The sequence below is a fragment of the Bos javanicus genome, chromosome 23 (genome assembly GCF_032452875.1).
Source record: "Bos javanicus breed banteng chromosome 23, ARS-OSU_banteng_1.0, whole genome shotgun sequence".
In the NCBI taxonomy this organism is placed as follows: Eukaryota; Metazoa; Chordata; class Mammalia; order Artiodactyla; family Bovidae; genus Bos; species Bos javanicus.
Window position 1 is genome coordinate 38,282,172 of NC_083890.1, and position 72,089 is coordinate 38,354,260.

The 72,089-nt window shown below is 42.1% G+C and overlaps 1 long non-coding RNA gene across 1 annotated transcript; it reads right to left on the bottom strand.

The window, feature by feature from the left end:
- Window positions 1-13,718: 13,718 nt before the first annotated feature.
- LOC133235964 (uncharacterized) lies at window positions 13,719-48,805 on the bottom strand. Its single transcript, XR_009732696.1, has 2 exons — window positions 48,614-48,805; window positions 13,719-14,611 (listed from the first exon to the last, which is right to left on the bottom strand). It is a non-coding gene; the product is annotated as an uncharacterized LOC133235964 (long non-coding RNA).
- Between the last annotated feature and the right edge of the window lie 23,284 nt (window positions 48,806-72,089).

Here is a 72,089-nt window from a genome sequence, read left to right on the forward strand (position 1 = left end):
GAGAGCATGGGGCTCGGAATCTAATGACAGAGGTCTTTTCCAGCCCCAAGAGAGGAAGCTCCTCTCTTTCCATCTTTAGCAAGTCACACACACACGGAGGCAATCAGAACCTGGTAGTGAGACAGATACCACTTTGCATCCGTTAAGATGATATTTATTAAAAACAAAAAGCCACAAAAAAAAAAAATCCAAAACAGAATGGATATGCCAAGTGTTGGTGAGGATATGGAGAAAGTAGAACCTTTGAGTCTTGGTGGGAATGTGAAATGGTACAGCTGGTGTGGAAAGTAGTGTGGGGTTTCCTCGGGAAGTTAAACTTGGAATTACCATTTGGCCAGCAGTTTCCACTTCTGGGTGTACACCCAAATGAACTGAAAGCACAGACTCAAACAGATACTTGGACTTCAATAGTCAAAGCCTTATTCACAATAGCCCAAAGGTGGAAGCAACCCAAGAGTCCATCCACAGATGTATGGATAAACAAAATGTGCTCTGTACACACAATGGAATATTATTCAAGCTTTAAAAAGGAAGGACATTCTCACATGTGCTACAACATGGTTGAACCTTGAGGACATAAGCCATACATGAAGGACAAATATTCTAGGAAGTCCCTAGAGTAGTTAAGACTGATAGAGACAGGAAGCAGAATGGTGGTAGCCAGGAATGAGGAGAGGGGAGATGGAGAGTTACTGTTTAATGGATACAGAGTCTCTATCTGGAGAAAATGAAAAAGTTCTGGAGATGGGTGGTGGTGATGGTTGTACACCACTGTCTTGTCAACGTATTTAAGTGCCTGTGAATTGTACATTTTAAAATAGATAAAATGGTACATTTTCTTTTTATGTATATTTTACCACAATAAAAATAAACACCACATAACCAATTTGTGTTCTCTGAAAGCGTACAAGATGCAGATTATGTAGTATTTTAGAGATATAGAATTCTTCTGGAGAAATGCTGTACTTTAGTTCATGACACCCTGCCAAGAGGATATACGGCAAAAGGAGAGCATCAATGTGTGTGCGTTCTTTCCAGCAAGCTGACATCATATGCAGTTCTAATTATTTCATATTTATAATCAAACACACCAGCATCATGCTAAGTAAACCATGGTGTTGTTATGTTCAATTTTTCAAACATGGGAAAAGTTTATTTTGAATGTCAAGAATTACCTACTCTGTTCTTCTCTTACAGAATATGTTTAAGAGGATATAAAAATGACCCTAAAAGAAAAGATAAAATAAATTGGCCATATTAGCTCAGAGAAGAAAAGGCCAAAGAGCTCTGGCAGGGTGGGGTCAGGGGAGGGTGGAGCCCACCAAATGGTGGGCTTTGGTCAAAGGCTAATCAGTTCTATGACTTTTTAACAACTCCTTTAACTCCTGGGGATCTCAGTTTCCTCTTATATAAAATAAGTGGGTTGTACTAAGAGTCACTTGGGCTTTCCTGATGGCACAGTGGTAAAGAATCTGCCAGCCTGTAGGAGATGCAGGGGATACAGGTTCAATCCCTGGGTTGGGAAGATTCCCTGGAGAAGGAAATGGTTAGTCACTCCAGTAGTCTTGCCGGGATAACCCCATGGACAAAGGAGCCCAGCAGGTTAAAGTTCATGGGGTCGCAGAGTCAGATATGACTGAGCGAGTGAGCACTAAGCATCTCTAGAGTCACTTACTCATTCCACGTGCATTAAAATTAACTGAGCATCAACTTTGGGCAAGAGAATCTGCTTGGGTCTCAGAGCCACTGGGGAGCATATGGGGGACCCAGGGCTCAGCATGCTGGGCTCTCAGCCCAAGGCTCATCCTCTCCGGTCTCTGGACTCGTCCAGTCTCCACTTTATTCATTTTTGAATCTTCTGTTTGCAGGCGTTGCTTACTTCCCTCCTCTCGGCACTTACCACGTTTCACTTGCACACTCCATGTACACTTGGTTCATCAGCCCCACTAGACCATGAAGCCCTTGGTGGCACAGAACCATCTCTTGTACCATCCTGTCCAGTTTCTAGTGTCTGATCGTACATGACACAAAATACATGCTCATCCATGTTTTCATGGCTGGCTTTTCTAATTATGAAAGCCATCCAATGAGCAGGCGAGAAAGAGTGGGTACAGGAAAAGTCAGGCTGGTGAGGAGGTGATTGCCATAGTCCTGGAGGAATGATGGGGTTTCAACAAAGGGAGTGGCCGTGGGAGATGAGGAAGCTGGTGGAACGACATTCAGCAGGTGGAATCGGTCTGACCTGGAGCCCTAAGTCCTTTGAATTGCAGGATGAGGATACCTCTGGCCAAACTACTGGCCGCACCCAATAGTGCCAGGCTGCAGGGAGCGTGCAGGCTGGCGGGCGGGGTTGGCTGTTCAGGAATCCAGAGGCAGGTGGCATGTGGAAGCAGAGGCAGGTGGTGGGCGTTGGGAAGGGGCAGGGCTGGAGCGGGTGGGGTGAAGCACAGGAAGCAAGGGGCGGGTGAGAGCCATCTCCCTGGACTGGCTGCGATGGGAGGGCTGATGGGTGGGCCTGCCAGGCATGAGGCAAGGACCAGGCTTGAGAGAACAGGGTAGGTCTTCAGGGCAGAGACCCAGACGTGGGGGTGTCAGACAATGAGCCGGGTTACAGGGTGGGGACTTGATTACGGAGAAAAAGCAGAGGCAAGAATAAAACAGGGTTTGATGTTTATCCAGTCATTCCCTCATTCCATAAATGTGAGTTGTGTACCTGGTGTGTGCCAGACACACTGCCAGGCCAGAGGGGAGGTGGTGGGGAGGGCTGATACTACAAGAAAGATCCCCAACTTCATGGACCCCCACATTCTAGCAAAAGGAGGCATATGGCAGACAAATCAATGACTGAGAAAGTATCAGCCAGATCAAAACATCACATTGTACAGCTAAAATACATACAACTTCTATTTGTTAATTGCACCCCGATAAAGCTGAAAAACAGAAAAATACCAGATAGTGGTGAGCACTGTTAAAAAACGAACACTGAATGGTGAACGTGGCCATGAGGGATGGGGAAGCACGGCCTAGCAGCAGGCCCTTGGTGTTGCCCCAGAAGGATGGGGTCTGGCCGTCTGTACGGAGATTCGAGTCCAGGCAGAAGAAGCAGGCCAAGGCCCAGAGGCCAGTGAGAAATAGCGAGGAGACTGGCAGGGGAGGAGGACTACAGTGTCTGTGCCGGGCTGGAGGATGACCCAGGGAACAAGGGCCAGGTCTCAGCTGTGGGATACGGCCAGGGATTTGAATTTTATTCTAAGAAAAGTGGAATGTCATTGAAGTTGGCGGGGGGGCATCTTTTGGTACCAAGAGTGATTCTAGAGGAATAGAAATTTATTTCTCACAGTTCTGGAGGCTGGAAACCTGAGATGAGGGTGCCAATCTTTGGGTTCTGGTGAGGACCCTCTGCCTGGCGTGTGGACGGCTGCCTTCTTGTCCTGTCCTTGAGTCACAGGGAAAGAGCTCTGGTCTCTTTTCCTCTTATAAGGACACTGATCCCATCTAAATATAATTACCTCCTGAGAGCCCTACCTCCAAAGAGCATCATGTCAGGGGTTAGGGCTTCAACACATGAGTTTAGTGGGGGACAAAGACATTTGGTCCATAGTGGAGTGACTTGACACTTCGAACTGTTCAGCTGTGTGCTGTGTGTGAATGGAGTGTGTGTGTGTGTGTTTGAGTGAGGTAGGGTGACAGGCAGAGAAGGCAACAGCACCCCACTCCAGTACTCTTGCCTGGAAAATCCCATGGACGGAGGAGCCTGGTAGGCTGCAGTCCATGGGGTCGTGAATAGTCGGACACGACTGAGCGACTTCACTTTGACTTGTCACTTTCATGCATTGGAGAAGGAAATGGCAACCTACTCCAGTGTTCTTGCCTGGAGAATCCCAGGGACGGGGGAGCCTGGTGGGCTGCTGTCTATGGGGTCGCACAGAGTCAGACACCACTGGAGCAACTTAGCAGCAGCAGTTGCAGCAGGGTGACAGGAGTTGCTAAGAGTCTGAGATACGGAGTCACTTAAGTTTTCGCAATAAATTCCTTTTGCAAAGGACAGGAAAATCTTCCATAGTATGAGTTTCAGCAAATGAGAGCTGGAAACAAGCTTGATCAGTTGCGGAAGCAGGCTGCCTATGGGTCATGACACTGAGTGACCGAAAGAACTGTGTGTATGTGTGGTGAGCGCATGCACTTCTGCAGGGGTGCAGTCAGAAAAGAAGGAGAAAGGAGATGAGGGAGGGAGAAAAAGTGCAAACTGACTCCAGACCCCGGCATTTGAATCATAGCCATCATAGGAGAGGAACAGGGCAATAACAAGTCTCAGCAGTTTCCACAGAGCCTGAATAAAACATAACGTATAGACAGAAGAGTGTGTCTATCACATGAGTGAAGTTCAATGTGTTTTCACAAGGTAAACACTTCTGGGTAGTCAGTATCAAATCAATTCCAGAACCTTCCAACACTCTTCACACTCCCTTTTAGTCACCACCCCCCATCCCCAAAGGTTACAGCTGCCCTCATTTCCGACAGCCTGGATTGGTTTTGCCTGTTTGTGTACTTAAAATAAATGATATCGCTGGATGCTATTTTGAATTTGTTTTCAAAGCTGTTTTGAAGCTTTTCCCAAAAGGCCACACTAACTTGGAAAGAGGGAAACCAGGGGTAAATGAGACATGCTGTTGAAATCCACAAGAGTTATCTATACAAAGGGCTCTGGCTTCAAAGTGTCTTTAACTGGAGACAGTAGTCCACCATGGGCCTCTAACTCCTAAGGCTGGTTTGGCCTTGGAAACTCTGTTCTGTGTCCTGCTCTATTGAAAATCTGCCCCCTCAGCTGTGAAGAGAAGCAGAATACAATAGGGGGTCTCTAAACACTGACCAGTTGAACGGGTCCCCTTGAGCATATCATGGTGCTGAGTTTAACACTTGGTCTTTGCAAAGCCAAATATAAGAAGATAATAAAAGGAATGGGAACCAATCAGTTTTTATTTCATAGGTAACTTATTTAGTCTTTATAGCAATATTTTGAGGTTGACATTATTACAATTTTACGGTTGAAGAAACTGAGGCTCAGAGAGATTAAATAGTTTGCTCAAGATCACATAGCTGGAAAATTCCCGAGTCATTTTCCTGCTTTTTAATCTATTTGCCTTTAGTTAAACCAGGATATCTCAGTGTGACTTTCTCCCTTTCCCTTTATCAATTATGATTTTTAAAATACAGAGAATAATTATACTTAATATAGTCACTCATTCATTCAACAAATGAAGTGTCTCATGTTACTGAGGTTCTCCTATGCTCTGGGCAGCATTCCTAGTATTAGAGAAACTAGTGAACAAATACAGACATGATTTCCATCTTCGTTGGTCTTAGACTTTAGTGGCAGAGATGTAAAAATAGAACAGCTATGAAACAAATGTAGACATTGTGAAAAGTGCAAAGAAAATGAGAGATACAAGTGTTAGGAGAAACTATTCTTTCCCTACTCTTTCCATCCACAAAGCCTACAGAAGCACGCACACACACACACACACACACACACACACATACACTTTCACATCAGGGATATCAGAGAAATCTTCCTGGAGACCAGCTTTTGAGTTGAGTTCTTAGGGGATTGAACAGGGTGAAATGGGAGAAGGAAGGGCATTCCAGGTAAAGTGAAGAGCAAATGGAAAGGCCCTGAGGTAGGAGGGACACTCTGTATACACGAGGGGAGGAGAAAACTGGTGTGGCCACAGTGAAGAGGCACAACAGAGTAAATAAACAGGGAAACGCAGGGTAACGACCCACAGAGACCAGACCACCCAGGGCTTTGTGAGTCCAGAAAAGAGCCTGAAGCACATCTCACTGTGAGCTTTTACAGAGAGACAGGAAAAAGGAATGCAAGTTTTCAGTATCCTTTATCATCTCATATTTTAGAGAACGCTTTGCTATTGAGTGTGAAGTCCCTTGGAATTAACATTATTTGTTGCCTTTTGGGAAATATGTTCATCCCACAGGGGTCTATAGAACCAAATTAAAAATAAATATCTAAACTCAATCAGGCTGCCTAGGAACACTGATAATAAGAGCCAAACCAAAATCAAGTTGAGATGCTGAGTTCGTGTCAGGTTAACATCACTGTGACTCGACTGGTGATTTATCATATTTAATTTTAGAAAATGCTCGCTGTGTCCATCAGTCACGAAGGCTTGTGTGACTTGCATTGCACAGTGAGGGAGGCAGCATCATCATTCCCCGTGGGCCCAGCACAGTGTCCTTAAAGGCTGGTTCCGAGAGGTAGGTGCTTTTGTGATTATGTAAATTGATTACATGTTGTCCTTTTTAGTCTTACTCAGTAGAGAACAGAAGTATAACTGCTGTCCCGGAGGTGACTCTTACAAACTGTTGACACTTAAAGGAGGCCTCATGATCAGAATGCTTCCCAAGTGGCTCAATGGTAAAGAACCTGCCCGCCGATGCAGGAGACACAAGAGACGTGGGTTCAATTCCTGGGTCAGGAAGATCCCCTGGAGGAGGAAATGGCAACCTGCTCCAGTATTCTTGCTTGGTTGATCCCACGGACTGAGAAGCCTGGGAGGCTACAGTCCATGGGGTGTCAGAGAGTCCAACACAACTGAACACACACACACGCTCATGATCAGAAAGTATATGAAGCCCTTGCCTGTTGAAGGAATTGGTATATCTGTACTTGACAAATATCTGGTGAGTAATCAAATTACTTATCCTCACAAGAGGTCAGGGATGCTGGTCTCAGGGACCAGCAAACTGATTTGGGGCATAGCCATGGTAGGTAGCAGTAGATGAAATAGCATCATTTGTAGGGATCTGGTGAGAGAGATGCTTATGCAACTCAATCATTGCTAAGATTTACCTATGGAAGCTGTGCAATCAAAGTGCCTTCATCCATGACTAAGTCCCCGTCTTAATGCACATGTGAAAATGCACATCCATATGTGTGCAGAGTTGGCTGTGAGGCTGAAATTGGGTAACCTCACAAGCACTCCCAGAGATAGGTGGAAGTCAAATTCCAGATTCATTTTCTGCCAAAACATCTCCAGTACCCTAGGTGGGAAGCTTAAGATTTGGGTTGTCTTCCTCCTCCTTTGGGTCGGGTAGTGAGTAGCCTCTGGTACTAGTGGGTCCCCAACCTCAATCAGAGAAGTATTTTTCACTACCAGCCCTCCAACCACATGTACTTTGCATTAAGCCATTGCCTTTTGTAAGAAAGACTGATTTTTTTTTTCATCTTCTTGGTTGGCAAAGCAGAACCCAGGTATTTCACTCCTATTTTCAAGAGACAAATGAAGATCCTGGGGTCATGAGCATCCTCCCTTCTGCTCAGGCAGTTCCCAGAGCATGGTCACCCCAGGGGTAATTTAGTAGAGGTTGGGGAGGAGCAGGAAGGTAGCTAATAATTGAGTGTCCTTTGCATACCTAGCTTTTTCTGTGCTCTGCTGCTGCCGCTGCTGCTAAGTTGCTTCAGTCGTGTCCGACTCTGTGCAATCCCATAGGCGGCAGCCCACCAGGCTCCCCCATCCCTGGGATTCTCCAGGCAAGAACACTGGAGTGGGTTGCCACTTCCTTCTCCAATGCGCGAAAGTGAAAAGTCAAAGTGAAGTCGCTCAGTCGTGTTTGACTCTTAGCGACCCCAAGGACTGCAGCCTACCAGGCTCCTCCGTCCATGGGATTTTCCAGGCAAGAGTACTGGAGTGGTGTGCCATTTCTGTGCTCAGCCTCATGCAATTCTCACATCTCAACAAGGCCAGTGCTATCTTTCCATTTTATAGTTGAAAAGACTGAGGCAGGTTTTGCTCAAGGTCTTGTAATAATTTGCTCAAGGTCTTATAGCAAAGAGAAAGAGCAGGGATCTGAAGCTGGGTCTGTCCAACTCTCGTCAGTGCTCTTTCGTGAACACCCTGCTGCCTCCATTCACTCTTAAGCAAAGGGAAATCTGGAAAGTTCTGTCCCCAAAGCCCCAGTCTGAATGTTTCAGCTTACTCACAGAACGTGGTAGGACACCCTTATCTCAAATGTCCTTCCCCCACCAAGCCTGCCTGCCCCGTCGGCCAGATTGTGGCGGTAAAACCCTGGCTGGGTCACTAGCAACAAAATTAATTTCAATTCCCATTAATTTTAATGTGTGTGTACATATGTCACCCAGTCTTTTCTCCCCTTGGGTGATTTTCAAAACTCTGTTGCAAAAACAAACAAAAACAAGGAATGACAAGCCAAAACAGGTTGAGAATCACCAGGGTATGGATGAAATTAGGTTTCTTATTGGCAATCTCAATGCCTCCTGCTTCAGCATAGATTTATTTCACTTTTTTATTTTCTATCTTTCCTGTGGTTGGTGGAAATGAAGACTTATCTCCTTGGGTAACTGAAGACTATTATTATGCCATTTCCTCACCATTTCTTCCCTAGATACAATAATCCACTTAATCTTTCCTCCGAGGTCCAGTTTTCACCTCTCTAATCAATGTCAGGAAAGCTCTGTTGATTCATGTAAATCTTCTGGCAGACGATAGTCTTTAGGTATTTGGCTGCCATGTGTGGGCTGGCCCTTTCCCATTTGTATTTTTTTTTCTAGGTCCTTTTCCTTCAGTTCAGTTCAGTTGCTTAGTCGTGTCTGACTCTTTGCAACCCTGTGGACTGCAGCATGCCAGGCTTCCCTGTCCACCACCAACTCCCAGGTCTTGCTCACACTCATGTCCATCGAGTCAGTGATGTCATCCAACCATCTCAACCTCTGTCTTCCCCTTCTCCTCCTGCCTTCAATCTTTCCCAGCATCAGGGTCTTTTCCAAGGAATCAGTTCTCCACATCAGGTGGCCAAAGTATTGGAGTTTCAGCGTCAGCATCAGTCCTTCCAATGAATATTCAGGACTGGTTTCCTTTAGGATGGACTGGTTGGATCTCCTTGCTGTCCCAGGGACTCTCAAGAGTCTTTTCCAACACCGCAGTTCAAAACCACCCTTTTCCTTACTGCTTCCGAATTTCTTCCCAAATAATCTTAGAAGTGTGAAAGCAATCAGAAATATCTCCAGCAGGGATTTTGCTCCATCTGGACTTTATCATAATACTAACAAGGCCTCAGAGGCTCAGGAAGGTAAATACCCTGAAACCACACTGGTTTCAGAGCAGCAAGGATGCTGGTGGAGCCATCAGCATCTCTCCTTCTAAGAATATTCACAGAACATGCAATAGCTCCTATAATGGTGCCCATCGCTCAAGGTGAAGGGCTTCCCAGGCGGTGCCAGTTGTAAAGAATCCACTTGCCAATGTAGAAGCTGCAAGAGACTTGGGTTCAGTCTCTGGGTCGGGAAGATCCCTGGAGGAGGAAATGGCAACCTGCTCCAGTATTCCTGCCTGGGCAATTCCATGGACAGAGGAGCCTGGTGGGCTCAAGTCGACGGGGCTAATGGAGAATCAGATGCGGCTGAGCGACTAAGCACACCCGAGGTGAAGATCTGATATTAATGCCCACCAAGGCAAGTATTGCATGATGGTGAGGACAATTCATGTGAGGATTTGAATCTCACTTGGGGTTTGGCATTTTGAAGAAAGATTGTCACATGTGTCATTAATTACTGTTTTGGCTGCTCTTTTTTAATGGCTGTTGTGAATGGGCTTTCTCTAGTTGCGGTGAGCAGGGGCTACTCTTTATAGGTTGATCTGATCTGATCTGATGGGCTGCTCACTGCAGTGGCTTCTCTTGTTGCAGAGCACAGGCTCTAGGTACATGGGTTTCAGTAGTTGCAGCACATGGGCTCAGTAGTTATGGCTCAGGGGCTCAGTTGCCCCGAGGCAGGTGAGATCTTCCTGAACCAGGGATTGAACCGGTTTCCCCTGCATTAGCACGTGGATTCTTACCCTCGGCAGTGCCAGGGGAGTCCGTGTCACTAGTTACTGACTGGCTGTGTGACTAATTACATTTAACTCTTTTGAACTTGTTTATCTATAAAAGGGAGATTAAAAACCACCTACTTAAAGTCTTATGAGTATGAAGTGAGATAAATGATTACTGACCTCCTAGTGGAGTGACTGGTTCTTCAAGCATCCCACCAGGGATTGGATCTGCAAGGTTAGGCCCCAGCTTCGTGGAGCATGCAGTGCAGAGAGGATACCAGTGAGCACATAGCTGGTCTAAAGAAGCTGTTTCACACATGCTTCTAAAATTGGATGTCACTGTTTTAAAGTCAAACCAACCATAAGCTCTGTAAAATGAAAATTTATCAAAGTATCTACTTTGTTTAAAAGTTGTAAATCTGAATATGGTGTATATATATATATGCTGCTGCTGCTGCTGCTGCTAAGTCGCTTCAGTCGTGTCTGACTCTGTGCGACCCCATAGATGGCAGCCCACCAGGCTCCCCCGTCCCTGGGATTCTCCAGGCAAGAACACTGGAGTGGGCTGCCATTTCCTTCTCCAATGCATGAAAGTGAAAAGTGAAAGTGAAGTTGCTCAGTTGTGTTCGACTCTTCACGACCCCATGGACTGCAGCCTACCAGGCTCCTCCATCCATGGGGTTTTCCAGGCAAGAGTACTGGAGTGGGGTGCCATCGCCTTCTCTGGTGCATGTGTATATATATATATTCAGTGTTAATATCCTTTTTGGACTGACTGAAGGGTTATAGAATGTTCTTATCTCTTGTTCTTACTATTTTAATGAGTGTGATTTCATTCTGGAGATTTGTGGGAAATACTTAGTTTTAGTATAGTTAAACCATTAAATACACACACACACACCCCAACGGCACACTTCTTACAACTCACTGTGATAAAAAGATGTGCCTACTTGCAGCCAGCAACAGCTTGTCCATCACCTGCCTGGTTGCATCTCAGGGTCTGGACACCTCACCAAGCAGGGTATATTAGCAAAGCAAATGCCCGGTGCATTTCCAGTGCTAACTGGAAGGAGAGGGTCAAGGTGGCCTGAAGGATGCTCTGGCTTGAAAGAGGCTGGGCATTGCTCATCCCGCAGCCGGCTGGGCCTTTTGAGGTAAAAAGAGTTGTTTCTCTTGCTGGAGCCAGGAACCAGACAGCTGGAAAACAGGTATTTCATTTCATCTCTGACTTATTCCATACTTCCTGGAAGGCTTGTTTGGTGGTGCTATGCTTTCTCCCAGTCCTGTTTCACCTATGACTCTCGGAGGGTGGCTTAGGGAATATTTTATTCTCATTAACTTTATGTGCCGGGCAGTTTACATCCTATAAATTCAGCATCAAAGCCTGCTATCAAACAGCTTATGCTTTCTGTTTTCCACATCTTTTTGTTATTGTTGTTGTGAAAATCCCTCCATTTTAATGATTTTTAGCCTCAATTCATTTTACATATTTCCATTTTCTTACTCTGCTTTCAATTCCAGATCTCCCTTCACAAACTGAATTTTGATTTGGGGAAATATTTTGGTTTTGGGTACTGAAGACAGATTTAGGCCAGAATTGTCTCATGAGTGGTAAAGATCTCTGTACATTCTCATGAATTTCTGATAAAGATACAAGATGTCTCAACTAATAATCTATGAAAATACACACCCTGTGTATATTTTACATCCTTTATGGCATCTAGATTTATAAGAGCATTATGGCAAAGAAAAAATGGTAGTTTTTTTCATTTTAAAATTTTAATAAAGTAAATAAGTAAATGAATAATGAATAAGTATGCCATTTGTCTCTGTTTAAAAATTAATGAATTGTTTTAGTGACTATTTCTAAATGTATATATCTGATAAATGAACTTTATAAATATTGCACTGATATACTATGAGCTGGATTTCCAGGAATATAAAGGACATGATAGTTGGCAAAAAATTTTCACTAACTTTGCAGAAAACAGAAAAACAGGCAAGGAGTGTGATTTATTCATTCTACTTCTACTTGGTATTTATAGGAATTCTCCTATCTGATAAACTCAAAGCCCAGCAGGTGGGTCCCTGCTTATCCTTATGGTACTCCTGAGTGGCTCTTAGGCCATAGGCATGAAGCAGGCAGTTGAATCCAGGTCAGCAGGCTGGGGTTCTGGACCTTGCAGATCATTACTGCTCATGCCTTGTACCAAAAAGGAGCAAAAGGAGATCAATTCAGTGTCCTTTTCTCTAGGCATTCCTTTAACCCCAGCCCTCAAACCAACCGCTCCTTCCTGGAGTCCCTGTTACTACAGGGGTAGCACCTGCAACATCCTATCAATTTCTTACCTGTTCCCTCACTTGACTCATGGGCTCCCTGATGGCAGGGGTTCTCTTAGTCGTCTTTCTGCCCTGGCCCTAGCCCAGCACCTGGCACATGAATCACAGATGTTGAATAAATGCATTTAGTTGCCTAAAGTGTTAGTTAGGCTTCTCCAGAGAAACAGACAACAGGGGAGAGTGTGGGGGGTGGGGTTTGGAATTGGCTCATGGGATTGTGAGGCATAGCAAGTGCAAAATCTGATGCAAGAGACTGGCAGGCTGGAGACTCAGGAAAGACTTGCATTTCATATCCAAAGGCAGTTGGCTGGCAGAACTCTTTTAGCTTGGGGGAGGCTAGTCTTTGTTCTGTTTAGGATACCCATCCACATTATGGAGGGCAACCTGATTTACTCAAAGTCCACTGGTTTAAATGTAAATCTCATTCAAAAACACCCTTGTAGGGACTTTCCTGGTGGCCCACTGGTTAAGAATCCACACTCCCAGTGCAGGGGGCCTAGGTTCAATCCCTGGTCAGGGAACTAGATCCCACATGCTGTGACAAAGATCCCAAGAGCCACAGCTAAGACTTGGGACAGAAAAAAACAAAACAAAACTCTTATAGAAACATCCAGAACAATGACCAAATTTCTGAGCACTGTGGTCTAGACAAATTGACACATAAAATTAAATCATCTCATAAAATGAAATCATTGCACTTGATTTAACTATAGTTTAATAGGCACTGACATTATTTTCTAGGCAACCTTGAAAATATTGCTTTCATTGGGGAAATATTTATCTGGCTGTAATATATTTTACCTAGGCAAATATTCTAGCAAAAATAAGACTGGCAAATTTTGATATCAGGGAAATAATAGATTTCTCTTCTGTTTCAATTCTGATTCTAAAAAAGACATGCTGTGTAAAATCAGACTGTATGCAAGAAGTAGGGAATTATTTATTTAGGGTGTTTCTAATGACAAGAGGAAAAAGTGTGGTTACTTAGTTTGACATTTCTATTTCATTTTTTGGAATACATTTATACAGTTTGATAATTAAATATTTTAAAGAATTTAGCCAAACTTCCCTGGTGGTACAGTGGATAAGAATCTGCCTGCCAATATAGGGGACGTGAGTTTGATTCCTGGTCTGGGAAGATTCCACGTGCTGGGGAGCAGCTAAGCCTGGGTGCCTAGAGCCTGTGCTCCACAGCAAGAGAACCCACCACGGGCACTAGAGAGGAGCTCCCGCATTCTGCAACAGAGAAAAGCCCGCCCAGCAACAAAGACCCGGCACAGCCCCAAAATTAAGAAATTTCTTCGTGGAAACTCTTGTGCCCATTTCTCTCCCCACATCTGCTTAGTTTTCCATCCTGCCCACTGTAGTTGAATTTCTAGATTAATTTTTAAGGTATATTTACAGAGTTTCTTTGTGCAATTACAAACACAAACAAACCTATGACTTTATTTTTCACCCTTTAAAAATTTAACTTGTTAAAGAAGAAAAACACTCATACATTAAGATCAGACTATATAAATTTTAGTCACTAAGTGCAATCAATTAAAATTTTAATATTAAATTTCAGTGTTCCTAAAAAGTTCAAGATTGAGGAAAGAAAAGGAAGAAAATGCAGTAGAGAAAGAGTGTCTCAGGAAAAGTAAGAGACACAGGAAGAGAAAGCCCGAGCCACAGAGAAGACATTAGAGGCTGCATCTATATCCATCACAGAGCAAAACACACCAGCGGAGCCACATCCTGAGACAAATAAAGCTTTCATGGGTCCTTGTGGACCTTCAGGGACCTTTGTGAACTTTCTGTTCATCTTTGTGGACTAATGGCCTCATACTCTGTTTTTCTAAGACATTTCCATGAAATAACTTTAAACAAGCCCATTAAGTTTTTTCATGAAATAACTTTAAACAAGCCCATTAAATTTTTTCATCGTTAGGTATAAATGCTGCTATTCTCTTTTGGTATCAGTTATGCAGGCTCTTGGGCTTCCCTGGTGGCTCAGTGGATAAAGAACACGCCTGCAATGCAGGAGATGGCAGGTGACGCATGTTTGATCCCTAGGTCGGGAAGGTCCCCTGGAGAAAGAAATGGCAACCCACTCCAGTATTCTTGCCTGGGAAATCCCAAGGACAGAGGAACCTGGCGGGCTACAGTCCGTGGGGTCTCAAAGAGCTGGACACGACTTAGTGACTAAACAACAACAGGAGTACAAGAAGGTAAACAGTAACTCACTAAACTGTGGCAAATAATGAGGTAATAAATTCTCTGTCACTAGAAGAATTCAAGCCCACCTGAAGAAGAGACCGCCTCTTCAAAGAGCTATAGAGGGGATTTCAGGATCAGAAGGGAGAATGCAGAGTGGATTCCATCACGAAAGCAGTCATTCATTGGTTTCAACTTCTGGTATGAAATAGAACACTTGAAATTCAAACCTGAAATGCAAACAACAATTTCATTTTCTAAAGGCCTGTGAGTGAGAATAAACTAGCAATTTTATTGGTTTGGTTATTGCTTATTATTATCATTAAAGTTGGTTTTTTGTTACTTTTAAGGTTCACTAGCATGTATATTTTGGAGAAGGCAATGGCATCCCACTCCAGTACTCTTGCCTGGAAAATCCCATGGACAGAGGAGCCTGGTGGGCTGCAGTCCATGGGGTCGCTGAGGGTCAGACACGACTGAGCGACTTCACTTTCACTTTTCACTTTCATGCATCGGAGAAGGAAATGGCAACCCACTCCAGTGTTCTTGCCTGGAGAATCCCAGGGAAGGGGGAGCCTGGTGGGCTGCCGTCTATGGGGTCGCACAGAGTCGGACACGACTGAAGCGACTTAGCAGCAGCAGCAGCAGCAGCATGTATATTTAGCCTTAATACAAATCAAAAAATAATAGGTCTATTTAATAGCTGAGTAATATTCCATTGTGTATATGTACCACAGCTTTCTTATCCAAAAAAGGATGGGGAGGGAAGTGGGAGGAGGGTTCAGGATGGGGGACACATGTACACCCCTGGCTGATTCATGTCAATGTATGGCAAAACCCACAATATTGTAAAGTAATTAGCCTCCAATTAAAATAAATAAATTAAAAAAATAACGAACCATTAAAAAAAATAATGATAATAGGTCTAGAGCTTCATTGGTGGCTCAGTGGTAAAAGAACCTGCCTGCTGGTGCAGGAGACACAGGTTCAATCCCTGATCCAGAAAGATCCCACAGCTAGGCATGTGCGCCACATCCATTGAACCTGTGGGTTAGACTCTGGGAACTGCAACTACTGAGCCCATGTGCCGCGACTACCGAAGCCCTTGAGCCCTAAAGCCTGAGCTCGGCAGCAAGAGAAGCCACCGCAATGAGAAGCCAGGGCACTACAATAGAGAGTAGCTTATGCTCTCCGCAACTACAGAAAAGCCCGTGCAGCAAGGAAGACCCAGCACAGCCAAAAGTAAATAAATACATAAAATTATACATTTAAAAAAAAGGTCCAGAAAAGAACATTCTTTTGAATGTTTGTGCCAATTGCCTAGAGAAGGCCTGGAAGTCACTGGGCCTGTCCTTGAGGTGTAAGGGTCATACTCATGGACTTGCCAGGCATGTCCCTTCTGATTAGAATCAGATAAAAAGCCATGGGGCCGTTATGCATAGAGTGGGATTTTTTTTTTTTTTCAAGTCTAAGGGAATCCGTATTGAATGCAGATGATATAATTCCAAGGTTTCAGTTTTGACTCTTTTCATTCCAAAGTTCTTACAATTGTTGGAATTTGTTCAGAACAGCTGAACTTTTGGATGTGAAAATATGGGTGTAAATTCTAGTTTGTTCAAGTTCTCAGTGTAAAACCATTTAATGTGCTTCCACTGGGAAATTTTCAAATATTTGTTTATGAATTTTTGTGTAAGACTCTAGATAAGTAGAAAGAAAAAAGGACATCTAGCGATAAAGAGATGTGAAAACTATTCTACTTGTGCTTATGAGATTTTTTTAAAAATGAATGCATCCTGATTGCACACATTTATAGAATTAACTCTGCAATACTTGCTATGTGAGAAGGGTAACTTCTTGAAAGACTCAGTAATTTTTACAAAATTATCTTAACTAGCTAAGTACTAAAGAAATCCAGATTATGGATTAATGTCTCATCCAGGTGAGACTTTATCCTCCAGTTTTGCTACTTGTGAAATAAAATGTTTCCTGGGAAATCATAGTAGAGTACTTTTGCCTAAGCGGCCACCAGGGAAATAAATAAATATTACTTAGTCATACAGCACCATTATGATCAAAAACATTTCTTAGGTAACTGCACGGAGAGGTAGCTTTTGACCATGTGGGGCAGATGCACCAGCCTCTGGAACCAAAACTTGAGCTCTGTGAGAGGAGAGGAAGAAACAGTGGAGGGGTTTCATGGCACGTGAGTGGTGCACTTGGAGACAGGAGGTGGTGAGCAGTCCTGGAGTCACCCCAGGCCTCTTGCTTGGGTGGCACATGAGGGTGTAATGCTGCTCCCTTGGGCGAGGAAGCTGGTTGACAAGAGAGGCTCATGTCTGCCTTTGCCAAGTTTCTTTTAGATGGTAATCAGAGCATTCTCTAGCTTTGCAAGTTGGGAGGATGTAGAGGCCTGGCTCAGAGCAGTTTTTGGAATCAGGCTGACTTAGGTTTGAATTTTTTTTCCCCTGCCACTTATTACCTGTGTGCCCAGACACTGTATCTGTGCCTCGGGTTTCTTAGCTGAAAGATGGATAGTGCCTACATGATACGGATGTTGTGAGAATAAATGAGACGATACAAGTAAAGCACTGACTGATCCAAGGCACATGGTAGGTTCTCAGCAAATAGCAAAAAGCAACTCATGACACACGTAAGACACACACAGGAAGAAGTGTACACACAACAATGCCAGTAGCTGCTGCTGCTGCTGCTAAGTCGCGTCAGTCATGTCCGACTCTGTGCGACCCCATAGATGGCAGCCCACCAGGCTCCTCCATCCCAATGCCAGTAGCAGCCCCTGGGGATAAGTGGAAAAGCAGGGTATCCAGAAATGGGTCAGATGGAAATGAAGACAACGGTTGATTCCAAGTAAAAACCGTGGAAGAGGCAGGATGACAGAGAAGTGAAGATTCTGGAATCCTACTGCCTGAGTTCAAGTCTCTGTTCTATTACTTAACAGATGTATGGCTGGGACAAGTCACTTTGCCTCTCTGTACTGCAATTCTATCTGCCTCACTGAGCTGTTGTGAAAATGAAAGATTACCCATCTCCTGGGTTTTTGTGTATTTAGAATAGTACCTGGAACTAAGTGCTTTGAAAGAAAAGATGAGCATATATTAGATTGCCTTTACTTATAAGACAAAAGAAAGGCAAATGATAGATTACATGCTGTGAAAAACATAACATAGGGTTAACATCCAAAATACGTAAGTGCTCATCAGTTCAGTTCAGTTCAGTTGCTCAGTCCGACTCTTTGCGACACCATAAATCGCAGCACGCCAGGCCTCCCTATCCATCACCAACTCCCGGAGTTCACTCATACTCACATCCATCGAGTCATCCCTTTCTCCTCCTGCCCCCAATCCCTCCCAGCATCAGAGTCTTTTCCAATGAGTCAACTCTTCGCATGAGGTGGCCAAAGTACTGGAGTTTCAGCTTTAGCATCATTCCTTCCAAAGAAATCCCAGGGCTGATATCCTTCAGAATGGACTGGTTGGATCTCCTTGCAGTCCAAGGGACTCTCAAGAGTCTTCTCCAACACCACAGTTCAAAGGCATCAATTCTTCGGCGCTCAGCTTTCTTCACAGTCCAACTCTCACATCCATACATGACCACTGGAAAAACCATAGCCTTGACTAGACGGACCTTTGTTGGCAAAGTAATGTCTCTGTTTTTCAATATGCTATCTAGATTGGTCACAACTTTCCTTCCAAGGAGTAAGCGTCTTTTAATTTCATGGCTGCAGTCACCATCTGCAGTGATTTTGGAGCCCCCAAAAATAAAGTCTGACACTGTTTCCACTCACTTGTAAAAAAAAAAATCTAATATCTCAATAGAAAAATGGACAAAGGGCATGTATGAGTGGACAATTTATAGGGAAAAAGTCCAAATGGCCAATAAATTTGTGAAAAGATGATTCATCTTCTTAGTAATCAGGAAAATGCAAATTGATGTGCCAGTGTAATTAAAATTTTTTTCACTCAACTATTTGCCAAAAGTTAAGAAATAGCGCTAAAACTCAGTGCTGGTTAGAAAATGGGGAAGGGGCATTCCACTTATTGCTGGTGGGACTGGCAAACACCATAGCCTTTTTGGAAAACAATCTAACAACATTTATTTCGATTACAATTACATGTATTTTAAAATACATCATTTTAAATATACCTACTATAATCACTTTTACTTTAAAACACATGTAATTGGCCTAGGAATGCCATTCTTAGGAAGCTATTCCATAGAAACAAAATTCAACTTTTAAGGACATGGAAACAGGCATTTTCAGCAACACTGTTCATAGTGGTATTCTTTGTAGTGTGTGCATGCGTGCTCAGTCGCTTTAGTCTGTCTGGCTCTTTGTGACCCCGTGGACTGTAACCTGCCAGGCTCCTCTGTCCATGCATTTCTCCAGGCAAGAATTCAGGAGTGGGTTGCCATGCCCTCCTCCAGGGGATCTTCTGGATCCAGGGATCCAACCCATGTGTCCTTTGTCTCCTGCGTTGCAGGCGGATTCTTTGCAGCTCAGCGACTGGAAGCCCTTTTATAGTGCAAGTAACCTCAGTTATCATTAGTAGAGAAATGATTGAATGAGTTGATGAACACATAACCATAGAATACAATGTGTCTATCGAAGAGAATGAGAACTATATCCATTCACCACGGGGGATATTTATCATGCATTGCTAAGTGAGAAATCAAATAACAAGGAAACTAACCTAGTATGAATTCATTTTTGTAAAAGAAAAAATACAAAAAGGAAAATTCTTACGTATACTTAAAAACATTTGTATGTGTTCATATGGCTATGAATAAAGACGTGTCTTTAACGCTGAAAACTGGGAGGCAGTGATGCTAGAGAGAAGGAGGAGGTGAGAGGGAATATAAATCAATACAAAGAGGGAATTCACCAAAATTCCAACAACCAAATAAATACCAAGTAGACTCCTGGCAGTTCTCACCTATACATACTGGAGTGATTAGGTGGTAAAAACAGTTTCCCTGCAGGCTGAAGGCAGAAGACCCCCTTCAGAAAGATGCCCGTCGGTGGTACTGGTGATTAGATACTTTCGTTTACACAAGATTTCTGGACGTTGCTACTTGGAAATCCTACCATGACTCAAAGTGCCCATTCTCTTTATCCTGTTTCTCTCAGGACTCAGCAGAGTGCTGTGCCCAGGTGGATCTCTGTAAATGGGACACTATTGTGGAGGAGGACAAGGACGCAAAGCAAGAGAGATGAATGCGGATGGGGTGGGGCGGTCTCACTGTGTCCTGGTTCTCCCTCTCTGGGGCTCAGCTCACAAAACAGAGTCTGCTGGGCTTTCTGCCTGGAGGCAGCAGAAGGAAAGGCCATTCCTGGACATGATCTCAATAGGTGTATTGAGTCTTTGCACAAAAAGTGAGTTTGGAGCTGGCAAGTGCTCTGTCCAGCAGCCTGAACAGAATGAGATGGGGTGATCAGGCAGCATTTTTTTCAGGCTGTGCTTTGGCCACAGGATGCAACAGCCTTGGATTTGTTTCCAGGGTAGGGAATCCTCGAGTCCTGGTATGCTGGTATGCCTTTCATGTGCTTTGTCGGATTCAGCCCCAGGACGGAGGTGGAGGGCTGACAAAAATGTCTATCAGGTGAAGCAAAAACCATCTTTGTGAGGACAGCAGCACTGTAAGGAGAATCTCTGCCTATGGCAACAAAGCTGGAGCCAAACTCCCCTGTTTCTGTAGTCTGGGTCCCTGCAGAGATCCGCCCCCCTTCTCTTCGTCCCCCTCCTGCACGCCCTCCTTTGTGCAGTGGTCTGAGTTCACTTGTTTGGATTCTTTTCATTGCAGATTTCAATTCAGCCATCAAACTGAATTCTGCTTGAAGAGGAGGGAAGGAAGAGTGCTCCCATTTCTTGTGGTCTAACTGGGGAAGTAAGACCCGTGTACAGAAGCACTGCCCTTCCCAAGGGCCACGTGCAATTCTTGGGACCCAATACGAGCTAGAAACCTGAGGGGGCGGGGTGGGAGAATTTCTGAACAATCTCGAAGGTGCGAGTTTGTTTTTGATCATATTTGTGGAACAGCCAGAGAAGGACTGCATCACATCGCAGGTGCAGTAGGGATGTCTGGGCCATCTGGACCTCCAAGTGCTGAGGGAAAGGAGAACAGCGGAGAGCGTAGGGAGGTGTGCTGGTTCCTAGGTAACCTGGGTGGGGTAAGAGCATTCTGTCTGGGGGGGATCTCCATCCTGTACAGGTGTGACCTTAGGCAACTCGTTTCTCCTCATTGGACTTCCGTTTTCTTATTTGCAAAATGAAGGGGTCAGGTCTTATGGTTTCCAAGGTTCTTCTCAATTCTCATTCTGTGAGTTATTGTGAGATAGTAGGAAATGGTTAAATCAAGGAAAGAGCAAAGGTAGAAAATGAGCAAAATATGTAAAGCAAGGAGGAGCTAAAGAAGTTAGTTATTGTCTTTCTTGCCCCATTCCTACTCCTTCCTCCAGAAACAACCTCCAAAGAAAAAGCAGATTTGTGCCTGTTTGGACAACCTGTAGCAGAAGACAGTGAAGCAAAAGAGACTTACACTGAAAATAATCTTGCCATTCAACGCAAGATTCGTGACATCCAGGAGCTCCTGAACCTGTGGCATCTTCAAGGAGACCCAGCATGCTTGGAAAATTGCCTGATAAATATGCCGCGTCCCTCTGCACAGGTTCAGACACATCCCTAGTCACGTCAGTTTTTTGATGCTTCCTGGGGCCCTTCTCTTATGCATTAGCATTTTCAGAAGGTTACAGGACTCAGATCTGTTAGTCAGATACCCCCTGCCCTCACCAAGTTGTGAGGGGCTGGAGAGAGAGAAGACACAGGACAATGAACTCAAAGGAGACTCACACCCCTGCCCCACATTCTTCTCGGAGCTGGAAAAAGTCTGTGTCTTCCGTGGTGAGAGAACGGGTTACGACCCCTTCAGACACTGTCTCCGGAGAAGCAAAGTTCACAGGCTGCAGAGGAGGGGGCCCTCAGTCTGAGGGACCCGGGCAGCTGACTCCACCTCTGTCCTTGAAGAGACTTTTTTCTTGCTTCTCTAGACACTTGCAGGCACCCTGGTGAGTTGACCCCAGGGACTCACATCTCATTTCACGATCAGCCCTTGGGCTGTCACATTCACTTCAACTTAAGCCCCTCCTTTCATGAGAATGACCTAGAGGTGACCCTCTGAAGGAGACAGTGTGTCTCTGGTGTTTGGCGAAACAGATAACTATGGTCTGTTCTCAAGAGTAGCAAGGAGGGATGAGGGGGAAGCACAGACACATGGGTGCCTCTGTCTAGCTATTCAGGAGTTGAACTAAAACACTGATTTGAGAAAAGAGTAGCTCAGAGCAGAGCAAGGCTCTCATGCTGTCTGAGGGAAAGTGAGCAGGAAACAAAAGGTTTTATGTGCTCGGTCACATTCGACTCTGTGACCCCAAGGACTGTAGCTTGCCAGGCTGCTCTGTCCATGGGATTCTCCAGGCAAGAATGCTGGATTGGGTTGCCATTGGGTTGATCTTCCTGACCCAGGGATCAAACCCCCACCTGCAGCGTCTCCTGCACTGCAGGCAGAGTCTTTACTGCTGAGCCACTGGGGAAGCCCAAAAGGTTTTAAGTCAGGAGCAAATTTGACTTGAAAGGAACTGGTAACTTCTTTGAACCAGACAATAAGTGGATTTGGAAATAAAGATAGATTAAAAAAAAAATCTGCTTAAAATAAACCTGGGAGGAGAACAGCCTGGATGTGAGTCCTTAATAGAGGTATCTAGAAGAAATTAAGTGATTATCTTTTTCTCATCTGGGTAAGGCTAGGGAAGGTATTGATTCTCTCTCTAGGCAAATGCAGGTTCATCAGCATGAACTCATTTACAATGTGTGCAAGGAAGTTGTCTCCTTTCACATGTATAGTGGTTCACAACAGGCTTTAGGATAAGAAACCTGGTGCTCTCCAGCAGAATGGGTTTGGGAGGAAAAGTATGGAACAGGAGGTCATTATAAGACTCTTGCTATTTAACATTAAGATCATGAGAGCCTGGACCTGCCATGGTAGCGCTGGGACTGGAGAAGAATTTGTTACAAGTCCAAAAGTATAGAATTACTGGCCTTGCAAAAAAGCTCCTCAGTGAGAAAGAAAAAACAGGCAAAATGTGGGGGAAATATTTGTCATAAATATGATGGACAAAAATGAATATTCTAAATATAAGTGACAAATAGATTCAAGGGATTAGATCTGATAGAGTGCCTGAAGAACTATGGACGGAGGTTCATGATATTGTACAGGAGGCAGTGATCAAGACTATCCCCAAGATAAAGAAATGCAAAAAGGCAAAATGGTTGTCTGAGGAGGCCTTACAAATAGCTGAGAAAAGAAGAGAAGTGAAAGGCAAAGGAGAAAAGGAAAGATATATCCATTTGAATGCAGAGTTCCAAAGAATAGCACGGAGAGATAAGAAAACCTTCCTCAGTGATCAGTGCAAAGAAATAGAGGAAAACAACAGAATGGGAAAGAGTAGAGATCTCTTCAAGAAAATTAGTGATACTAAGGGAACATTTCATCCAAAGCAATGGCACCCCACTCCAGCACTCTTGCCTGGAAAATCCCATGGACAGAGGAGCCTGGTGGGCTGCCATCTATGGGGTCGCACAGAGTCGGACACGACTGAAGCGACTTAGCAGCAGCAGCAGCGAGGGAACATTTCATCCAAAGATGGACACAATAAAGGACAGAAATGGTATGGACCTAATAGAAACAGAAGATATTAAGAAAAGGTGGCAGGAATACACAGAAGAACAATACAAAGAAGATTTTAATGGCCCAGATAAACACGATGGTGTGATCACTGACCTAGAGCCAGACATCCTGGAAAGTGAAGTCAAGTGGGCCTTAGGAAGCTTCACTACAAACAAAGCTAGTGGAGGTGATGGAATTCCAGTTGAGCTATTTCAAATCCCAGAAGATGATGCTGTGAAAGTGCTGCACTCAATATGCCAGTAAATTTGGAAAACTCAGCAGTGGCCACAGGACTGGAAAAGGTTAGTTTTCATTCCAATCTCTATGAAAGGCAATTCCAAAGAATGTTCAAACTAGCACACAATTTCCCTCATCTCACACGCTAGGAAAGTAATGCTCAAAATTCTCCAACCCAGGCTTCAGCAGTGAACTTTCAGATGTTCAAGCTGGATTTAGAAAAGGCAGAGGAATCAGAGATCAAATTGCCAATATCCACTGGATCATCAAAAAAGCAAGAGTTTCAGAAAAACATCTACTTCTGCTTTATTGACTATGCCAAAGCCTTTGACTGTGTGGGTCACAACAAACTGTAGAAAATTCTGAAAGAGATGGGAATACCAGACCACCTGACCTGCCTCCTGAGAAATCTGTATGCAGGTCAAGAAGTAACACTTGGAAACGAACGTGGAACAACAGACTGGTTTCAAACAGGGAAAGAAGTACGTCAAGCCTGTATATTGTCATCCTGCTTATTTAACTTCTATGCAGAGTATATCATGCAAAATGCTGTGCTGGATGAAGCACAAGCTAGAATCAAGACGGCCGGGAGAAATATCTATAACCTCAGATACGTAGATGGCACCACCCTTATGGCAGAAAGTGAAGAAGGACTAATGAGCCTCTTGATGAAAGTGAAAGAGGAGAGTGAAAAAGTTGGCTTAAAACTCAACATTCAGAAAACTAAGATCATGGCATCCGGTCCCATCACTTCATGGCAAATAGATGGGGAAACAATGGAAACAGTGACAGATTATTTTGGGTGTTCAAAAATCACTGCAAATGGTGACTGCAGCCATGAAATTAAAAGACATTTTCTTCTTGGAAGAAAAGCTATGACCAACCTAGACAGCATATTAAAAAGCAGAGACATTACTTTGCCAACAAAGGTCCATCTAGTCAAAGTTATGGTTTTTCTAGTAGTCATGTACGGACGTGAGAGTTGGACTACAAAGAAAGCTAAGTGATAAAGAATGGATGCTTCTGAACTGTGGTGTTGGAGAAGACTCTTGAGAGTCCCTTGGACAGCAAGGAGATCCAACCAGTCAATCCTAAAGGAAATCAGTCCTGAATATTCATTGGAAGGACTGATGCTGAAGCTGAAACTCCAATACTTTGGCCACCTGATGGCCACTGATGCGAAGAACTGACTCATTTGAAAAGATTCTGATGCTGGGAAAGATTGAAGGCAGGAGGAGAAGGAGATGACAGAGGATAAGATGGTTGGATGGCATCACTGACTCGATGGACATGAGTTTGAGCAAGCTTCAGGAGTTGATGATGGACAGGGAGGCCTGGTGTACTGCAGTCCAGGGGGTCGCAAAGAGTCAGACATGACTGAGCGACTGAACTGAACTGATACAGGCAAAACAAGACACTGAGACCTAACCCCCATAAGGGCCGAGGAAGTGGATGGAAATTTTTCATAGACAGGACATAGATCTATTAATAAACCTGAAAAAATGCTTAACTTCACTCATGGTTAACAAACTAAACATTTAAACAGTGATTATTTATTTTTTAGTAATCACATTATTCATTTAAAAACACAATATTGATAACAATAGTAGTGTGTGCCTTAACTGGCATAATCTTTCTGGATAGGAATTCGCTGACATGTATCAAAAGATTTAAAACAATTTCAGTCCTTTGATTCACATTCTACTTTTCAGTAACTCTTCCAAGGAAATAATAGCCGAATTGTTAACAGATTTACTTGTTTGTCAAGGTGGTTTTTAGACTAGCATAAGCAAGGAAGAGGGGGAAATGACCAATCATTCAATTCTGGGGACATGTTGAATAAATCATGACATATCCCACCATATGATGATCCATTAAGGGATCATTACAATTGTATTTTCTTAGTAGATAAAAAAAAAAACTTTTTTTGGCCACAATGCTTGTGGGATGTTAGTTCCCCAACCAGCAATTGAACCCAGGCCCTTGGCAGTGAAAATTCAGAATCCTAATCACCAGACCACCGCAGAATTCCCTGAAAGTATTTTTACATAATGTTAATACATATTTTTATGTAATGTTTTATACAGTTATTTCATGATATGATCTCAGTTGTATATATATGTACATATATCATACCATGAATATACATAGAAAGATATGATCAAAACAAAATTGAATTCTACATTTTCATCATCTATTATAGAAAATAAAGCACTGATGCCATTTGCAACAGTGATAATGGGACAGAATGGTAAGTCTTTCTGTTAAGGATTGCAGCATGCCTTTGAAATTTTTAACTCTAACATCTCTCATCTCCAAAGCTAAACTGCCAGCCAGGAGGCCACTGTTCTAAACAGTTACTACAGTAAGTAATTTTGGGCAAATTGTTTCATGTTTCTGGGCATCAGTTTCCTCATCTTTAAGCTGGAATCAATGATAAAAAAAATACCTATTTTTGGAGCTGTATTGCCTTAAAATGAACAATGACAGCTTATAAAATGCCAAAAAACATTGTTTTAAATTTCTGACAAGTGGGTGAATAGAAAATATCTCATGTGGTTTCAATCTGCATTTCCTTCCTTACTAGAAGGTTGATGCAACTTCACATGTTTATTGCTAAATTGTAACTCTTCTGTGATTTCAGTCTTTTCTTATGATTTCAAGGAGTCCTTCATTTATTCTAAATAGGAAGTTTTGTTATATACGTTGGAAATATGCTATCAGTTTCTTTACTGTCCTTCGCTTCATCATACAGAAGTATTCATTGTATAGGAGTTTAAATTTTTATGCATTAAATCTAATTGCCTTTTTCTTTAAACCTACTATGGAAAGAAACTCTGACCTTCCAATTAAAAAAATATTCTCCTACATTTTTCTGATGTTTTGTGTAGTTACATTTTTATAGAGCTAGAAATAAAGATCTAGAATCTTGCTACTTAAATTGTTTCATAAATCAGCAGCATCAGCATTATCTTAGAGCTTTTCATACAGAATGTGGAATCTCAGGACCCATTCCAGAGCCCCTTGGGTCTGCAACTGTATGGCTGTTAGCATAACGACTGCCATCTTGGGCCAGCACAGTCCCTTCTGTCATTCCACTCACCTGACCCAGGACTATACTGTGTAGCAAATCACTTCTCTGTCCTGAAGGGCTTTGTAGTTAATAGATATTATTTAATGATTGTTAGGGCCAGGTGGGGAGAAGGCAATGGCACCCCACTCCAGTACTCTTGCCTGGAAAATCCCATGGACGGAGGAGTCTGGTGGGCTGCAGTCCATGGGGTCACGAAGAGTCAGACATGACTGAGTGACTTCCCTTTCACTTTTCACTTTCATGCATTGGAGAAGGAAATGGCAACCCACTCCAGTGTTCTTGCCTGGAGAATCCCAGGGATGGGGGAGCCTGGTGGGCTGCTGTCTATGGGGTCGCACAGAGTCGGACACGACTGAACTGTCTTAGCAGCGGCAGCAGCAGGGCCAGGTGGCCTCAATGCTCTGTTAGTCCCCAAACAATGATGAAGGCCTTTGCTGAGGTATTCGCAGCACGCACGAGACTAGTTACCCACTCATAAATCTTGACTTAGGAATGCACATACTGTTTCCAAGCACATACCTTATACCCTAGGTTAACTATAAAATTGTCCCTGTGGATACTTGGTGCGGGGCACAGCTGTGGATGCTTCTGAATCCTTGCCCCCCCAGTCTTACCCTGCAAGTGAGTTGCTCTACAATAAATGGATCCATTGATCACATGGAACTGCCTCCCTCATTTTTTGGTCTCAAGATAAGTTCTCAGTTTGGTAAGCACTTTACTTTCGCGTCCTCCAATAGCAATTTACAACACCTGCCTATGAACATTAATGTTTAAGAAGCACTGGTCTAGAATATAATTTTGTTTGTGAGATAAAGATATATTATGTTCTGCTTTTTCTGTATCACCATTTAGTTCTGCATTTCTTTGGATTTGATTGCCATTTTGTTCAACACTGCCAGAGTCAGTGTAGGGGAGGAGAAAATGAGTCTGAAAAAGTTGAAATCTTCACTTTGAGTACTCAAGAAATCAAATAGGAAACTCTAAAACATGGGTCTACCATGTGTATTCATTCTGAAAGAGCAATCAGAAGAGAGAGGAAAGATAACTTGTTTGGGATGCCTATAATTTGGGGGTGTAAAACTTGAGTGTAGTTTACCATTGAGCAACTTGGAGGTTAGATGCACCGATGACCTCCACCCCATACATTTGAAAATCTGGGTATAACTTTATAGTCAGCCCTCTGGATCTGTGGTTCCTCCCTATCCAAGGTTCCACGTGTATGGGTTAAACCAACCCCAGATCATGTAGTCCTATGGTATGTATTTAGTGAAAAAATAAATCCACATATATGTAGACCTGCTGTGGTTCACACTGGTGTTGTTCAAGGGCCAGCTGTATACACTAGTATAAGTGGAACCAAAGTTTTTCAGACAGAAGTGACAACTGATACATTTTCCAAGGCATGTGTTATGTTGCCTTTTGGATACAATTACAGTTGTACATGGGGCTTCCCCAGTGGCTCAGCTGTAAAGAATCTGTCTGCAATGCATGAGATCTGGGTTCGATCCCTGGGTCAGGAAAATCCTCTGGAGGAGGAAATGGCAACCCACTCCGGTATTCTTGCCTTGGAAATCCCATGGACAGAGGAGCCTCATGGGCTACAGTCCATGAGGTTGCAAGAGTTGCACATGACTTAGTGACTAAACTAACACTACCAGAGTTGTGTATGTATAGAGTTTTGAGGGTATCCTCTTGTTTTCATAGTGTTTTTTTGATACTGACAAAGACCAAAGATCATAATAATTCACTAGGTGAACTCTGAAGTGTAGAAATCAGTTATACTGACTGTAAACTTACAAATACCTTAAAAGCAACATGACCAAAGAATGTACTGCCAACTATTCCACAATGGCTCCAAACTGCCAGATTTCACACCATCAGATGCTATGTAAAAATCCCTAGAAATATAGAATCAAATACTGAATGAAATGCAAAATATTTTTGTATGATTAATACAAAGCAATTTAGAAATATTTTTTATTCCCACATAATGCAAATACTTTGCTTTCCTGGAGATCAGAGTAAAAGAGAGCACGGACTGCTTTTGCTGGTCTTGGTCCACAATAGGGTTTCATTTGTTGGAACCACACATTTATGTGCAAAATTACCTTGTACATATAGAGTAAATTTAGTTTGGATCAAATTATTCAAAACACAAAGTGAAAATTATCTCCGAATTTTTGTTCATGCTTTGGAGGGTTTTTTTTTTTTTTTTTTTTGACCACCTTGGGATGTAGGGATGGGGCTCGTCTGACCTCAGTTACCAGTGATCAGAGGAGAGGGGGCGCTGTGCTAGTTTGTTAGGGCTGCTCTGCGAAACAGACTGGCTGCTTTAAATAGAATTTATTTCACAATGCTGGAGGCTGGAAGTCTAAGATTGAGGTGTGGGTTTCCTCCTGAAGCCTCTCTGACTTGTTGATGGCTTTCACCCTGTGTCCTCACAGAGTCCTCCCTCTGTGTGTTTCTGTGTCCTGATCTCTTCTTATTCTAAGAACACTGGTCACTGGATTAGGGCTTCCCCAGTGGCTCAGTGGGGCAAGAATCTGCCTGCAATGCAGGAGATGTGGATTCAATCCCTGGGTCGGGAAGATCCCCTGGAGGAGGGCATGGTAACCCACTCCAGTATTCTTGCCTGGAAAATTCCATGGACAGAGTAGGCCTGGCAGGTTACATAGTCCATGGGGTCGCCAAGAGTCAGACAAGATGAAGCAACTTAGCATGAGCATGAGTCATCGGATTAGGGTCCACTCTAATAACGTCATTTTACTTTAATTACCTGTTTTAAAGACCCTATCTTCAAATACATTTCCATTCTGCAGTACTGGGGGTTAGGACTTCAATATATAAAATTTGGGAGGACACATTTCAGCCCGTAACAGACGATGCTCTGGGAAAGGCCGTGACCAGAGAAGCAGGTCACTGAGTTAATCCCAGCCTTGCCGCTAGCCTGTTCCTTGCTTTTAGTCTTAGATCTCAGGGCTTCTGTTCCTGCCTAATGTCTTTCACTTCATCCTAAGACTCAAAGACTAATATCAGCTTTATTAGTGAGCTATTTTATATTGTTTATGCATTCCTGACATCTCTCATTTCTGAAAAATTCTGTGGTCATTCTTTACTATGCAGATAAGATAGTTTGAGTATCTCACAGGTTACAGAAGGATTCTCTGATGTGCCTGCCTTTTCTGAGGGGCTTCACTCTCTAGGGCTCCCAGGGCTGCAACTGGTCATTGGTCTTGGCTCTGACACCTCTCTCTTCTTGGATCAGCTTGCTAATGCAGGACTCAGCCTCAGTCCCTTCTCTCCAAAGTGTCCCAGCAAGGATGGTGGAGCAGATTCTGACCCAAGGTTTTAGGGAAAAGGGAAGGGACGGGGCGGATGATAACATTAGAGGGCACTGCAAGTAAAAACCTTTAAAGTGCATGGTAGACCTCCCTGACTTACGGTTCCATGGTCTTTTCTTAATTCAGGGCATTTCTTACTGGGCCAGCATCTCCCATTTTTACTTCAGCTTATGGATGCCACTCAAACCCCTTTCTTTTCCTCAAGATCTTCCTTCTATTTCACCTCTTTCCTCCTTCCTGGTTCCCACATCTACCTCACCCCAGTTTCTCTCAAGTCATCAGTGAACAGCTCCTAATTCTGTTATTTTCTTACCAAGAAATGCAGCTCTTTTCCAGTTTCATCTTTTCTTTTAGTTGGCCCCTGGGAGCAGCAGGTGGGGGTGGGGCTCACTTTCCTCAACCAAAGACCCATCAAGAAATATTTGTGACACGGTCATCTCCTCTGCTATGAATTACGCCTCTAGCGTGTGAGAGCTGTTCAGTCTCTTTAAGGTCAGATCCTCATCTTTTTTTCCCCATATCTCCTCTTACAAACTCTCTACAGTGGCTTTAGGAATCACTCTTCCTTCTGTAGTGTAACAAAGTTGATACTATAACCACTTTGAACACGTTTTGGTGCTTTTGTGTACCATGAATATCAACGGTAAGAGAAGACACAACTTGTTATCCTGGTTATGTAGTACCGATGATTATTTCAAACAGAAAAGCATTATGGGGTCATCTATTTAACTCTCTCCTCATCAAGAATTAAGTGGATCAAGGAAGAAATAGTCCATTTCATAGTTACTATTGGTGCAAGGTGCCAACTCTTTTTTTTCTCTCTGTCTGCTTATAAAGACAAAACAACAGCCCTGAAACCCCTGAAAACTCTCAGCAACCATGCTCATGTTTCAGCATCTTCACCTTGACCAATCCTTCTGTAACCAGTGCTTTTAATCTCAATGGATTGAAGGGGTGCAGAGCATAGATTCAAAAGGCAGAAGGTTTGAGTTTCGGCACTTAGTCTATGACTTGTAGATTCTGAGATCATGGGGAAGTTGGTGAAGATTTCTAAATCTATTTCCCTTGTCTGTAACATAGGGAAGACTCCCACTCATAAACTCTCAAGACTGAATGAGATTTTATTACTTAGAAATGCGTCTTGGCTAGAAAGACTGGAAGCCAAGTATCCGAGCTGGGTATCGTGGCTGTGACCAGACATGTTTGGGCAAGTCTGGAAGGTTAATTGGCACATTGGCCAGGTTTGAGCTTGTCTGACAGCTCAGGGGAGCCATAGTGACTGGTTTTTATTAAATCAGACAATTTGTCCCCAAGAGCATCACCTGGCACCGTGTCTGACGGGGAGCTAGAACACAGGTGCTCGTGCTGCATCCAGGAATGCTGGTTAGGAGGGAGGCACTGATCTCTGTGAGCACAGATGAGAAGAAGCCTCTGTGCTGGCTTTCTGTGCAGCCTCAGAGAACCTGCCTCCTATCATCTGAGACAGGGAACTGGTGTGAGAGCGGCCCAAGGGACACAGGTTCCTCCCTGGAGATGCCCTCGGCTACTGAGGTCGTCAGCACGTCCCCCTCGAGACACAGTAGCCCGGGTGGCACTGAAGGTGGTGAATCGCTAGAATAGTGCCAGACGCTGTGTCAGGGCTGGACTTAGTGGGGCCAGAGGGTTATAAAATGTTGGGGGCTCTTTAAGAAAGGAATACACAGTTATAAATATAAAACTTGGCACAAAAGGGACTATTTTTTAGAATAATTAGGTCAATCCCAATAACTTAAACTTTTAAAAAGCTTATTTCCAAAACAGAAATAGACTTACAGATGTTGAAAACAAACTTATGGTTACCAAAGGGGAAAGGGGGGATAAACTGGGAGACTGGGACTGACATGTTAATACATGTACCAGTATATATAAAATAGGGCTTTCCCAGGTGGCTTGGTGGTAAAGAATTCGCCTGTCAATGCAGGAGATGCAAGAGACGTGGGTTCGATCCCTGGGTTGGGAAGATACCCTGGAGAAAGAAATGGCAACCCACTCCAGTATTCTTGCCTGGGAAATCCCATGGATAGAGGAGCCTGGTGGGCTATAGTCCATGTGGTTGCAAAGAGTCAGACATGACTTAGTGACTAAAACAACAAATATATAAAATAAATGACTAATAAGGACCTATTGTATAGCACAGGGAGCTCTATAGTCAGTACTCTGTAGTGACCTATATGGGAAAAGAATCTAAAACAGGTGGACGTGTGTATATGTATAAACGATTCACTTTGTTGTACAGCAGAAACACAACACTGTAAATCAACTGTACTCCAAAGAATAATAATTTTTAAAAAGCTGATAAATAGTACCAAGCCCAGAAATGTAACAATATATTTTTACTAGTTGCCTGACACATCTCTTTAAGACTTCTTTTCCTTACTCTCTTGGGTGGCATACTTTTGATCACTTCTTCATCTGATGATGATTTTGTAATATCACTTTCTGCAGAGAGAATGAAAACATAATTTGGTCTTTTTTTTCTAGAATGGTTAATCAGAATTAATTCTCAATTATTGATTGTTAGGGTGAATAAAAGAATGAAGACAATGCAAATGATGTACTCTTTGTAATATTCCTACCAGCTTGTGCTCAACAAACAAGAATTCTGAAAGATTTTGAGCGATTTCTATAATAAAAGGGGGAGGAAATGTATGGCATATTTATAATTGCATACACTCACCAAAGACAATCACTGTTTTGACTAGGTGTTGTTGAGAACCAAATTGTCTGCTTACACATTTACATGCCTAAGGATTAGAAGGAATTCTCACAGAGAAGCTTCTGACAGGGCACATTTCAAACTTTGTGCTCTATTACCCATGGCTCTGATGCCAGGAGCCACAGAACCTGTACATGCTGCATTAGAGCTCTTTTATGTTTGGACACCAGGTAGGTTGGCACAAAGGGCACTAGGAGAATTCCTGGAAAACCATTTCTATCCTGGTTCAGCCAGCAATAACTTCGATATACCTGGAAGTGACTTTGAACCAGGTAAATGACCCCATGAAATCCAAAATAAACTTCCTTTAGCCAGATTCCAAAAATGCCCCCTGGACACTCCAATGCCATTAGAGACAAAGTGACATATAATAGAGAGGGAATTAAAGAGGAAAAAGAACGTGGGCTTTACCACTTGTAACTAAAACATTTGACTTTTGCAAATTTTAGGAAAAAAACAAAAATGACCACATGAAATCATTTCCAGGGACCTTTCTTGGTTCTTTGAAAGGGGCCATGAATGTGAGGGGTCCCCAGACTTAAGCTTTCGTTATCTTTTCATGAAATATACCCCTGGCTGAAATAGAAAAAAATCTGAATTTCATGGCTTCATGTAATGATTCACGTTTTGTTGACACAAAGAGCAGTTGGTAGGCAGTGGTAGTGAATCTGGAGAAGCGCGTGGAGGCAAAAAGTAGGGAAGACCTTGCTCGGGGCAGTCATTCAGTGATCCAGGCCAACAGAGGCTCTGGCATCTTCAGCAAGTTCTGTGGACACCAATAACTAGCTGCCAGACAGAGGGAGAGAGAGTGAGAGCGCAAGAGGTCACAAGGGAGGTTTTACTGGCCAGGCCCGGACATGGTACTTCACTTCTTCTCATAGTCTACCTGCTGGAACTCAACCCCAGGGCCATGCACCTGAAAGGAGGCTGGGAAATGCAGTACACCTGTACCCGGGGAAAGCAGAAACGCACTTTGGCAATTCACAATAGTCTCTGACATGAGAAGAGACAGGACATGCCCTCAATCGGGGTTGGAGTGACACACGTATGGCAAGCCCATCTGCTGGAGCCACAGGAGGCGCCGAGACGCAGTAGGAGCTTCTCTGCACTCAGTCACTTTAGCCATGTCCGACTCTGTGCGACCCCATGGACTGTAGCCCGCCAGGCTCCTCTGCCCAGGGGACTCTCCAGGCAAGAATACTGGAGCGGGTTGCCATCCTCTTCTCCAAGGATATTCCCGTCCCAGGAATCCAACCTGTGTCTCCTGCATTAGCAGGCAGGTTCTTTACCACTAGTCCCACCTGGGAAGCCCCCAGGAGCTTCTGGGAATTCCCAATACCCTCTCTCTTTTTTTTTTTTTTTTTGCCCCTTAGGATGGAAGTAATGGAGTTTTTCTACAAACATATTTATATAATTGTAAAGTCTTTGCTTCTTCTATTACATATGCTGCCCAGTTTTTGATGTAAGATACATAAGCTCTATTTTCTTCCTTTACTCTCCCCCCACCCCATCCAATATCCTCTTGAACTAGGAAAAATGTCTGGGGCTTGGCACTGTGGGACTAGAGATGTGTTGTGCTGTGGGTGTTCACAGAAACTATCATTTTGTTACTAGTAGTTTTACTCTTTGTACCTCCCATTTCGCTATGATTTAAGGAAACCTGCTTGGAAATCAGTCTAAGGGATGATGATAATAATGTAGTCAGCACTGAGCAAAAAGAGATTTTTAGGGAGATGTTTGCAAAGTCACATCACTCAGTTCTACCTACCACCATTTACTGAAGGGATCCTCAACCCCTGACTCATTAGACTGTTCCCTCTTAGGAGAAAACATGTTAGGCTGTTTATTAGACTTATTAGACTGTTCCCTCTTAGGCGAAAACAGTGACGAGCTGGGTGCTATACTGGATTGTCAGAATTTTCCTTTTACCCTCCTAAATACAAGCATTAAACATTTTTTGATATGTAGTACTGTTAAGAGCCTTGTCAGAATAAGACATTAATGCCCAGGTTCAACAAATATGTTTATTTTGATCCACAATTCCTGGATATTCCATAATTAATTGAACTGGGGGTCTTGCTTTGAGATTCTTTCCGTCTGACCTTTTCTACAATAATTAAACATAAGGCTTATGTGTAGAAATTATTTTTGGATTTCTTAGAATGTGGAAAGTCTCTAAATCAGTTGGAAAAGGTAAGTTCTTCATTTCTTCTGGCAGATTGAAAAATTACTTTTCCCTTGAAGCTTTTCTCTCCACGTAGGTTAAAAATCCATTAGCGAATTAGGCTTAGGTGGGTCCATTCATTGATATTTGATCCTTGGAACCTCTCAAGGAAAATCAATGTGTGGCTTTTCAGTTAATTAACATAATGTTAATAGAATGCATAATACCAGCAGAGCTGGAATCCTCGCACTTAAGTCTTTGGCTCAGGCTGAGTGAGCAGAAATGCCTGATCGATATTTCTGAGAAGAGAGCATATTTGTACCACTCAAGGGAAGACAGGCACAAGGAGACTCTTAGGTTAAAGCCATACCTGTCTGCATGGTCCTGCGTACTTGCTTGAACAGGCTTGCCAAAGCAGGAAGAGAAAGCTAGAATAAAGCTAAAATGAGAAGGCTTGAAATTCTGTCCACATATGGGCAATTGTGTCAGCAATGAAATCTGAAAAACAGATTCAAATTCAGCCTTCTGAGACATCAAGTTTGAGGAAGGATGTGATGAGAATGTGGGGGCTAGTGAATGAATTTCTTATATGGTTTCTCTGGTTAGAGACTGTAACCATGAAAAATAGCCTCATAGTACAAATAGCAAACACAGCCCTGATCCCAAGGTGTTCAGATATTTCCCTACTTTTCCTGCACCCACTTAAAAAAAACTGTGATGAAATACACATCATATAAAATTTACCCTTTTAATCATGGGGAGGGGGTGGGGTCAACATTTTTTTTACTCACTGGAAGAAACAATTCAAAGAGAGGAAAACACTGAAAGGAGAAAAACCCTGCTCTGCATACTTTTAAACTGGTATCATTGTTGCAATGATAAAAAATTAAGCTGTGATATAGTGGTCTTCATAAAAGCATATTGACATGCTAGGCTTTGGAAGGAGTTCTAGGCTTCCCTGCTGGCTCAGATGGTAAAGAATCTGCCTACGATGTGTGAGACCCAAGTTCGATTCCTAGGTCGGGAAGATCCCCTGGAGAAGGAAACGGAAACCCACTCTAGTATTCTTGCCTGGAGAATCCCATGGACAGAGGAGCTTTGTGGGCTACAATCCACTGGGGTCATAAAGAGGCAGACATGACTGAGCGAGTAACACTAGCTGGCCCAGCAGGCAGCTTACAGGAGACTCTAGACTGAGTGCCCTGGGCTGCCCTTTTCATTCAAGTGGATTAAGTACATTCATTGTTGTGCAGCCATTACTATCATTCATCTCCAGAACTCATTTTATCTTGCAACACTGAAACTCTGAACCTGTTAAACAATAACTCTCCTTTCCCTTTTCTCCAGCCCCCAGAAACCATCTCTCTACTTTCTGTCTCCATGAATTTGACTACTCTGAAGTATCACATATCAGTAAAATCATACAGTATTTTTGTGATTGGCTTACTTCACTTAGCATAATGTCCTCAGGGTTTATCCATATTGTAGCACATGACAGTATTTCCTCCATTTTTTATGCTAAGTAGTGTTCCCATGGTTTGTACATATACCCTGTTTTGTTTATCCATTCTTCTGTCAGCGGACTTGGGTTTCTTCCACTTTTGGGCTATTGTGAACAATGCTGCTATGAACACGGGTGTACAAATATTTCCTTGAATCCCTAGTTTCATTCTTTGGGGTGCATGCTCAGAAGTGGAGTTGCTGGATCATATGATACTTTTATTCTTGAGTTCTGAAAAACCACCATACTGTTTTCCATAGTGGGTGCACCATTTTACATCCTCATCAATAGGGTGTCAGGGTTCCAATTTGTCCTCATCTCTACCAACCCTTTTTCCTTATTTTTCTCCTTTCTTAAAACATTTTTTATAATAGCCCTCCTAATGGGTAGGAGGGTGGTCTCAAGGTCAGAGGCTCCAGCCAGAGACCACTTGCTGACCATTTTCTCTCCCCACCAGCCCTTCTCCTAAACCCTTTCTGTCTCCCACACCCCACACCTTTCCCTTTTCCCCTCTCTCTTTTCCAAATCTCCCAAACCATCTGTCGTGACTAGTGTTCTCATTCACCTTTTCCTGCTTATCTCCTCTTCAGCAGGAAAGTGCTTCTGAGGCTGACAGCCTAATCTCCGCGCTGATCCTGTGTTTCTGAATTCATCATCCCGCCCCTCGGCCTGCTGCCCCTGCTCTGCTGTCCAGGCTGGGCGAGGAGGCCGGACCGGATCAAAAAACTACGAAATGTAGGGGAGTGATCTGGGTACCGGGAATGATGCTGTTGAACCCCAGAGGGCCCCGTGGTTCTGATGGGGCCCTTTTTTATTTTTCTTCTTTTGGTCATTGCAAACTGTTCACTAAAACATGAAACAATAGGCAGTGAAATATACCCTGAATTTTTCCCCTACTCTTTGGTGGCAGTGTGGTGGGGCCTGGTAGAGGCAGTGACGGATGGAGGCAGAAGGGAAGACAGCTCTGTCCACCCCCTACTGCTTGCCTCCCCAGCTATGTTCAAAGCCCTCACTCAGTTCTTACGGTGGCAACAGATAGCAGGTTGGTTTGGCCCCTGCAGCGGGAGGATGGACATCTAGAGCAGGAGTTACAAGGACTACTGAGAACTTGATGCTGTTCTCCAGAACCAGTAGAGAGTAGAACAGCCAGACCCGATCTGGGGTGCGGTGGAGGGGAGGGGTGCTGCTGGTTTCTGACAAGCCAGGTTAGATCCAGGAGAGGCTGCCCTGAGCTCTGGGTGGGCAGCTGCTCCTCACTTGGGAAAACTTGGTGGAAGGACAATCCAAGGACGGAACTAATCCAGGGTCAACTTTCTTTTCCTTCCGTGAATCAAACGTGACACATCAGGGACAATCATTTCTAGATTGGCTGTAATGTTTCTCCCGGTCAATTCTCTCCTCCCGCCTGGCAACGCCTCTCTCTGTTCCTGAAAACTGTGCTTTGAAAGGATGAAAAGAGCACTTCAGTTTGCTGTTGTTTTTCCTTGTACTGAATTAAAACCCCAAAGCTCATAGCAGAGCTGAGATGGGAACTGTACTTCCCTAAGCGCTGTGTGCCCTCATCTTGATCTTTGATGTATTATGTGAGATGTACCATGTAATTGGCAATGTATACATTAGTTATATATACTGTATATGTTACTTCATATATATACATATTATTTTATTATATATATTCTTCTTACCTGACTATCTATCTCTCTGCTTCCAGGAAGGAAGCTGCTCATGGCTATTTAAGCTGTGAGAACTGCCCTTTTTTGCTCTGCAATTCATACCTTGAGCAAGGTCACCAGCTGAGTGGGCTTTCTGTATTGCTATCCAGAAGGTAGCTGTAAATCATTTTTTCCTTTTTGTCTTAACTGGGAGAAGCTGAGACTCATCACCTAGGGAAGAGGGCAGGAAACTGAATTGCAAAAAAGCTACCTTAAAACAGAGACCTATAAAGTCAGGCCATTACCGTGTATGGTGCTACTACAGATTTTCCTTGGACGTTCATTTTTTTGTTTCTGTTCTACTTCAGCTCATCCACTCCCCCTCTCCCACTTCCCCTACCCACGCCTCTAATCACCCCCCACCCTGGAACCATGGAGGATGCAGACTCTGCTTCATATACATTATTAACATCTCGTGATTATAAGATCATTTAATATTTCCAGAACAGTCTCCTTTTATTTTCTCTTTGACATGTATGCACAAATTCTTCCTATATTCCTCCTCTCTTCCAACTCTGACAGATGGGTTAGACCTTTTTTTTTTTTTTCTTTTTTGGCTCATTTGAGTATGCTCAAATGAATAGTGTAAAATAGGTATGCTTTCAGCACAGTATTGAAGCGCTGAGGAGTGCACTTTGGGGAAATGAAGCTCAGGTAATGTCCACTCTCCGGGAAGGGGGAATTATGATAAAGTGCTGGAATTCTGTCTGTTAATGAACCGGCATGTCTTGGAAGGAAGTCTTTGTCATTACCGCAGCTGTTTTCTTCTTGCTCCTCTCTCCCCCACCCTAACATATCATATAATAAAATATATTTCTGGAACAAGTCTAAAAATAAACAAACAAACTGTGCTTGGGGAGTGGAAACTGAAGCTGATAAAATAATGAAACTAGGCCGGACCTTTTATTATCTTTTTAAAAAGTTACTTTCTCCGGCAGCTAATACATATCACTTGCTCCAGTTCAATTCTTTGAGTTCCAAAAGTTTCACTTCATAAGGGCACTGCCCTCTATTACAGTAAGTCATTTGTCCATTGACAGTGCAAAGGCTGAATTTACAGCATTAGGGTTTTAGGATTTTTTTTTTTTTGTCTAAGTTTTCTTCTTGTGATCAAGTAAATCTCACCCAATGGACATGAGTTTGAGTAAGCTCTGGGAGTTGGTGATGGACAAGGAAGCCCGGGGTGCTGCAGTCTATGGGGTCGCAAAGAGTCGGACACGACTGAGTAACTGAACTGAAACCTAACTCATGAATCACGGGTTGCTGCAGCTGTCAGGAAGGAGCTTAAAAAATCTCATGTGTAAATGCCATGATCAGCAAACGGTAGTCTCAGGCTCTGAGTGGGAAGGTCCCAATTCTTGTTTAGCTTCCTGCCTGGGAGGTAGTAACAGTAATACAATCTTTGGTCAAGGGAAAAGTTGTAAGGGCCACAGAACAACTCAAAATTCAATAGTAAGAAGCTGGATAGTTTCTTATGAAATTAGACCTATATCTACCCTATGACTCAAAAGTATTTACTCAAGATAAACAAAAAAAAGTATGTTCATAAAAACATTTTTACAAGACTGTCCATAATAGTTTTTCTAATAAAGCTGGAAATGTCCACATGTCCATCAAGAAGAGAATGGATAAATAAATTATGATATATTTGTGTAATGAAATACTACTCAACAATAAAAAGGAATGAGCTATAGATATACTAAAGAACATTGATAACTCTTACAGAAATCATGTTGTGTGAAAGAAGCCAAGCATTCATGCTAAGTTCTAAAACAGGCAAAACTAATCATTAATGATCAAAATCAGAAGAGAGTTGTCTCTGGGTAGCAGAGAGTAGGGATCAACTAAGAAGCAGCATGAAGGAACTTTCTAGAGTGATGGAACTGTTACATATCTTAATGGAGTGTAGGTGATGTGGAATTTGTATTTGTCAAAAGTCATCAAAACTTGGACATAAAACGTCAGATTTTCACATTTCATGAAATGCAAATTTTCTCTCAAAATTTAAAGTGGACTACAAATATATATATATGTGTATCAGTTCAGTTCAGTCGCTCAGTCATGTCTGACTCTTTGCGACCCCATGAATCGCAGTACGCCAGGCCTCCATGTCCATCACCAACTCCCAGAGTTCACTCAGACTCACGTCCATCGAGTCAGTGATGCCATCCAGCCATCTCATCCTCTGTCGTCCCCTTCTCTTCCTGCCCCCAATCCCTCCCAGCATCAGAGTCTTTTCCAATGAGTCAACTCTTTGCATGAGGTGGCCAAAGTACTGGAGTTTCAGCTTTAGCATCATTCCTTCCAAAGAAATCTCAGGGCTGATCTCCTTCAGAATGGACTAGTTGGATCTCCTTGCAGTCCAAGGGACTCTCAAGAGTCTTCTCCAACACCACAGTTCAAAAGCATCAATTCTTCAGCGCTCAGCTTTCTTCACAGTCCAACTCTCACATCCATACATGACCACTGGAAAAACCATAGCCTTGACTAGACAGACCTTTGTTGGCAAAGTAATGTCTCTGCTTTTCAATATCCTATCTAGGTTGGTCATCGGAGAAGGCAATAGCACCCCACTCCAGTACTCTTGCCTGAAAATCCCATGGACAGAGGAGCCTGGTGGGCTGCAGTCCATGGGGTCGCAAAGAGTCAGACAGGACTGAATGACTAAACAACAGAGCCAATGTGACTGTAGTGTTCCACAACTGGAGGATCTTTTATGAATTCCTGGAGCTCTGGTTGTGATTCCCAAACCTGGCTGCACATTAGACTTCTCTGTGGAGCGTGCATTCTTCAGGATGCCTTGGATTGACTTATCACCAAAGATTCTGATTCTGCGGGTGTGGTTTAGGAATCTGCATTTCGGGGCTTCCAAGGATCACCCTTCAGGGAGAGAATTCTAAGGTTTAGATAGTGGTAGACGTTTTTAAGCATCTGGTCACAATCACAACTACCATTTTTGAGTTAAGACACCAGTGAATAAAAAGGTAAGTGTTTTGATTCAAACCTATGTGTATCTTTAAAACAGAAATGGGTGTGAAGTGAAGACAGAGGGAAAGAACTAACATGTATTCAGGGTCTAGGATGTGCCAGGGAGATTGTTAGGCATTTGATATAGATAATTGCATTTAAGTTCTCTAAGAAGCATACTTATTTACTGTCTATTTTTATTGCAATCACCAGAGTCCAGACACCAGCAAAAGCAACTTTCTTGCAAATATCCTAATAGGATGGGCTATTTCAGGGCCCCAGGCCTTTGCAATGCCTGGGATGCATTTTCTCTTAGTCTGTTAGATGTATTTCTGCTCATCTTCTAAGAACCAGCTTAAGTATCCCACATTATATGAGTCCTTCTTGCTCTTTCCCTTGCCCTGTTGGAGGAATTTCATTCCTCCTCAAGTAGAAATTTATCTGCTATCCTAGGAGTCATACCAAAATGTAACTGGGAGTTTTTTCTCATGAGTTAGAGACACTCATTGGTAACTGATTTAATGCTGCTAAGTCGCGTCAGTTGTGTCCAACTCTGTGTGACCCCATAGACAGCATCCAATAGGCTCCTCTGTCCCTGGGATTCTCCAGGCAAGAACACTGGAGTGGGTTACCGTTTCCTTCTCCAATGCATGAAAGTGAAAAGTGAAAGTGAAGTCGCTCAGTCATGTCTGACTCTTAGCGACCCCATGGACTGTAGTCTACCAGGCTCCTTTGTCCATGGGATTCTCCAGGCAAGAGTATTGGAATGGGTTGCCATTGCCTTCTCCATGATTTAATGCTAAATCTACTTAAATGGAGAACACACTATAAATGAAACTTTTGAAAGGCAAATGTAGGTTTGCATTCGACTGATTTCTCCTTTTAGTATTACATCTGTCACATGACATTGTAATCTTTAATGTACATTTCTCTCTCACCACCTTTGTACATTTCTCTCCCACCCTCTTTGAAGACAGGACCGTATCTTATTCATCTTTGTAGTCCCAGGACCTGGCACAAAACCTGGCACTTAATGCCCAATAAATTATTGTTGAGTAGAGTAGATGAATGAACAAGATTAACTTGCTTTTCCTTAAATCCAGTTTGTACCCAGTGAGTTTTCAATACTAACTCACTGACCTCAAACCAAAATGTAAACCCTCAAAATGAATTTTAAGGGTTCCCGTAATTACCATCTGCCTTACCCAATTCTAGCTCTAACTTAACTTGGGGGCTACTGATTACTAAATTAAATCTCCTGGTCAAGATATATCAACCCATTCCTTGAATATCATATGCTCATTTTTTTTTCCATGCCCTTCATTAAATTGCCATCTATTCCCTGGTATAATGGAGAGTATATGATGACTGAAGAGCTGAGAATGATTCTTGCTGCTGCTGCTGCTAAGTCACATCAGTCATGTCCAACTCTGTGTGACCCCATAGACGGCACCCAACAGGCTCCTCCATCCCTGGGATTCTCCAGGCAAGAATACTGGAGTGGGTTGCCATTTCCTTCTCCAGAGAATGATTCTTACTTCCCACCATATTATCTGCGTAACTGTGGTCAAATGACTTAACATCTCTGAGCCTTGTTTTTTTTTCTTATTTATGAGATGGGATAATATCTGAAATAATGTATATAGATTTTCCTGAAAGCTGTGCAAAATGATTAATATTACATTACTATATTGTTATTATATTATTACAGCTATAAAAAGAACTAAGCAATTATTATTCATTATTGTCATCATGCATATCCTTCAGTATGAAGCTTAAGGCCCAAGTTCCTTTTTAAGTTTGGAGAACCTACATTTTTTTTATGAACTGTCTGAACCACTAACTATGTTACTTCATCATATACTATCATAATTATTATTTAACTGTTTCATGTATATGTGGTCTTTCTCTTCAACCTGATTAGAAGCCTCTCAAGGGCACGAGCAGGGAGCTTGTGTTACCCTTAATTTTGTGTCTCCAAATCACTCAGTGGAGCATAAAATATCTTAAATTTTATTAATATTAAATTGTGTTAAATAAGGAAAATGGAAAATATATCGAATCAGAGTGTTAGAGTAATAAGTTCTTAAACATTGTTTAATATAACATTCTATTTCTATTGAAACTGTAACTTATATGTGTCATTCCTAAAATCACAGTTAATAATTCTAGCTAGTGATTCGTGAGAAAATCCTGGCATCGTGCCAAGTAATTTAAATTATTGATATAATTTAATGACATTGGAGTTATCATTATCCCCATTTTATAGATGAAAAAAAAAAACAAAACAATGCTTTAAAAGTTGGGATTCAGATAGGCATCTTTTCTCCCAATATCTCACCCTTATTCTTGCCTTTGGCATTGGCATTTCATGATTCTCACACCAGTGTGCTTCCCGCTACTGGGGTAACCCTTATCTTCTCTGTAGGGCAGTGGTTCTTCAATATGACTCCGACTAGCAGCATCAACATCATCTGGGAAATTCTAACCCCACCAGCCTCATTGAACCAGAAACTCTAGGGGTGATGTTTAACTATCTGTGCTTTGACAAACTCTCTAGGTAATCTGGATGTACACTCATGTTCGAAAACCATGGCTTTAGAGTGAATACTGAGCTTGTCTTTTGCTTCTTACACTGCTCATGCCATTGCTTAATAGAGTTTCATATTATATGTTTATATAACGAGGGAGAGAAAGCCTACACCTCTCAAATAATATTCAATGAGTCCTACATCCTGTATATGAAATTCCACTCCAGGAAAAAGAACGAACAAACCTGAAATTTGCTGCCATGCAGCTTATAATTTTAAGAGCCTTAATTGATTTTGTTTCTTTTTCTTGTTTTTACATTTATTTTTGTATTTTACTTAACTCAGTTATAAGTAACAGTTAGATTTTCCCCTGCACGGTGTCTGGAATTTTTAACAAAAGTTGCATCTTTCTCATCTCCTTCCAGAAAGTTTCTATTTTGGTTTGAATCCTTAATAGGACTTTAAAACTTTTAAAGACAGAGCAAAAATGTTTTGTAATAAAATTTTGGCTAGATTTCATAATGAACGAGATATATACAATATAGAACAATTAGGGAAGAAACCCAGACTTGGTTTTTTATGTAACATATATACTGCTAAAAATAACAAGTTACTTTAGCCAATATTCATATACTTAGTTTACAGGAAAATATCCAGAACAAAGGTTAAATGATATATGTGGTTTCTTTAGAGAAGCTTGATTTCTTCAGAGCCCTTAAAATTTCTTGCAGTGATTTTTCTAGAATGTAGTACTGTGCAAATCTAAACACATGACTGTTCCGAGACTTGTGTATGTTGTCATTCAAGTACTTTTAATATTAAAGCAATGACCACTTATTTACTTAAAATGAGTAGGTAACTTAAGGAAAAGACTATCCTGTTTTTGATACTAATCTTAGAAGGGCAACAGTTTAATGTCCCTACCACTGACAATTTTCTGACAGTTTAAAGATTGCATCAAAGGACCTCAGATCCATTGGGAAATGTTAAACATTCAAAATTTTTATTTTGGAATTCTAGAGAATAGAAGGTTAATGACTCCATTTTCCACAGAAGTAAAAAGGGAAAAAAACCTAGTGGCTAGCCGAATGTCATTGTTAAGATTTCAAATCAAGTCCTTAATTTCAAGTTAAGTCCTTAATAGATCATTTCACAAAAAAAACTTGTTATGTACTTTTAATAAAGTTAATGCAAATATTGTTCCTCTTATTTAAGGCAACAATTACTGATGTAATGAAGAATTAATTTGGAATAATAAATATATATTTTTTGTCTTCTAAGAGGAAAAGCCATGATTGCTTACCAGAAAGTGTGCCTTCAACTGCTTTGTGTAAGCAACCCATTGTGAAGGGATACTAAGCAGCACAAATAAATGGGACTTCAGGTAAATTTCACAGAGTTGAGCATTGTAGGAATGTTAGCTGAGATCTAGTCTAACCTCCCTTATAACTCCAAATCTCTTTGGTAAAATCTCTGATGGAATGTTATACAGCTACTACTTGAATAACTTTCCCTTTATCTTAGAAAGGCAACCCATTCTATTCTTGGATAATTCAATTCCATATTCTTTTCAGTTCCACTCACTGGTATGAGTTCTGCCTTCTGGAGACACACAGAAAGGTCTAACCCTTTATGCATAGTCACCAACACCAACAGCTGTTGGTGACTATTGTTTTTAGTTTGCGAGTGTCCCTCTCTAAATGAAGTTTCCAGAGCAAACATAATGAACTCAATTCAGCTGATGCCTTAATGCAAGTGGGCAGGACTGACCATGATCTGCCCTGAAGTTATCAAACATATATTACTCTTTCCTCTGATGTCATTTTTTTTAATCATCTGGTTTACTGACGAGTAATTTACTTGCAGTATAATTATAATATACAGTCCTATGACTTTTGATGAATGTGTACCACTGTGTAACCACCAGCACAGTCAAGATATAGTAGAGTCTCATCACCTTCCTCCCTTTGTAGCTAACTCCACCCCTCACTCTCAGCCCCTGGCAACAACTAATCCACTGAGTGTTTCTATGGTCTTGCCTTTATTTCTTCTATGCCATCTTGATTACTTAGGGAAAATATTGTTTTAGTTATGAGGGTCCTCATTAGGACTGCACAAGGTACATGACAAGGGATAGAATAAAGAATTTTTAAAAAAGGAAAAAAGGATGGGGAAAAAATAAGTAAGCAAAAGGCTTATTTATTAAAAATAAGTAAAGTGAAAGAGAATTTTAAAAATGAGAAAAGGGTCTGGAGAGGGGCAAAGACAGACCAAAAGAAGGGCCTATAGTTGTGATAGAAGGTACCTTGGGTATTGGTGTCAACATCTCTTTGAAAACATTATATGCCACAGTGGTGAGCCAACCCATCATACTGATTGGAAATTAGAGAGAACATGAAGCTGGTTCACAGAGGGAAAAGCTAATTTTTGAAAAGTCACAATATCAAGAACAGTGAAAAGGAGAATGCCTCCTCTATGGCAATAACAACCACTGTCCATGGTGCTGAATATTTATCTTCTGTTAGCTCATATTTCTAGATCTTACCTTTGGATTCTGGTGACTTCTAAGTGATCTGACCTCTCCTAGGAATTCACAGAGGTGATGGTCAAAGTTTTTGTAAAAATAATCAAATCTGGGTTTCAGGAACTGAGTTTTGGAGAGACATTTTCAGAAAATGAGACATTTGTTGTTTTAAAATAATTTTCAAGCAGTTGCAGCTGCCTTGCATTTTTTTTCCCTTGGCCAGTTGGGAAGGTATATTTCCCCTTCTCCTCCTGACTCATTACTTTTTTGGGTTAATGAATTGCATCTCATATTGGCTTAGCTGAAACTTTCCTCCTAGGTTCCTCTTTGGAAGGTGCTCATGGTTACGTGTCTAGAGATTTGAGTTCTGATCTCAGCCCTGCATCAATTACCTGGCTACCTGTTCTGCTTCCTCTCAGGACTTCGGGATAGGGTTGTCAGATTTAGAAAGTAAAAATGCAGGTTGTCCAGTTAAATTTCAATTTCAGGTAAGTAACAAAGGCATTTTAAATCGTAAGTATGCCCCATTCTGAGACAGATGGCTAAAACTTCCTGAAATATGCAAATGTTATGAAATGTTAAGTAGTTGCTTTGTTTAAAAAGGTGTTCTTTACTTGTGGGTGACCCCTACTGATTTGGGAGAACAAACAGTATATGTGTGCTCAGTCATGTCTGACTCTTTTTGACCCCTTGGACTGTAGCCCACCAGGTTCCTCTGTCCATGGGATACTCCAGGCAAGAATACTGGAGTGGGTTGCTATTTTCTCCTCCAGGGAATCTTCTCAACTCAGGGATCAAGCCTGAGTCTTCTGCATTGGTAGGTGGGTTCTTTACCACTGAGCCACCTGGAAAGCCTCAAATTATATATAACCTTTGCCAAAGAGGTTACTTTTGAAATTCTAAGTATTGAAGGTAGCATTCATCAAATTGTACTAGCCCCTATTTTGGGGGGCTCCAAAATCACTGTAGATGGGGCCTGTAGCCATGAAATTAAAAGACACTTACTCCTTGGAAGGAAAGTTATGACCAACCTAGATAGCATATTGAAAAGCAGAGACATTACTTTGCCAAAAAAGGTCCGTCTAGTCAAGGCTGTGGTTTTTCCAGTAATCATGTATGGATGGGAGAGTTGGACTGTGAAGAAAGCTGAGCACTGAAGAATTGGTGCTTTTGAACTGTGGTGTTGGAGAAGACTCTTGAGAGTCCCTTGGACTGCAAGAAGATCCAACCAGTCCATCCTAAAGGAGATCAGTCCTGGGTGTTCATTGGAAGGACTGATGTTGAAGCTGAAACTCCAATACTTTGGCCACCTCATGTAAAGAGTTGACTCATTGGAAAAGACCCTAATGCTGGGAAGGATTGGGGGCAGGAGAAGGGGACGACAGAGGATGAGATGGCTGGATGGCATGACCGACTCAATGGACATGGGTTTGGGTAAACTCCGGGAGTTGGTGATGGACAGGGAGGCCTGGCGTGCTGTGATTCATGGGGTTGCAAAGGGTTGGACACGACTGAGTGACTGAACTGAACTGAACTTGCAGTTCAATAGGGGTGGGAGTTGGGTAAGGGGTCTACAAAAGAAAGTATAAATGGTAAGGAAACTTCTAGGGTTATTACTATTTAAGATGATGGCTCTGTTCCTAGTTTAGGTGAATTGTAATGTTTTCTATAATTTTTTAAAATGTCTTTTATTTTACTTCTTTTTTTCTGTTTGCTCATCAGTTCATTTTGGTCCGCCATTTGTGTTTTAAATCGTTGCTGTTTCTTTTAATTTAGTATGCCATCCCATGAAAAACAGTTTTTAAAAAATTCTGTGCCCTGGACATAGTATTGCTGATTTTTATTTATTTATCCATCTTTATCCTGCCTGAGGGAAAACAAGGATTTAAAATGCATTGTTGTCTGCATCTGTGAGTAGATAAATTTAGTATTTACTTGCTGTAGTGCCAGAGTGTACTTTCTCACTCTTAATTTTGCCACCAGCAATTATTTGGCCACAATCTTAAGCAGATTGTCTATTCTCCGAATGTCTCTGCAGAGTCTCACTAGCTACTTAGTCATGGTAAGATGGGTAAGAGTAGAACAAACTATGGAAATGGATATTGGATAATGAAGGTTAATTCTTACCAGAGAGTAAATCTGGTTTCAAGTTTTAGCTTTTTAGAAAATGACTATATTAAAAATTTCCTAAGTTCATCTGTCCATCAAAAATCTAGTTAGTACAGATCAGAATAACAGATTAAAGGGAAACATGATTTCTGAGTGGCAGGAAATTTTGTTCTAGATGGAGCTGATGTCTCATCCGTACGTGACTGACAGGTTCATAATGGCACAGTACATTTACTCTCCCACTCCTCTTGTGTGTAGATTAAAAAAAAAATCATTTACAACAAAGGTAGTCACATTTCCAATAACGCACTGTTAACTCATCGTGTAATGGGAAGTCCTTTCAAAGAATACTCGAGCAATATATTACATATTCATTTTCTCTTGGTGATGCCTCTGACTCCCCAAATCATTAGGTATTAACTAAAAGAAGGAAGTTACAAAAATGAGATTATGCTTTTCTGAGCATGGGCAACTCAATGCTTTGGTGAGTAGAACCTACTAATAAAAATCGGCCTTTTAAATGTCACCTGGAAAAATAAATAAATAAATAAATGTCACCTGGTATTTATAGGCCCCACAGCTGGGCATCGCCGGATCTATGAAGGTCGTGTCAGGAGACTGTCCCTGAAGGGGAAGTTCAAAGGTAGGATGATGAAGGTCCACACACCTCCTGGGGTTGGCAGTGCTGGAAATCAGAACAACACAGCATGCTTAACACAGGACAGAGCTCAGAACTGAGAGACAGAAAGGTTTTTCTTTTTTTGCCCCTAATTATGGAAACAACTTCAGTTACCTAGTTTGTCTTCCTTTTATAAAATGGAGAAATTTTGAGCTAAGAGAGACTTTAGCAACTCCCAACTCCCAATAACCTCATTATATTCACAAAGAATCTAATATCCAGATGTGTTAATCGAGCTACTCGGTGGCCAGATAGCTAGGATCAGAATTCCATTCTCAGATTCTTAATCTAATACTCTTGAAAATGTAATTGAAAGGAATGAGCTTGGCGTCTAGGTTTGAGTCTCAGCAGTAACTACTTGGGCTAAATGACCTTTTCGGGTAACAAAGTCCTTGAACTCAGTTTCCCATCTGTAAAATGGGCTTAAAAACACCTGCTCTATTTATCTCTTAAGGATATTATGTGTTTCTAGGCAAAAATACAAAAAAGAGTACTGTATTATTTATTACTGCTGTGTAACAAGTTACCCCCAACTGCGCATCTTAAACAACATCTATTATCCCATAGGTTCCTTGGATCCAGAATCTGAGCCCAGCTTAGCTGGATGCCTCTGGGCTCAGCATCTCTCATAAGCTTGTTGTCAGTCCATCAACCAGAGCTCTGGTCTCATTTGAAGGCTTGACTTGGGAGCTGTGGGGTGAGGTCTTTTTCTGAGCTCACTCATGTGATTGTTTTTAGGATTTAGTTCCCTGCAGTCTGTTCACCAGGGGCCTCTCTCAGTTGCATGTGGACCTCTCTTTAGAGCTGCTCACAGTGTGGCAGCTGGCTTCATCAGAGCAAGGGAGCGAGAGAGCAAGTGAGCAGGAGCAGGATGCAAGCAGGTCTTTCTGTGACCTGATCTTGGAAGTAACATCCCATCACTTTTGCCATCCTCTCTTCATTAGAAGCAAGCCACCAGGTCCAGCCCACACTCAAGGGGCACAGATCACACAGGCATGATGAGGGCCACTGGGGGCCCCAGAGGCTCCTATCACACAAGGGGCACAGATCACACAGGCATGATGAGGGCCACTGGGGGCCCCAGAGGCTCCTATCACACAAGGGGCACAGATCACACAGGCATGATGAGGGCCACTGGGGGCCCCAGAGGCTCCTATCACACATAGTGTTCTCATTTTTATGAGTTGCTACAAGGAAAGGACAAGAGATTCGTTGCATACCTGCTTTAATAAATCAAAAGCTTTTGCAAAAAGAAAGCGGCATCAGTATTTTAATTTGGAATTACTGATTGCCTCTGCTTCCAAAGAAGGTTTGAAGTGGCATCCACATTCACCTACTTTGCATGTGCGAGTCCTCCTGTTCAGAGAACACTCCATCTCAGCCCTGTTCACCTGAGACCTGCTAAATAATCTCCTGCAAATGCACTTAAATATGGCTTCCTGGATATGTTACTGTGGTTCAGATACTATGTGTGTGAGTTGCTCAGTAGAGGCTGATTCTTTGTGACCCCATGGACTATGACCTGCCAGGCTCTTCTGTCCATGGGATTCTCCAGGCAAGAATACTGGAGCAGGTTGCCATTTCCTTCTCTAGGGGATCTTCCTGACCCAGGGATCAAACTCAGGTCTCCTGCATTGGCATGTGGGTTCTTTACCATCTGCCCACCAGAGAAGCAACTAGACTTTCTAATATGAATTGGTTGTAGGACAATGTCCAACCTGGACTACAGTTGCTTTTTCTAGTTGTCCCATAGTTGATGTGTTCACTAATTACTAAATGTGTCTTTCCATAGGAACAGGAGGGAATGACTTTGGGCAGGAAGACATAAATAATAAAGGTCAATACTTGTTAGTCCTTTTTTGAAGACTAGATCTTCAGTGATTTGTAAAGAATTATAGAAAACTTTCCAGTTGCCTTTCTAGGAATGGAGAAGCATTTTAAAATGTTTTATCAAATGGGGCAGAGGATTACTTGGACCCCAAATATTGGGAGGCTTTAAAATTGCAGATTTCTGGCCCTTGCCTTAGACTTACTGAATCAGAATCTCTGGGTCAATCCCAGAAATGTGTGTCTTGACAAAGTGATTCTGATGTAAAGTTTGATAGACCTGGGTCTACAGGAACCCTGGAAAACTTATGAGGGACAGCATCCATACGGGTGTTCTTATTTGCTTTATTTGGCTATGGTTTGTGATTATAACTCTTCTAAGATAGCAGTGATTGTAAAATGCACCATTATATTATGCATTATTAAGAAAGGAAACTCTTCAGATTAAAATTTTAAGGATCCATAAACATCCATTCCATCTGAGAGATGTTAAAATATGAGAAAACTTCAGAACTGAAGCAACATGACAAAATGCTTTTCTTCTGTGACCTAACCAGGTCTATAAGATAGCAACTCTATAACCCACTCCAGTACTCTTGCCTGGAAAATCCCATGGACGGAGGAGCCTGGTAGGCTACAGTCCATGGCGTCGCAAAGAGTCGAACACGACTGAGTGACTAAACTTTGTGCTATATTCCATTTCCTAGAAATCTATTTTTTTTTATTCATGTGCTCATCTATCCAACCATTCATTCATTATTTCACGTATAGCTACCAAAGGCCTACTGTGTGCCAGGCCCTATGCATGGCGGTTGGGATATAGTGGTAATGAGATGCCTCGTGGGGCTTGCACCCTAGAACATAAGACAGAAACTGAACACGCACACAAATAAATATATACCTGCTAATTAGGATAAGTGCAATGAAGGAGAAAGAGGAATTGTCACCTAGATGGATAGACAGAGAAGGTCAAAGTAATTGGTGAATGTCTGAGTATACACCCCTCTGTGGGGCTGATGGGGGTTAATGAGCAATTGTTTCTGAAGAAGCAGGAAGGGATGGCAGATGTGGGGTGTTTGCATTTGCTGGGCTCACAACCGAGACTTCTCCAGGAATACACTTGGGCTGTGCATTGTGTGTGTTTTCCTGCCCACAGCCCTACACAGACACAAGAATGCACAACAGTTTACTCTCCTTAGCATCCAGTTGACTGACATCTGCGAAGGCCAACTGCTGACGGTTTAAATGTAATTGAGGGTGGCTGACGAAATGGTCAGAAAGAAACAGTGAGGGGAAGGGGAAGAGCCTTAACTCCTCTGCAAACAGCCTTTCAGAACCGGCCACAGTGCTGTGCCTGGTCTCCCCTCTCTCAGCATGCTCTGGGCCTGAATTCCCTGTTTACTTCTCGGCTTACTGCCACGGTTTGTCTTATTCTGAACTTCACTTAATACCCTGAATCATCAATGTCATTCTGAGATGGATTCTTTACAATCCTTAATGTGACAAACTGGATTGATCCCCTGCCCACTACCTGCCAGCTCACTGCAATTTCTCCTTAAATCTCTTCCTCTCCCTCCCTTTTACATCCTACAATGCGTGTGTTGAAGGAGAGGCATTGTCCGACAAGCACCCAACAATTACAGTGTGCTTAGGCAAGATGGTACGGTGTTGAGTCCACCCTCGCCCTCATTTTCCTTTTCATGCTAATTTGACGCGATGGAATCCTACAGCCTTGTCAGCGCCCTGCTTGTACTTCAATCTTTATTTTGTGAGAATTTTTGAATCAATCTAAGTGTCATCTGGCAGCCTAAAACAAATGATATTGTAAAATTGTTTATTGCCAAGTAGCAATTTGAATACCACCTCCCCTCCCCACCTCCCCAAATCCCTCACATAGAAGGAAAGCAGATCAGTTGTCTCTGGGAGATTTAAAATGAAAGGTACTTTTCATCTTAAAAATAGAATTCAGGATGCTGTTTAACTAAGTGCACGGTGCATTCAGTATTCACAGGGTAAAACATAAAAGAAATAGCATGGATTTTTAAAAAGATACTATTTTCTGCTGCATGCTGCTTCTATCAAACCACCTGAGAGGTGATTTGAGAAGGGCATTTTAGAATAAAGACATTGTTCTGACAGCAAATACAAATGAAATAAAATTGGCCTAAGGCTTTGATGCCGGAACCCACATGGAGAGCTGGGACACAGCAGCACTCTGGCTGAATGCACTGGAGAAACAGAACCAGCATAATTTGTGGTAGTGTGTGAAGCAAAGATGAAAGAGGAAATTTAAAAAATAAAACAAAGTACATGCATGCAGATTAAAACAGACTTTTCCAGTTGCATTCATTCCTTGATTGTAAGAAGTTATCCATAAATTCCATAAATTTAACAAGGATACAGAAGTTCGGCTATAATCTCTTTGTTCCTAGTGTCAAGGGAAGATATGTGAGTCAAGAGGAATAATCTGTGTTCCTCTAATTTTTGAGACCATCAAGAGAAGAGAGAGTAGAATCTTTTTGGGGGTGGGGGGTATGAATGAGATTCTGGCTTCTGGCTCAAGCATGTGACACACCTAGAAACAAACCTGAAGCATCTTGGCTTACAGAGACTTTAAGTGATTTTAGTCACCTGTGAGCTTTGCCCTCAGAGTGAGGAAAGTACTTAAAATGGCATTTAGCAGTCAGTTAGGTATAAACTCGGAGAAGGCAATGGCACCCCACTCCAGTACTCTTGCCTGGAAAATCCCATGGACAGAGGAGCCTGGTGGGCTGCAGTCCATGGGGTCGCTAAGAGTCGGACACGACTGAGCGACTTCACTTTCACTTTTCACTTTTATGCACTGGAGAAGGAAATGGCAACCCACTCCAGTGTTCTTGCCTGGAGAATCCCAGGGACGGGGGAGCCTGGTGGGCTGCCATCTATGGGGTTGCACAGAGTCGGACACAACTGAAGCGACTAAGCAGCAGCAGCAGCAGTAGGTATAAACTGAAGCTTCCCTGGTTTCTCACCTGTAACGTAGGAGACGCGACTTTGATCCCTGGGTCAGGAAAATCCCCTGGAGGAGGGCATGGCAACCTACTCCAGTTTCTTGCTGGGAAAAATTCATGGACAGAGGAGCCTGGTGGGCTGGAGTCCATGGGGTCTCAGAGTCGGACTCAACTGAAGCGAACGAGCATGCACTCTCATAGGTATAAATTAAGTAACAAAGGAACCAAAGGAACAAGAACACAGGAGCAAAGCTATCTCAGACTTCCCAAGTGAACCTACATCCATGAGTTGTTTCTGATGCACAGATGTGCAAGAGGCTTAAGAAAGAGGAATCTAGTCACTTAACAGACTTGAAGGCAGTCTCCTACCCAATCTTTTTTTTAGACGAATCAGAGAGTATCACAGAAAAGGTCTGTAGGAAAGATTTTGTGTGGCCTTACTGTTTTACTAGTGAAGGATGTATTTTCCATCCAGAGGTGGTATTGCCAGATGAGGCATGTAGAAAGAAAACAAGGGTGCCTATAGACTGCTAGCTGTTTTGCTCTCGTTTGAAAAGCTAAAACAACACTGCCTGATTTTAGAAAAGACACTTCTTGAAGTCTTTTGCTGCTCATTAAATCTCTAAACAAAACAAACCAAGGCAATGCAAAAGCTCAAATTAAAAGCACATTTTAATCTCATTCCTTAAATAATTAAATTTGTAATTATTTTTCTTCTTAATAAATGACTTAACCCGCAAGGGAGGTCACTTCAGGTGTGTCTAGCATTGGTAATGATGTGGAAATAATACAGCATTCAAAGACTAGCTCTAATACTTACAATGTTGGGCAAGATACTTAAATTTTTGAGTGTTAGAGGTTCTTCATACATAAAAAAGGGATGAATATCTATTTTCAGGATTACCATAAAGATTAAATATGTCCACTTGCTTAGCATAGTGCTTGACACATATGGGTTACAATAATTTCCCTTCTAAGGATTAATATTTAGAAAATTTCATTTATCACAGAAGATCTAAAGTAGGAAAAGTAAAAAATTCCAGCTTTCTAAGTCCTTTAAACCCATATTTTCCCTCAATTGTGAAAGTAACACATATTCTTATAAAGAATTAAAATACAAAATATTAAAAAAAGATTATTGTCATAATCTTACCACTCAATATTTGTCTGTTAACAATTTACTGCATTTATGATAGTCTTTTAAAGGTATTTTTACATGCGATATTATATATACATATGATTAAAGTGGGAGAGCATTTTTCCTAAAATGAGCCAAATGAGAGTAAAATATTTACAATACTATATTCTATTTTTCTCAGAATATAGTGCCATTAGCATTCCTTATATTAGGAAAAAACTTTTGGCATGTGTAATTTTTACTGGTTGTATATTCCATTTATGTACATGTGTATCATAGACATGATATTTTCAATGTTTTGTTATAGAAATTCACATTGAGATAAATATATTTATATTTTAAAAAACTTAAATAATTTCCAGATATTTTCCACAAGGGAATTTCAGGATAAATAAATATCATTTTTAGGAGTTTTGGAACATTGACAAACTAATTTCCTATAAATTGGATCAATTTATATACCATCAGGAATGTGAGAATCTCAGTTTCCCCTTAACTTTACTGAATAGTAGTATTCAAAAATTTTTGCAAAAGTGAAGAAAGGTATTTTGCCCTATTAATTAACATTTCTTTATTATTGTGTTTGAATGCTTTGCTCTTCCGAATTGTCTGTTCACACCCTGTGCCATTTGACTATTGGGACCCCCAGATTTTCCCATCCATTTAAGTGTACTTTCTCTATAGAGAAGTTGAACACTTGGTCACACTTGCTGCTGCTAATTCTCTACCTTATCTCTTACCTTGTTTTATACGTATGGAATTTGCTTTAAGTTTTTAAAGTTGCATTTATTCTTTTCTCATGAATGTCTCTTTTCTCTTAAGGTTAACCCTCTAAGAGAAGGTCTTGGGGTTATTATTTGATTTTCTTTTAAAAATTGTGCTGACCCAAGGGTTTCTATGCTGTACCAAAAAGTCCATTCTTTCTCTCTTCTTTTTTTTTTTTTTTGATGCCAGTTAAAGGAACTAAAGGGCAGAGAATGGGAGAAAAGATCACAAAGAGGAACTTCAAACATGGTAGAACAGATTTGTAAGTTTTTTTTTCTAAATCCAAATGCAAATAAAATTCCATTGTGTGGTTTCAAGGGTTGGAGAGAATAGGAAGAGCTGCTGACAACAAAACGGAAGGTTAAAACCAGCAGGCTTGACAGATGAGGAGCTGTTCGAGACAACAAGAGACAGTATAGAAAATGGCAGAATCTACCCAGACTTAGCTACTCGCAAACACATTTCCCGTTTGCGTTTGTCTGAGCCTGCCTGTGACATATCGAACTGAATCTGGCCCCAGGAATCAGCGAACAGCTAAAGGGAGATGAGTAATTTCCCCATGGGAAAGCATCTCCAAGAATGGGATTCTTCCTCAGCTCACAGGAACACAGAATGAAGAGTCTTTCTCAGATTATGGTCCCAATTAAGATATCTCAACAGATTTTGTAGCAAATTCCGTAAACCCCAACAAACACAGTTGGCTACATGTACAGATTTCAATAAGCAAGACATTTTTCTGTTTGAAAGTTTCTCTATTTTCAAGTTTTCTTTTCAAACATTAGTTCTAGTGAAAGAGAAATAAAACCAGAAACCCTATACTTTTCAGTTTTACCAAATGATAATCAAATGCAGTCATGGATTTGGCATGCAAATGAGCAAAGGAAATTACACAGACATCATACCTGGCTGCCAGGTGCTTACAGTACAAGGGACCAAATGGACATCAGTGCTTCTGAGTTGTTTAAAACTCAGAAAGAGGAAAATGGCGCTCGGTGTTGAAGTGAGAAAGGAAAATAATAAAAATCCAAAGCACATTTTTCTAAATGAGCTGATGTACACTGTATTTTATGATTCAAATACACAGGTGGGATGATAATTTGTCAGCTTGTCCTAAGTTGATTGTCTTCATGGTTTTGACTTTTGACCTCATCCTTTGGTGGTGGTCATGAGGGGTTGTGAATTTCCTGAATCCTTTTGAAATCTGATTTTAGAATGGAATGAGTACATTTAATGAAGCTCTGCCAACCTTTGGTAACAAAGGTTTCTATAAATTGCCTCTGAAAAGAAACTACAACTATTACTAGTCTCTAAAGATTAAGATCCACAAGACATAAAGTCTAAACAGAACAGTTTCACATTCTGAACTTTTTCCTACATGCTTTCAACTCTTTGTGTCAAATGTGAAATATCAGCAGTATACAAAGAGACTAGGGGGTGAAAAATGCCTTTGCTTTCAGGAAAGCTTGCTGTTTTTCCTTTTTATTCCTGTCCATTTGGGAGCAGATATTAGCCCTTCTTGTTCTGCAGCTTTTATTTGAGGGGGAAAATACAAATAGAAGCCAAGAGTATATTTTAAAAATTGAAGAGCATCAAGACATCACAGCCTGAGTTGGCCATAAAGATTTACAATTACATTTCCATCACAAAGACCCTGGCCCATCATCTTTGGCCATGACCATTTATGTTTTGATTTCTATTTCTTTGGCGGGACAACACCCCAATTAGACAGATGAGCATTCAGTTTGGATTTTGGAGCCCATCCTTGCTGGCCTAGGTTACTCCAGGGCTCCAATGGCTATTCTCCCCCATTTGTGCCTTGATGGTTATAATCCTGCTATCCACCAATTCTTAGCATATAGGAAAACTGTGACAGTTAATATACTAGTGGTCATTCGACCTTGATTATGCCTGAATTCTTCTACTGCCTGAGCCACCAGGGAGACCTGTTTCCCTGAATTCTCTAGGTTCTTGCCTCTGAGCCTTTTTCACTCCATGCTGTGTAAATTGAGTGGCGGTGACCTGGGGACGAAGAGGAAAAGGTAGCGAATTCATTTTTCTCTCCCGAAGACTGGTAACTGGGTCAGACTGTCTATTGTAACCTCCTGGTAGCAAACTGTGTTCTCTTAAAAAATATCACACCAAGTCATCGCTGGAGAATTATTATTATAAAAGCTGAGTTGTTACAGCAGATTCTAACTTCCATGGAAAAAGAACCGTTTTCATTCAGAACTCATATATTACTAACACAATGTACAGCTCACCCTTTCACAATTATATACGATGTGATAGGTAAGTTCACCGTTCATCTTCAGGAAAGGAGATATAAAAGGAGAAACCACCCGATTTCTGCTCGCAAAGAGTGATACCCACTGTCACAGGGCTTTTTTCCCCTGCATTTCACACCATTCCAAGAAGAGGGAAAAAGCGAGTCTGTGGACACATTTTCCTTTCATTAGGATAAGAGCCGCATTTCATTACTTTAAAAATCCTCGTTCATTTAAGCAACACTAAATGCTTCCTGGTCTGGATATATAAAATTATTGGATGGCCACTTCTGGCCATCCGTCTGAGACCCTGGTGTGCCACAGTCGATTTTTGAGAACTGCTCTGCCACTTAATGTGACAAACATCCAGCCTTGCAGTTTAAGAGATCTTTGAGAAAGGCCATCCCCACATGAAATGAATTTAACAGCAGCAATTTGTCATTTTGCCCTTCCTTTGCTGGGGGAAAAAAAAATGCTGGTGATTTCTTTTGACTTAAACTGGGCATTCAAAAAGCTGTTTTTATTAATGAATCATATTAAGCCACTAGAGAAAGGCTCCCTGACTCTGTTTAAATAACAGGCTATGATTCCTCTCCCCTCAAGCTCCCCCCCACCCCCATTTGGCTCCGCTGCTATTAATTGAGGAGTTTCTTTGTTTCTTTCCTAATGAAGCTAACAGAACACATCTGTCAGGTGCTCGTATTCTTTGCCTGTCTATAGTATGTAATAGACCAGCTGGAGGCTATAATGCTACACAATACCCCTGGCCGTTACAGCAACTATTTATTCCTGGGCTTTTCCTCCGAAAGGGATTTGAAAAAAAAAAGTCTGAAATTTGGGCCTAATTGCTATTTACCCAGCGATAGACACCTGTTCTAGCTGAGACATTGGCTCATGAATCCTACACCTGAGACCTTCGGGAGAGTAGAGGGGGAAATTTCAAGCAGCTGCCAGTCCATTTAGATATAGAGAGCTTTAACTTACAGGGTTTGTGTGTTTACACGTATAGGCATATATTTAAAAATACTGTATGTTTAGTATGCACACCCATAACCAGAGGGTATATATTAAAAGCCATGTACTATTATTTCACGGTCAATTGCTTATCTGAAGGCTATACACATACTGGCATACAGCTACGACTGTGACTGCTTTAAAAATAGTGCACTGAAGCTGAATTCAATATCAATAACAGACATGTGTCCTTCAGAAGTCCACTCCAGGCCTTGGGGAAAAATAGCTTCTTAGGATGAATCAGAGGAAAAAGTTTAATCAAACATAACTCTTTTTGGAGAGATTCAACTTTGTCTTAGCCATTCCCTTTGCCAAATAGCTATGACTTCTTTCTTTTGACATATTGCAATTGCTTTCGTTTTCTGTCTTGATCAGAGGAGCACAATGTCCTGTTTATTTTTTGAAATCAATAGATATTTATCCTACTTTTCATGGTTGGCCTTCATAATGCCCGCTAAAGCTAAAAGAGTCCATGACCATAATGACAACATTTATTTCCTTGGGACAAAAAAATACAAAACCTAAAAAGCTTAAAGGAGACTCCATGTAATGTGTAATAATGTCACCTAATGTTTAGTTAGTAGTTTATCTTATTCAGGATTATTTTTAAAAGTATTAGAGCATAAAAAGAACTCCCTTGCACTTGTAAAAGAGTGAAAACGAGAGGAACAGTATCTGTATATATACATATATATGTGTGTGTTTACCCTGACTTCACACACTCTAATCCCACTGCCCTATTCGGGCTTGAGATGTTTATGTGAAGAGAGGAGATAAGAGGGACGTAGCACAAGCTCATTGGCAACAGAACAGAAATAAAACGTTACTGCTCTGCTATTTTATCTGGCCTCTAATCAGAGAACATTCCTGCTGCAGAGGGCTCGCGGGGTGGGGGAGGTGAGAGGATTAGGTGGGGAAGAAGGAGAAAGGAGAAGCAGGGATTTTTTTTTTTTCCTTTTCTTGTCTTTGGTATTTGGTATGACTTCTGAGCTTTTTGCTGCGGACTCTCATTGGTATTTCTAAAATAGCCTCCCCCTTACATACTGTTTTGAGAAATTTGACCTTTCTGAACAAATCAAATAATGCTGCCAAGTGACACCTAATTTGTTACCAAACTAGAAAATTATTTATTATTTCTCCCAAAGGGTATATGAGCTATATTAGATGAGAATTCATGAAATGAAATTAAAAGGGTGAAAGTAGATTTAAATAAAATGTAGAAAGACAAGTCATAAATGAAATAAAAATTATCTGAGAGATATTGTTCACGTGCGTGCACAGACACACACAAAATCATGCTGGCTAAGAAACTCCCCTTGGTCTCATCTGCAGCCAGAGATGACCGAAAAGTCAGAGCCTTCGGAGGTGGCTGGCAATGACGGGAGAGATGGACAGTACTCACATACAAATGAGTGCTTCGCCTCAGGGCTCACACGGTTGGATAGTGAGCTGATGCTGAGACAGAAATTCATTTCCCAAGAGAAAGGAGAGAAGTGCACGGGGAACTCAGGGTCACATCAGAACAGGTGATAATGAAATTAGAGTTAATGAAGGCTGGAAGAAACCAAGGCCAGATGGGTTGGTGAGACGGTCATCGGAGATGCAGGCTAAAACCAGACATGGTATCTCAGAACGAGAGACAACAATTGTTGAAGGCACACATCAGAAAAGTTCCGGGAAATATAAGAATCCTCCTCTCAACTCTGAGGTGGGCCATCCCTGTGTCTCCACGTGACAGCATTTTGAAAGTGGATGATGCTAGGAGGCAGATGGTATGACTAAGGGGAAGATAGATAATGTTTCTGAGCCTCAGTTTCCTCTCGGGTAAGTGGGGATAATAATACTTAACATTCTTTTCGCTGGGAAGATTGAACGAGATAGTGTTTGTAGAATGGCTAACACAGGTGCACGTGGTTGGTGTCAATTATATGATAACATAATTATAATCTTGTATAAGTGATTAAGTCATTCTCACAAAAAAATGCCAGTAAGGGCTTCCCTGGTGGCTCAGTAGTAAAGAACCTGCCAGCAATGCAGGAGACATGAGACGCGGGTTCAATCCCTGGGTCAGGAAGATCCCCTGGAGAAAGAAATGACAACCCACTCCAGTATTTCTGCCTAGGAAACCCCACAGACAGAGAAGCCTGCTGGGCTACAGTCCGTGGGGGTCACAAAAGAGTTGGACACGACTTAGTGACTACACAACAAGAGCAATCACAGTTAGCCTGTCCGTGTGGTCCTTCACTTCCGGGAATCTTAATAGTGAACATGCCATGTCAGAAAAGAGATATGAATCCTAAATGTATCTTGCTGTTCTTAGTAGGTTTTCATATCTCAGTATATTATGAAAGATAAGGATCTTGTCAGAAGGAATTGAGAAACTAAATGATGCAGAGAAAATACACGGAATTTGTTAAAATAGAGTGTTTATGTCATGTCAGGGATCACTGTTGGTCCTATATATTGTGAGCTTGATGGCAATATAGGTTAAAATTTTAGGAAGCCTTTCTTTCCCAGCACTCTGTTCATAACTCCACCTTATTAATTGTTGTGTGAGGCATTTAATGAACACATCCTTCTTTCTCTGGGCTAGGACTGATTTACCTTAAAGTACATTCTCCTGGGGGTCTCCCAGGTGGCGCTAGTGGTAAAGAACCCACCTGTCAATGTAGGAGATGTAAGAGATGTGGGTTCGATCCCTGGGTTGGGAAGCTACCCTGGAGAAGGGCATGGCAACCCACTCCAGTATTCTTGCGTAGAGAATCCCATGGACAGAGGAGCCTGGTGGCCATCATCCATAGGGTTGCAAAGAGTTGGACGTGACTCACGCAACTTGGCACACATGCGTGCACATTCTCCTGGATCTCTACAAGCAGGGAGTAGGGTTGCATGCGGGACTACCTCTTGTGGTGGTACACAATCTTCTGGATACGCTTCTTACCTTCGGCTTTCCCCACGTGGAATCCCCACCATCACCATACTCCCTCGGGGGCTAGGGTTCTGGCACATGGTCTGGCTCTGCCCATCAGACTTCCACATGTAAGTGCACATGAAGACATTTCTGGCATCACTGAAGATGAGCCTCTCGGCAAGCGTGGTGGCAAAGGTGTTCTGTTTCTTGGTGTCGGTGCTGGCAAAGTGTCTGGTACCCAGCTCTGAATGCCACAGTGCCAAGTGGTATTTACCAGGTGTTTCCATAGCAAAGAACCTGCGTGGCTGCACAGCTCTCTGGTCAGATCTCTGACCCTTCGGAAAATCCTGGGAGTTATCTAACACCCTTTAATAAAAGCCTTTTCTTTTCCCATTACCCAGAATGGATTTTGTGTGTTTGCTTGCTATTAAGAATCTTAACCATTGCACAGGTGTTACATGCTTTCTAATGCAATTAAGAGTAATGGAACAGTTTTTTAAGTAGTATCGCAGAGGCAGTACTTATCTCCCAAGCATCCATTTGTCCTTCTCTTGGCAAAACAGCTCTTTCTCTTGCCTTGCATATTGAGCGAGATAATTCAAGGAGTTGCTTGCTGCCTTATTTCAGCCACAAGAAGGGAGCCAGATCCAGGGTGAATATGATACAATGGAAAATGCAGCAAACAGCCAGAAAGAGATCATGTCCTTGACAATATCCTTGGGCTACCAGATCAACTCAACTCTGAAGTCCACCTAGATATGGACTTACTTGACATGGAAAGTCTCTTAACTTACTGAACTCTCTATCTCTCTTTTTTTTTTTTAAAGCAGCAATGTGAAGGACAAGGGAAGCCTGGAATGCTGTAGTCCATGGGGTTGCAAAGAGTCAGACACAACTTAGCCACTGAACATGACAATGATGCTACTGACATGACTCACCAGTATTTTATAAACTATGAGGAAAGTAAAAAGGCTTCCAGTTAAACTGACACCATGTTTTTGTAATTTAGAATTTTTGTTTTGTACTTCTTGCAGCAGCTCTTTTATACATATTTAGACGTTCGTGTTTGTCATTTATGACTTCAGTGCTTAGATACTTGTAAAGGAAAATGTCAGGGAAATAAATTTGTCAAGTATTCTAACACTCCTTCACATTCTCTGTTTGGCCCTTCAGATCTGTTTGCTTTTTCCTGCCTGGCTCTGTGTCGTCTGTGGCTGACCCCTGTGGACTGGATCTTCCAAGCTTGGTGCCAACTGGATGCTGGTTGGTTCAGCCAATGAAAGGCACCATCTGGAGCCCAGAGGACACAAGGAAAGGGAGACTGGGGCATTTCTTCCAGCTGTGCCAGTGTCTCTGTTAGTAGCTGTGACCCTCCAGGACTACATCTTCTCCAGTTCTCACTGAGTTTCCTATTAAGATTTCCTTCCCTTATTTCCTCTAGGGCTTGCTTTGTGGCTCAACTGGTAAAGAATCCACCTGCAGTGCAGGAGACCCGGGTTTGATTCCTGGGTCAGGAAGATCTGCTGGAGAAGGGATAGGCTACCCACTCCAGTATTTCTGGGCTTTCCTTGTGGCTCAGCTGGTAAAGAATCCACCTGCAATGCGGGAGGCATGGGTTCGATCCCATTACCCTGGAGAAGGGAATGGCTACCCACTCCAGTACTCTGGCCTGGAGAATTTCATGGACTATATAGTCCATGGGGTCACGAAGAGTTGGACACGACTGAACAGCTTTTACTTTCCCTTATTTCCTCAGTCTTAGGAGTAGTAATGGCTTCTTGGTGGGACCACATTTATTTATTTATTTATTTTTTGGCCATAAATATCTACTTTTTTTTTAAATTTAATTTTATTTTTATTTATTTATTTTTTTAATTTTATTTTTAAACTTTACATAATTGTATTAGTTTTGCCAAATATCAAAATGAATCTGCCACCGGTATACATGTGTTCCCCATCCTGAACCCTCCTCCCTCCTCCCTCCCCATACCATCCCTCTGGGTCGTCCCAGTGCACTAGCCCCAAGCATCCAGTATCATGCATCGAACCTGGACGGGCAACTCGTTTCATACATGATATTTTACATGTTTCAATGCCATTCTCCCAAATCTTCCCACCCTCTCCCTCTCCCACAGAGTCCATAAGACTGTTCTATACATCAGTGTCTCTTTTGCTGTCTCGTACACAGGGTTATTGTTATCATCTTTCTAAATTCCATATATATGCGTTAGTATACTGTATTGGTGTTTTTCTTTCTGGCTTACTTCATTCTGTATAATAGGCTCCAGTTTCATCCACCTCATTAGAACTGATTCAAATGTATTCTTTTTAATGGCTGAGTAATACTCCATTGTGTATATGTACCACAGCTTTCTTATCCATTCATCTGCTGATGGACATCTAGGTTGCTTCCATGTCCTGGCTATTATAAACAGTGCTACGATGAACATTGGGGTACACTTGTCTCTTTCCCTTCTGGTTTCCTCAGTGTGTATGCCCAGCAGTGGGATTGCTGGATCATAAGGCAGTTCTATTTCCAGTTTTTTAAGGAATCTCCACACTGTTCTCCATAGTGGCTGTACTAGTTTGCATTCCCACCAACAGTGTAAGAGGGTTCCCTTTTCTCCACACCCTCTCCAGCATTTACTATTTGTAGATTTTTGGATCGCCATTCTGACTGGCGTGAAATGGTACCTCATAGTGGTTTTGATTTGCATTTCTCTGATAATGAGTGATGTTGAGCATCTTTTCATGTGTTTGTTAGCCATCTGTATGTCTTCTTTGGAGAAATGTCTGTTTAGTTCTTTGGCCCATTTTTTGATTGGGTCATTTATTTTTCTGGAGTTGAGCTGTAGGAGTTCCTTGTATATTTTTGAGATTAGTTGTTTGTCAGTTGCTTCATTTGCTATTATTTTCTCCCATTCTGAAGGCTGTCTTTTTACCTTGCTAATAGTTTCCTTTGATGTGCAGAAGCTTTTAAGGTTAATTAGGTCCCATTTGTTTATTTTTGCTTTTATTTCTAATATTCTGGGAGGTGGGTCATAGAGGATCCTGCTGTGATGTATGTCAGAGAGTGTTTTGCCTATGTTCTCCTCTAGGAGTTTTATAGTTTCTGGTCTTACGTTGAGATCTTTAATCCATTTTGAGTTTATTTTTGTGTATGGTGTTAGAAAGTGTTCTAGTTTCATTCTTTTACAAGTGGTTGACCAGATTTCCCAGCACCACTTGTTAAAGAGATTGTCTTTAATCCATTGTATATTCTTGCCTCCTTTGTCAAAGATAAGGTGTCCATATGTGCATGGATTTATCTCTGGGCTTTCTATTTTGTTCCATTGATCTATATTTCTGTCTTTGTGCCAGTACCATACTGTCTTGATAACTGTGGCTTTGTAGTAGAGCCTGAAGTCAGGTAGGTTGATTCCTCCAGTTCCATTCTTCTTTCTCAAGATCACTTTGGCTATTTGAGGTTTTTTGTATTTCCATACAAATTGTGAAGTTATTTGTTCTAGCTCTGTGAAGAATACTGTTGGTAGCTTGATAGGGATTGCATTGAATCTATAAATTGCTTTGGGTAGTATACTCATTTTCACTATATTGATTCTTCCAATCCATGAACATGGTATATTTCCCCATCTATTAGTGTCCTCTTTGATTTCTTTCACCAGTGTTTTATAGTTTTCTATATATAGGTCTTTAGTTTCCTTAGGTAGATATATTCCTAAGTATTTTGTTCTTTCCATTGCAATGGTGAATGGAATTGTTTCCTTAATTTCTCTTTCTGTTTTCTCATTATTAGTGTATAGGAATGCAAGGGATTTCTGTGTGTTGATTTTATATCCTGCAACTTTACTATAGTCATTGATTAGTTCTAGTAATTTTCTGGTGGAGTCTTTAGGGTTTTCTATGTAGAGGATCATGTCATCTGCAAACAGTGAGAGTTTTACTTCTTCTTTTCCAATTTGGATTCCTTTTATTTCTTTTTCTGCTCTGATTGCTGTGGCCAAAACTTCCAAAACTATGTTGAATAGTAATGGTGAAAGTGGGCGCCCTTGTCTTGTTCCTGACTTTAGAGGAAATGCTTTCAATTTTTCACCATTGAGGATAATGTTTGCTGTGGGTTTGTCATATATAGCTTTTATTATGTTGAGGTATGTTCCTTCTATTCCTGCTTTCTGGAGAGTTTTTATCATAAATGGATGTTGAATTTTGTCAAAGGCTTTCTCTGCATCTATTGAGATAATCATATGGTTTTTATTTTTCAATTTGTTAATGTGGTGTATTACATTGATTGATTTGCGGATATTGAAGAATCCTTGCATCCCTGGGATAAAGCCCACTTGGTCATGGTGTATGATCTTTTTAATGTGTTGTTGGATTCTGATTGCTAGAATTTTGTTAAGGATTTTTGCATCTATGTTCATCAGTGATATTGGCCTGTAGTTTTCTTTTTTTGTGGGATCTTTGTCAGGTTTTGGTATTAGGGTGATGGTGGCCTCATAGAATGAGTTTGGAAGTTTACCTTCCTCTGCAATTTTCTGGAAGAGTTTGAGCAGGATAGGTGTTAGCTCTTCTCTAAATTTTTGGTAGAATTCAGCTGTGAAGCCGTCTGGACCTGGGCTTTTGTTTGCTGGAAGATTTTTGATTACAGTTTCAATTTCCGTGCTTGTGATGGGTCTGTTAAGATTTTCTATTTCTTCCTGGGGACCACATTTTTTTAAGTAGTCCTTTCATCAAAGTCTTTTTTATTTGACTCACCGATAGGGAAATCTGATTCCTGACAGTTCTCCGAATGGCACAGAATCCGGTCTATTCCAAATCTTTTTCTTTCGTGCTTTGTCCCATTACTTCATTCCCTGTACCATTAAGAATGTTGATGAGGCAGCATTTATCGGAGGAGTGGTCATTCTTTACTACAGTAATATCATCAAGATTTAACTTGAAGAGGCAGTCACATTCCTCTTAAGTACCTAATTCTGCTGCTCATGTGCCTGTGTGCTCAGTCGTGACTGGCTCCTTGGGACCCCATGGGCTATAGCCCGCCAGGCTCCTCTGTCTATGGGGATTCTCCAGGCAAGAATACTGGAGTGGGTTGTTATGCCCACCTCCAGGGGATCTTCCCGACCCAGGGATCGAACCCACATCTCTTAAAAGTCTCCTGCATTGGCAGGCAAGTTCTTTATCACTAGCACCAAAGCCAGGCAAAAACTTCTAATCATTAGAAAGAAGACATTTACATGCTCTACATAAAAGTAGTTGTTTTAGTTGCTCAGTCGTGTCTGACTCTCTTGCGAACCCACGGACTGTAGCCTGTCAGGCTTCTCTGTCCGTGGGATTTTCCAGGCAAGAAGACTGGAGTGGGTTGCCGTGCTCTTCTCCAGGGCATCTTCCTGACAGGAGTGGAACCCGTACCTCCTGCAGTGCGGGCAGATTCTTTACTGCGGAACCACCAGGGAAGCACATGTTGTTGCCTACGTGTGTGCTCAGTCGTGTCTGACTCTGTGCAACCCTATCGACTGTAGCCCCCCAGGCTCCTCTGTCCAGGGGATTCTCCAGGCAAAAATGTGCCAGTGGGCACATCCTCCAGGGGATCTTCCCAACCCAGGGACTGAACCTGCATCTCCTGCATTGGCAGGCAGGTTCTTTGCCATGAGTGCCACTGGGTGCCCATATGGCTGCTTTGCAATAGCAGATTTCTCTTATGCTCTCGTGCACATCTGTGCCATCTCTCCCATGTCTGTAGCTCTCCTACTCAGGTTCAGGCCTGGCAAGTGTTCTCAAAATAGCCCTGCCTCCAGCCTGTCTATCCTCCTGCTCGTCTGTACACCACTGTCACCACTACTCCTCTGGCCAGTGCTACTCAGAGTGTTGTCTGGACATCATTCCTGGTCTGCTGACGATTAGTAGTCTGGATGAGAGAAGCACAGATACTGAAGCAAGTGTTTAGAACCTGACGAAGGGCGAACTGGTAGACCCTGTCCCCACTTTCAGCAAGTCTTACAGCCAAGAAGCAGACATAGACTGTAATGGGGAAGAAGGAGGTGCTCTGGAGCATGCAGTGGGGCTCTGTCTCCGCTTTGGAAGCACAGGGCAAGCTTGTGGAGGAGGGCCATGTCAAGCCTGGGTCCGAAGAGATGGTTCCTGTCGGTTGTGGGTGGAGGGCAATGTGTGTTCTCCTGGTAGAGAGGTTCGGTGGGTTCCAGGCTGGAGTGTGAGGCCGAGGAGATAGGTTGGAGTGGCCAGACGGGGCCCATCACGCCCTGTCGTGGACAGCTTTATGTGAGTAGTTAGCAATGGGAACACTCTGAAGGGTGCTATAGAGGGCAGTGACAAGTACGGACCACTCATTCCCAAAACTTGCTGATCAGATGTGTAGTTCAGAGAAGTGAGGAATCTGGATTTATGAACTGGGATACTGAGACTGATGTATGTGCACTGCCATGTGTAAAACAGATAGCTAGTGGGAAGCTGCTCTGTGGCACAGCGAGCTCAACCCAGTGCTCTGTGATGACCTAGATGGGGCGGGATGGGGTGATGGGGAAAGGACGTTCAAGAGGAAGGGGGTAGATGTATACATATAGCTGATTCACTTCGTTGTTACAGCAGAGAGTAACACAACATTGTAAAGCAACTGTACCTCTAATAAGAATCAAAACAAAAGAGAAACTTGGGTAAGACTTGAAAATTAGGTTTAGTCACTATTAGAAATCCATATCAAAGAGGGTTTCAAGCAACAAACTCTAAATTATGGCTATATTAATAGAAAATTGAGTATAGTAATATAACAAAGTTTATGCTATGCTATGCTAAGTCACTTCAGTCGTGTCCAACTCTGTGCGACCCCATAGACGGCAGCCAACAGGCTCCCCCATCCCTGGGATTCTCCAGGCAAGAATACTGGAGTGGGTTGCCATTTCCTTCTCCAATGCATGAAAGTGAAAAGTGAAAGCGAAGTTGCTCAGTCGTGTCCAACTCTTAGCGACCCCATAGACTGCAGCCTACCAGGCTCCTCCATCCATGGGATTTTCCAGGCAAGAGTACTGGAGTGGGGTGCCATTGCCTTCTCTGTAACAAAGTTTAGGGAGCCAGTTAAAAGAGGTAAAGACTTCAGCACATTTACTGAGTCTATGAGTCACTGCATTAATCATGCAGTCATAACATCGGTGGGCATAAGGAGACATGTTTTGGTTTTCTTGTTTAAACTTGCAAACAACAAGGTGGGATTTTCGGTGTGTTGATTTGTTTAGTTTTGATCAGCCAGATTGTTTTTTTTTAATGAATTTATCTATTTGATGGCAGCAGGTTTTAGCTGTGACACAGGATCTTCAGTTGTCATTAAGGCATGTGCGATATTTAGCTGTGACATGTGAGATCCAGTTCACCAACTAGGGATCGAACCCAGGCTCCCTCCATTGGGGAGGGCAGAGTCTTAGCCATTGGACCACCAGGGAAGTTCCCCAGATAGTTTTTTTAACTCATTAAAATAGTGTCTTGACCTTAATTGCTTTAAAATTTTTAAGCCTTTTCTCTATTGTGGATCCATTAATTTGTAGGTGGGCAAACTACAAAAGAAAAGAGGTGGACTTCTAGATTTTGCCTTTTTCTACCAAGTCTCATATGTCAGATGCTATGCGAGCTCTCCTTTGGAGCCCTGCATTAGTTTTCTCAGGCTGCTATAACAAATTATCAAAGCCTAAAGGCGTGAAACAATCCAAACGTATGATGTTCTGGAGGTCAGAGGTCCAAAGTGGGTAGGTAGGGCTACTTTGCTTCTGAAGGTTCTAGGGGAGAAACCAGTACCTTGCCTTTTCCAGCTGCTAGATACTGCCTGCATTCCTTGGCTCCCATCTGCATAGCTCAGTACTCCAACCCTGGCCTCTGTGTTCACATCTTTTTCTGCCTTTCACCCTCTTGCGTTCCCTTTATAGAGATCTTCATGATTACATTGGGGCTGCCCAGATAATCCACAATTATCTTCCATCTCAAAGTCCTTAACTTAATCACACTGCCAGGCCCCTTTTGCCCTGTAAGATGAACATATTTACAGGTTCTTGGGAATAGGGCATGTGCATCTTTTGTGGGGGTTTCTCTGGTGGCTCAGTGGTACAGAATCTGCCTGCCAACGCAGGAGACACAGGTTCAATCCCTGGTCCGGGAAGAGCTCCCGGAGAAGGAAATGGCAACCCACTCTAGTATTCTTCCCTGGGAAATCCTATGGGCAGAGGAGCCTGCTGGGTTACAGTCTATGGGGTGCTAAAGAGTTGGATACGACTGAGTGACTAAACCACAGTCTTTGGTGGGGCAGAACACTATTCAGCTGAATAAACTAGAAATTTATTATTTTTGTTATTTAATGTTTGGAAATAAAGCAAAAAGTTAGGAGACATGTTCTTTTAATGTTAAAACTGAGGCTTTAAAAAACAGGTTCACCCCAACATTACTTTATCTAAGGTGTATATCTATGTTTGACTTTGCTGTTATTGTTAATGAAAGGTTCAGACACTGGGCAGCACATGAAAGCTTGTAAAGCTATTCAGGGAGAGATGCAAGTTAACTGTTGCCCAGTAGAAAGGATAATTCCAAAGGTTTTGATTTTATAACTCCATGGGTGACTTCCCTGGTGGTCCAGGGGCTAAGACTCTGCACTCCCAATGCAGGGGGCTGAGGTCTGATCCCTGGTCAGGGAACTAGATCCCACCTGCCCCAACTAGGAGTTCAAATGCTGCAACTAAAGACTCCACATGCAGCAAGGAAAACAGCTAAAACCTGGCGCAAGTGAGTAACTATTTATAACTCTATAGACCATTAGCCAGTTTCTCCCTCTATTTCAGCAAACTTACTTAAACTTTTTTCCTAGTAATATATCTCTTCTTATTATTTTCATTTTGATCAGTTTTACCATTTTAATGGTTAAACTCAATTAGCTGGATACATTTTTAACACCGATCCATTTTGCATTTGTATGAGGGCCATGGTTTTAACTTTCCGACAATTATACTTTGACAGTGAATTTGTCTGCTAAACTACATTAGGTGGCCCAGTAGGAAACTGTATATTAGAAGATATTCACTAGTCCCTCCAACTCTAAGAGTCTATAATGATCTCTCCCTCTGATCTGTACTCCCAGACCAATAGTACTCTCTCAGGGAAATAGAGTATAGACTGAATTTTCTTTCTACATGTTGAAGTTTCAGTTTTATTCTGTGGAAAACACGATTAATTTTCTATATGTCACCATTTTTCTGACTGATCTATGGAGTTGTTGGCAATTGTGATGAATAGCTGATCTGGCACACTATAACATTTACATAATAATAACTTACTTAATGGAGCTTGACAATCAGCACAACTGAAAGGTGGGTAAGAAAGAGAATCTAGCAGGCTGGGAACTAGGGAGTTGGCACGTCTGGCTTGAATTCGAGGAGCAAAGCGATGCTGATGTGACTGTTAATAGGTAACGAAACCAGCGTGCAGTGTGAGAGGTGCAAGGTAGTCTACCATCATAAACTGTTGGGGAACAAAGATTAAATACTCTTGGTTTAGAAATAAAGAGGGGAATTCACTACTGCTGACCTTCTTTTGAGAAGTAATTAGAGATGAAATGTAAATTGTCATATAGAAACGGTTTAAAAGATGTATGTTACCTGTTCCGACAGTTTAAAGTGTGGCATTTTTAAAATAGTAAGAATTTAGATATGTCAATAACTGCAGAAAGACATAAAAGGGTATTGTATTAGAATTCTGTGGACAAACTTGCACCCCATCAGCCACTCAGACAAACATAGCACATTCCTAAAGCAAAGGAATGTAGCAATGCAATATTAAGACGGCACAGAGTCTATGGTGGTTCCGTGTAACTGTTCTCTGATATTATTTACCAGAGAATATAAGAGTTGGGCTGTGAAGAAAGCTGAGCACTGAAGAATTGATGCTTTTGAACTGTGGTGTTGGAGAAGACTCTTGAGAGTCTCTTGGACTGCAAGGAGATCCAACCAGTCCATTCTGAAGGAGATCAGCCCTGGGATTTCTTTGGAAGGAATGATGCTGAAGCTGAAACTCCAGTACTTTGGCCACCTCATGCAAAGTGTTGACTCATTGGAAAAGACTCTGATGCTGGGAGGGATTCGGGGCAGGAGGAGAAGGGGACGACAGAGGATGAGATGGCTGGATGGTATCACTGACTCGAAGGACGTGAGTCTGAGTGAACTCCGGGAGTTGGTGGACAGGGAAGCCTGGCATGCTGGGATTCATGGGGTCGCAAAGAGTCGGACACGACTGAGCGACTGAACTGAACTGAACTGATTCTTAAGAAAGGGCTTTCTAAGTGGCTTAGTGGGTAAAGAACCTGTCTGCAATCTGGGAGACGCTGAAGATACAGGTTCGATTCCTGGGTCGGGAAAATCCCCTGGAGGAGGGTGTGGCAACCCACTCCAGTATTCTTGCCTGGAG